The 72,089-nt window shown below is 44.7% G+C and overlaps 1 protein-coding gene across 1 annotated transcript; it reads left to right on the top strand.

The window, feature by feature from the left end:
* Nucleotides 1–16,523: 16,523 nt before the first annotated feature.
* LOC126252720 (facilitated trehalose transporter Tret1-like) lies at nt 16,524–45,801 on the top strand. Its single transcript, XM_049953623.1, has 5 exons — nt 16,524–16,838; nt 29,721–29,938; nt 33,750–33,816; nt 38,666–38,974; nt 45,673–45,801. Exons 1-5 carry the CDS (start codon nt 16,524–16,526, stop codon nt 45,799–45,801), a joined length of 1,038 nt encoding a protein of 345 aa, XP_049809580.1.
* Nucleotides 45,802–72,089: the final 26,288 nt, after the last annotated feature.

The following is a 72,089-nucleotide window of genomic DNA, read 5'->3' as shown; positions in this document are numbered from 1 at the left end:
ATGCTTTCTACAACCATACTGATTCGTGAACATAAGATTCTCAGACTGAAGAAAACTTGTTATATTCGAACTGATAATATGTTCAAGGATCCTGCAGCAGACAGAAGTTACGGATATTGGTCTGTAGTTTTGCGGGTCCGTCCTTTAACCCTCCTTATATACTGGAGTGTCCTACGCCTTTTTCCAGTCGCTGTGAACTCCGTGATGGGCGAGAGATTCACGATAAGTGTACGCTAGGTAAGGGCCCAATGCCTAGAGCACTCTTTGTAAAATCTAACTTGGATTCCATCCGGACCTGATGATTTATTTGCTTTCAAATCTTTCAGTTGTTTCTCTACACAAGGAATGCGTCTTACTATATCGTCCATACGGAAGTCTGTCCAACGGTAAAATGGCGGTATGTTTGTAAGATTCTCCTGTGTAGCCATCTTTTGAACGTGAAATTCAAAACTTCAGCTTTCGTTTCAACTGGTATTTGGTGGTCACGGATTAGTCGTTCATGCGAGGGCTGTTGTTTGAAATGAACTTAATCAGGCTCCTCTCGTGGTATTTCCCCGTAGAACACTTGTCTCACGTTTTGTAAAGATGTCCCTCTCGCTGCAGTGAATACACTTGGTCGTGGTCTCGGTTGGAAGTGGCGCTGTGACAGTGACAATGGAAGCAAAGCCCTTAAGTACTTTTCACTAAATAGGACGCAGTCATTATTCCAAGGATGCCTTTTATTAAGTGCTACGATTCTTAACAGAGTATGTTCATAATTACTCAGAACAATGGCCCACTAAGAGGAACATTTATAATGGTTCCCCCCGCACAAGAGAACTTCTAGCTCAAGCGTTTCAGCCAATCACGGGAAAGAAAATTTTATGCTACTATATATGGTGGAGCTTTGCTTACCCATTAGCAAGCGAGGATACTGTTACCCGATGGGTGACACCATGACACATCAGAAAACTGCCCTGCTGGGAAAACCACATTGTCCTTCTGCCCAGACAGTAGGTTTTGTGACTAATTGCACTATATTATGAATGTTGTTGTCTTCAGTCCTGAGACTGGTTTGATGCAGCTCTCCATGCTACTCTATCCTGTGCAAGCTTCTTCATCTCCCAGTGCCTTCTGCAACCTACATCCTTCTGAATCTGCTTAGTGTATTCATCTCTTGGTCTCCCTCTACGATTTTTACTCTCCACGCTGCCCACCAATGCTAAATTTGTGATCCCTTGATGCCTCAAAACATGTCCTACCAACCGATCCCTTTTTCTAGTCAATTTGTGCCACAAACTTCTCTTCTCCCCAATATTATTCAATACTTCCTCATTAGTTATGTGATCTACCTATCTAATCTTCAGCATTCTTCTGTAGCACCACATTTCGAAAGCTTCTATTCTCTTCTTGTCCAAACTAGTTATCGTCCATGTTTCACTTCCATACATGGCTACACTCCATACAAATACTTTCAGAAACGACTTCCTGACAGTTAAATCTATACTCGATGTTAACAAATTTCTCTTCTTCAGAAACGCTTTCCTCCCCATTGCCAGTCTACATTTTATATCCTCTCTACTTCGACCATCATCAGTTATTTTACTCCCTAAATAGCAAAACTCCTTTACTACTTTAAGTGTCTCATTTCCTAATCTAATTTCCTCAGCATCACCCGATTTAATTTGACTACATTCCATTATCCTCGTTTTGCTTTTGTTGATGTTCATCTTATATCCTCCTTTCAAGACACTGTCCATTCCGTTCAACTGCTCTTCCAAATCCTTTGCTGTCTCTGACAGAATTACAATGTCATCGGCGAACCTCGAAGTTTTTATTTCTTCTCCATGGATTTTAATACCTATTCCGAATTTTTCTTTTGTTTGCTTTACTGCTTGCTCAATATACAGATTGAATAACATCGGGGAGAGGCTACAACCCTGTCTCACTCCTTTCCCAACCACTGCTTCCATTTCATGCCCCTCGACTCTTACAACTGCCATCTGCTTTCTGTACAAATTGTAAATAGCCTTTCGCTCCCTGTATTTTACCCCTGCCGCCTTCAGAATTTGAAAGAGAGTATTCCAGTTAACATTGTCAAAAGCTTTCTCTAAGTCTACAAGTGCTAGAAACGTAGGTTTGCCTTTTCTTAATCTTTCTTCTAAGATAAATCGTAAGGTTAGTATTGCCTCACGTGTTCCAACCTTTCTACGGAATCCAAACTGATCTTCCCCGAGGTCCGCTTCTACCAGTTTTTCCATTCGTCTGTAAAGAATTCGCGTTAGTATTTTGCAGATGTGACTTATTAAACTGATAGTTTGGTAATTTTCACATCTGTCAACACCTGCTTTCTTTGGGATTGGAATTATTATATTCTTCTTGAAGTCCGAGGATATTTCGCCTGTGTCATACATCTTGCTCACCAGATGGTAGAGTTTTGTCATGACTGGCTCTCCCAAGGCCATTAGTAGTTCTAATGGAATGTTGTCTACTCCCGGGGCCTTGTTTCGACTGAGGTCTTTCAGTGCTATGTCAAACTCTTCACGCAGTATCTTATCTCCCATTTCATCTTCATCTACATCCTCTTCCATTTCCATAATAATGTCCTCAAGTACTTCGCCCTTGTATAAACCCTCTATATACTCCTTCCACCTTTCTGCCTTCCCTTCGTTGCTTAGAACTGGGTTGCCATCTGAGCTCTTGATATTCATACAAGTGGTTCTCCTATCTCCAAAGGTCTCTTTAATTTTCCTGTAGGCAGTATCTATCTTACCCCTAGTGAGACAAGCCTCTACATCCTTACATTTGTCCTCTAGCCATCCCTGCTTAGCCATTTTGCACTTCCTGTCGATTTCATTTTTGAGACGTTTGTATTCCTTTTTGCCTGCTTCATTTACTGCATTTTTATATTTTCTCCTTTCATCAATTAAATTCAATATTTCTTCTGTTACCCAAGGATTTCTATTAGCCCTCGTCTTTTTACCTACTTGATCGTCTGCTGCCTTCACTACTTCATCCCTCAGAGCTACCCATTCTTCTTCTACTGTATTTCTTTCCCCCATTCCTGTCAATTGTTCCCTTATGCTCTCCCTGAAACTCTGTACAACCTCTGGTTCTTTCAGTTTATCCAGGTCCCATATTCTTAAAATCCCACCTTTTTGCAGTTTCTTCAGTTTCAATCTGCAGATCATAACCAATAGATTGTGGTCAGAATCCGCATCTGCCCCTGGAAATGTCTTACAATTTAAAACCTGGTTCCTAAATCTCTGTCTTACCATTATATAATCTATCTGATACCTTTTAGTATCTCCAGGATTCTTCCAGGTATACAACCTTCTTTTATGATTCTTGGACCAAGTGTTAGCTATGATTAGGTTATGCTCTGTGCAAAATTCTACAAGGCGGCTTCCTCTTTCATTTCTTCCCCCCCAATCCATATTCACCTATTATGTTTCCTTCTCTCCCTTTTCCTACTGACGAATTCCAGTCACCCATGACTATTAAATTTTCGTCTCCCTTCACTACCTGAATAATTTCTTTTATCTCGTCATACATTTCATCAATTTCTTCATCATCTGCAGAGCTAGTTGGCATATAAACTTGTACTACTGTAGTAGGCATGGGCTTTGTGTCTATCTTGGCCACAATAATGCGTTCACTATGCTGTTTGTAGTAGCTAACCCGCACTCCTATTTTTTTTATTCATTATTAAACCTACTCCTGCATTACCCCTATTTGATTTTGTATTTATAAACCTGTAATCACCTGACCAAAAGTCTTGTTCCTCCTGCCACCGAACTTCACTAATTCCCACTATATCTAACTTTAACCTATCCATTTCCCTTTTTAAATTTTCTAACCTACCTGCCCGATTAAGGGATCTGACATTCCACGCTCCGATCCGTAGAACGCCAGTTTTCTTTCTCCTGATAACGACGTCCTCTTGAGTAGTCCCCGCCCGGAGATCCGAATGGGGGACTATTTTACCTCCGGAATATTTTACCCAAGAAGACGCCATCATCATTTAATCATACAGTAAAGCTGCCATGTCCTCGGGAAAAATTACGGCTGTAGTTTCCCCTTGCTTTCAGCCGTTCGCAGTACCAGCACAGCAAGGCCGTTTTGGTTAATGTTACAAGGCCAGATCAGTCAATCATCCAGACTGTTGCCCCTGCAACTACTGAAAAGGCTGCTGCCCCTCTTCAGGAACCACATGTTTGTCTGGCCTCTCAACAGATACCCCTCCGTTGTGGTTGCACCTACGGTACGAATATTCGATAGTAATTTTAATATAAGTGTTATAGACGCTACGAGCAGCCAGTAACCCGTGTGCTGTTTCTAGGCTGGTAAGTTCTATAGCCTATCCCGCCACTTGAAACAAATCTCAGCTACTCTCATGGTTATTTAACATCACTTATTCTCTCTGTGGGGTTTTCCCCAGGGTGCATTCGAAATTCGAACTTTTTTGTTTCCTACGTAACCGTAATAGCTATTTGGTCTACTGCCATATTACAGTTCCGCTACAACATGCTAGAGGCTGGACCAAGCGAACTTATCTGTCTCTTTAATACTATTTCAATTCAGATATTTCTTCATGTGTAACAATGCTATTCACACTATAATCCGGTACAGTGGATTAGTCGCTCCCATAACGGAAAAGCTGGCGCAAATTTCATTTGTGCTGGAGTATACATCAAATTACATTAAATCCTCCTTTCTGATTCTTTTCTGTAGTCATCATAACAGTACTGGTATATTCTTATGGCAATTTCGACAGGAACATCTGCAGTACCACAAGAAATCCGACGCTGCCACGGTCATGGTGACAGAATTTCTCTGATGCTAAGAAATTGCTTGAGAGTAGGGAATGAAGCAAAAGGCGACAAACAATCGTAGGTGTTACGCCTCAAGCAATTTTTGATTTTACAGGAGAGTAAAATATGTGGACATTTGAAGAGATTACTTTTATTTAGGTTATTGTTTTGTTTTGAATTTACAATGAAATCATTTTTCCTAATGCTTAGTCTTTCATTCCATTCAGTTCCATTCCAAGACACAGATGCAGATGGTGCAAAACATGTTTTGAGCAGTTTGTATACAGACTTTGTCTTTCAGTTTGAGGCACATAAACTTCAAAAAAGCCTCAACATGTCACTATTTCTACACCGTATCTTCCAAACTCCACAGGAATCTGTGCGTCAACCAGTTTTCGGACAATGGTTAAAGCTTACTGTTTATCGTTACCACTGTCTCAAAAGCATCACTGCGAGCGAAAGCATTTAACTTCTGGGAAAGTATACAGTGAAGCGTTGATCTTTTCAGAGCACTCCTCGCAGAAATATGTATTCAAATCCCAATCGGCCACATGCCTAACTGCAAATGGTCAACACAGCGAGCAATTTAATAATCGATTACTGAACTAAAGTCGATCGTGACACCTAACAACAAATTCCTCGATCTTAAGCAAAACTTATAAAAAGTGAATTCCATTTCTCTATATACATAGACGTATTTATGACACCATAACAATATTGCTGATCCTTTTTCAATCCATAGATGCTTCTGAAGTTGTATTTTATGATTTGTGTAAGTAATCCATGTTTAGAATGTTGAAACCACTTTAATACATAATCCAGTATTTCGCGACCATGAATCGAGGATCTACAGGCTGTGAAGAACTGTTTACAACGTATTACAGTGACGCTGGGAAACTGCCTCAAATAGGACTACAAAAGCGACCTAAAGTTACAGCACATGTGCGCCATGAGAGATTTTAGATAAAGTCGTTCCTGAATATTAGAAACCTCTTGTTCTTGCACTTCAAAATGTAAGAGTATCGTTTGCGTAAACTGTACCTCAAAATTTTTGAATTTTAACATAAAATTAACAATTAAATCGTTTTCCTTGTTTAGCCTTCTTACTGTGAATCTATTGTGCTTCTGAGGGTTATTGGAATTAGTGTGTGCATAGCGTTTACAAAAGTCTTTTCCTTTCATTACCATCACTGCAAAGTTTAATAATTTTAACGAAATTGCTGACTAAAAGGACCGACTGTATGAACATCACTGATTGGAGATCAAATTTGACATTAGATAAGAAACTGAACTATGTTCAGGACTCAACTATATTGTATAACGCTAACCTTGGATCCACCGAAGCAGGTTCAGATTTGATCTTAGGTAGCAAATAACAAGATTAGAAAGACGGCTAAAATTGGCTGTCGACACGAATATTTAGTTTCGACCTCAGATATTTATCGTGCGTCGCAATACGCAGTAATAATTATCGAAGGTGTCTTGCCATAATGGGAGCAACTAAACAGAAAATGGAACGATCGTCAAATTTCTCTCAATAAGAGAAAGATTTGCTGCTGGAAATTGTGTTAGGCCAGCATAAACATATAGCTGAATCCAAAAAACTGATTAAGTTACAGTAGCCAACAAAATAAAGGCATGGAGAGAAGTTGCTGTTGACTTTAAATCTCTCGTAAGGCCGATGCCTCACGGACAGCTCTGCAAGCTGTTGCTACGTCTGATTTAAGGAGATCACCAATCACTATTTGAGAGGTTCTAGTGGCGTAAAATCTTAAGGTTAACAGCAACATGCACATGTCAGTGGTTAGTTTCTTTTCGTTGGTTTCATCAGGTAATCTCTAGGCCTTAGTTCCAACTGCTCTGCAGTACTTTTCTCCAAACGAAACCTCAGTTTAAATAAATTGTTATGTAGTTCCAAGAGTGGGTTCGGACTTTCACAGAATGTACGGGGAACTCGTTAGGTCCAGTCATCGACATCCTCAGTGGGTATATCTGAATGCTCAGATACTTGTAAGCGACAGGAAACAACGTAATTCAGGTCGCGTAGCATTATTGCACACAGAATTTTGTCCATTTTTACCATAACGCTCAGAAAACGGAGAGTGTGGTATGGTTTCAATGTTATGGAATGGTGTGCTAATGTTGTTATCATTATCTTTACGACCAGTAACGTAGAGAAATTAACAACAAATGGGAAAAAAATCAAGAATTGACGTGGTTTCGCACATGTGGCCTTCTGCACGAAAGTCCACAACGCAACCTCTGAGCAACAGAAATGAATGAAAGTGTCTTTGTTTAAGGATGAGTTCTGTTGTGAATTGGCAGGAGCCAATTCACGGGGTTTGGAGGAAGCCGAAAGGCACGCGTTTAAGCTCACGCAGGCTGGCGTGAGGTCTGGAAAATGACAAGGAAATTAGAACTTAGAAAAACGGACGCAGATGGTGAAATACTTAACTTTAATCCATCATTGGTGAACATCGGTCTGACTGTACATGCATCCCAAGATAAATAACAAATGATAATGGCGCCTTGCTAGGTCGTAGCAAATGACGTAGCTGAAGGCTATGCTAACTATCGTCTCGGCAAATGAGAGCGTAATTTGTCACTGAACCATTGCTAGCAAAGTCGGCTGTACAACTGGGACGAGTGCTAAGAAGTCTCTCTAGACCTGCCGTGTGGCGGCGCTCTGTGTACAATCACTGATAGTGGCGACACGCGGGTCCGACGTATACTAACGGACCGCGACCGATTTAAAGGCTACCACCTAGCAAGTGTGGTGTCTGGCGGTGACACCACAAGTGCGGTAGTTAAAAGTTTCATTCGAATTGCGTAGTTTCTGTTACTTGAGGAGAAAGAGAACAAATACAGGGTGTTTCAGAAGTGATGGTCAATATTCGGAGATATGGCAGGAATGACCATTTGAAACAAAAGTCAAGTAAGCATGGGACCTAAAACACATACGTTAAGAGCTATTAGCAATTCTTGATTTTTGATACTGTGAAGCAATTCTCTTCTACTGCAAGCTCTTTGCTTTCCATACTTTGAGAAATGGTAGTATGGACCAAAACAAGAAAAAAATGTCCAGTAAACATGTGCTCTATAATGCACACGTTAACAACTATGAGCACTTTTTCATCTTTGCTACTTTGAAACATAACTCTTCTAATGAACAAATGCTCATAACTTTTAAAGTATGCATTTTAGAGCACTTGTTTATCGGACATTTTTTTCTTGTTTTGGTCCATACTACCATTTCCCAAAGTATGGAAAGCAAAGAGTTTTTCAGTAGAAGAGATTTGTTTCACAGTATCAAAGATCAAGAATTACTCATAGATCTTAAGGTATGTATTTTAGACCCCATGTCTGCTTGACTTTTTTGTTTCAAACAGCCATTCCTGTCATATTCCTGAATATTGACTATCTTTTCTGAAACATCCTGGCTAAGTGATGTTGAATCGTTATTGGCTGCTGTCAAAATTCCAATGCTTAACTGTTCACTGCAAATATTTCGAAATCTCCTTTCTTACCCTGCTACTATCTATAAAATGCCATTCATATAATCACATAAATTACCAGTCCTCTCCCAAGAGCTTTTATGAGACTAATAATTAAGTACACATGGAACCATCCGACCACCGTGTCATCCTCAGCTAAGAATGCAGATTGGAGGGGCGTGTGGTCAGCACACTTCTCTCACAGTTGTTATGACGGTTTTCTTTGACCGGAGCCGCTACTATCCGGTCGAGCAGCTCCTCAGTTGGCATCACGAGGCTGAGTGCACCCCGAAAAATGGCAACAGCGTGTGGCGGCTCGGATGGTCACCCATCCCAGTGTCGGTCACGCCCAACAGCGCTTAACTTCGGTGATCTGACGGGAACTATTGTAGCCACTGCGGCAATGCCGTTGCCATTACGTGCACCCGATAGCTGCTAACTACCTTAACCTAACCTTCCGGATTGAAAAAAAAAAAAAAGTATTTTGAGCATCAGCAGAGTGGTAATAGCGTAGTCACATATTTACTTGTCTTTTTTTGTGTTAATAACAACTTTTTTTATTATTCCCGTTGGTATCAGTTAAAAACAAAAGCGATGAATGGTAATGCCAGTAGACTATAAACTGACGATTAGAGCTGAACCTGACTTTGAACTGCGAATTCTCGTCGGTCAAATATGATCCTACTCCACGGCGATATGATCTAGCATTAACGTTTATGTAATGCAGATTTCCAGGCTAAGCTTGATGTAAGGTCATTTTCTGTCTTAACCTAAGGTTAAATGCTTTATACAACCGGCTCTAAGCTGGCGGTGAAAAACAGGGGAAGGACATTGAAAATCTCACAAGGCACGCATACGTTGTAACTTAGGTGGCTTTTGTAGGCCACATTCGGGTTATTTCCTGGATTGATAGGCCACAAGGATGCCATATCAAATTGTTTGCCTGCCCCTACATCCTTTTGGTAGATGGTGAGAAGTCATCATTTACACCCTGTATAGTAACCAGTTCATCGGCTAATTCAAAAGTTATAAGACATCTGAACACAGGATGCTGCATAATATTCAGATTCAATTACTTGATAAATATTAAGTTATACACGTAAAACTGCGTTTCAGACGCATCAGCTGGGTTAATATTACTGAAAAACAAGCCAGAATATGAAATCCTTTATAATTTCTGAAATATGACACGCTGGAAAAATCTAAGAACAGTTGTGGAATCAGCAGAGGAATTCCTTCGAGATGAGTCATATCTACTGGTAAACCTTCCGGGATGTAAGGTCGTGGTCCATGAAACTCTTCAGCTCCTTCATACTATGAGTCATGTTATAAAAAAATATCTTGCCCGTCGTAAGTTTCGTAAAGGTTCACATATTTTATTTTTTGTAGATTGAAAGTGGAAGGGGAGAAGAAAAGGAAAACGGAAGGAACTGATGATATCATCTGCATCGCGACTTTTTGCGGAATCAGTGGTGACGAGTTAAAATGTGTGCTCGACCAGGATGCGAATCAGGGATATCCTGCTTACGAGGGAACCTCCCCATCGCACCCCCCTCAGATTAAGTTATAAGTTGGCACAGTGGATAGGCCTTGTAAAACTGAACACAGATCAATCGAGAAAACAGGAAGAAGTTGTGTGGAACTACGAGAAAATAAGCAAAATATACAAACTGAGTAGTCCATGGGTAACATAGGCAACATTAAGAGTGATCTGAGCACAGGAGGGCCGTGGTCCCGTGGTTAGCGTGAGCAGCTGCTGAGCGAAAAGTCCTTGGTTCAAGCCTTCTCTCGAGCGAAAAGTTTAATTACTATTTTTGCAAAGTTATGATCTGTCCATTCGTTCATTGACGTCTCTGTTCACTGTAATAAGTTTAGTGTCTGTGTTTTGCGACCGCACCGCAAAACCGTGCGATTAGTAGACGAAAGGACGTGCCTCTCCCATGGGAACCTAAAACATTTGATCGGAAGGTCATAGGTCAACCGATTCCTCCACAGGAAAACACGTCTGATATATTCTATACGACACTGGTGACGGCATGAGCGTCACATGGCAGGAATGTGTTGTCGACCCACCTAACTTGCACACTTGGCGAATGGTTAAAAAGATTCTTCTGCCTTGCCCGATTTAGGTTTTCTTGTGGATGTGATAATCACTTCCAAAAAAGTGATGAAAATATAAGAGTGTGTCACATAAACTGCAAGAAATGAATGCAACAGTTTCACAGTCGCACAGTTTTCTCTGTGCTCTGTCAAAACATATGTTTTTAACGTTTTCAAATTATTCCGTGTGTAGCATATGTCCAAGCAAATCTGAACATGTCCTGGAATTTTGGAGAGCGATGTTGATTATGTGTGAGTGCCTCAACTTTGATAATTGTCTGAAAATAAAAAATTAAAATTTTCACTAGACAGAAGACTTGAACCAAGGACCTCTCGTTCCTCAGCTACTCACGCTAACCACGGGACCACGGCGCTACTGAGCTTACAAACTCCTTGATGTTGCCTATGTTGCCCATGGACTACTCAGTTTCTATATTTTGCTTATTTTTTTCATAGTTCCACACAACTTCTTCCTGTTTTCTCGATTGATCTGTGTTCAGTTTGTCAAGGCCTATCCACTGTGCCAACTTATAACTAAATCTGAGGGAGGTGCGATGGGGAGGTTCCCTTGTTAGTATGCTATCTTGATACGTTCATCGGCCAACTCACACTCACACTCCCATCTAGCGCCACCTATCCGCAATCCGCAATACCCCTCCTTGTCCTCCACGCTCGCTAATTTTAGATTCCTGCTGGAGGTCGAACGTAAATGTGAATCCACACTGCAGGTTGTGGATTCATTGTTCATCAAGGTGAATCAATTATATGAATGCGTGGTGTCTGTTCTTCCAGCAGGAATCTAAAATTAGAGAGCACAAGCTGAATTTAGATTTAACACTGTGTCTACCCGGATAGTACAGTGGTTAACGCACCCACCTAGTAAGATGATTATGCCAGGTTCAAGTCCCAGTGTAGTACACATTCACACATCACTGCTGATTCGACAAAAATTCCCAATGCAGCTGATACCATTAGTTCCTTCATCTTCGTTCCTTTCGCCCCTCTCCACCTTCAGTTTCTATAAAATGTATCACGGCTGTGGATTCTGTGTGGTGTCTTTGCTGAGATGGCACATAGGTTTGTGAACATAATTGTGGATTCATACATGGTTGCTACCACATTAATATAAATTCAGACAAATTTATTTTGTAACTGAAATGCTCATTTAAATTAATACTAATATAAATGAAAAACGTTCTAGCGTTCAGGCAGCTTAATTCTTTTATCAAACAGATTCTTATGGTTAATTTTGTGACATCACATTTCTTGATATATATTTTAAATACAACAGGCATCACTAGAGAGTGAGCTAATGTTGTGGAAGATGACACAGACTTGCAAGTTCTGTGAATGTCAAGCAAATGTTGGGTCCCATGAATGATGTCAAGCATGAGCATCTTCTGTGAGATTTTTACAAAATAAATCTGAGCTATGAAACCATGTTTTCATCTATCCATATTTACATCACACACATCTATATCTACATCTACATCCATACTCCGCAAGCCACCTGACGGTGTGTGGCGGAGGGTACTTTGAGTAACTCTATCTGTTCTCCCTTCTATTCCAGTCTCATATTGTTTGTGGAAAGAAAGATTGGCAGTCTGCCTCTGTGTGGGCTCAAATCTCTCTGATTTTATCCTCACGGTCTCTTCACGAGATATACGTAGGAGGGAGCAATATACTACTTGACTCCTTGGTGAAGGTAGCTTCTCCAAACTTCAACAAAAGCCCGTACCGAGCTACTGAGCGTCTCTCTTGCAGAGTCTTCCACTGGAGTTTATCTATCATCTCCGTAACGCTTTCGCGATTACTAAATGATCCTGTTACGAAGCGCGCTGCTCTCCGTTGGATCTCCTCTATCTCTTCTATCAACCCTATCTGGTACGGATCCCGCACCGCTGAGCAGTATTCAAGCAGTGGGCGAACAAGTGTACTGTAACCCACTTGCTTTGTTTTCGGATTGCATTTCCTTAGGATTCTTCCAATGAATCTCAGTCTGGCATCTCCTTTAGCGACGATTAATTTTATAAGGTCATTCCATTTTAAATCACTCCTAATGCTTACTCCCAGGTAATTTATGGAATTAACTGCCTCCAGTTGCTAACCTGCTATATTGTAGCTAAATAATAAAGGATCTTTCTTTCCATGCATTCGCAGCACATTACACTTGTCTACATTGAGATTCAATTGCCATTCCCTGCACCATGTGTCAATTCGATGCAGATCCTCCTGCATTTCAGTACAATTTTCCATTGTTACAACCTCTCGATATACTACAGCATCATCCGCAAAAAGCCTTAGTGAACTTCCGATGTTATCCACAAGGTCATTTATATATATTGTTAATAGCAACGGCCGGCTGTTGTGGCGAGCGGTTCTAGGCGCTTCAGTCCGGAACCGCGCTGCTGCTACGGTCGCAGGTTCGAATCCTGCCTCGGGCATGGGTGTGTGTGATGTCCTTAGGTTAGTTAGGTTTAAGTAGTTCTAAGTCTAGGGGACTGATGACCTCGGATGTTAAGTCCCACAGTGCTCAGAACCATTTGAACCATTTAATAGCAACCGTCCTACGACATTCCGCTGCTGCACACCTGAAATCAGTCTTACTTCGGAAGACTTCTCTCCATTGAGAATGACATGATGCCTTCTGTTATCTAGGAACTCTTCATTCCAATCACACTATTGGTCTGATAGTCCATATGCTCTTACTTTGTTCATGAAACGAATGTAGGGAACTGTATCAAACGCCTTGCGGAAGTCAAGGAACACGGCATCTACCTGGGAACACGTGTCTATGGCCCTCTGAGTCTCCTGGACGAGTAGCGCGAGCTGGGTTTCACACGATCGTCTTTTTCGAAACACATGCTCATTCCTACAGAGTAGGTTTCTAGTCTCGTTATACTCGAACATAATACGTGTTGCAAAATTGTACAACTGATCGACGTTAGAGATATAGGTCTATAGTTCTGCACATGTGTTCGACGTCTCTTCTTGAAAACGGGGATGACCTGTGCCCTTTTCCAATCTTTTGGAACGCTACGCTCTTCTAGGGACCTACGGTACATACAGTTACAAAACCTCCCAGTGCAGATGTGCTTCAGGACCAGGGACCTACACTACCGACTAGCACCATTTCACTGCCATGAGTCAAATCCACAGTGGACATCACGTGACTACCTACATCGTCTAAATCACCTACAGTGCTCCAAGGCGACCAGCGCGTTCTTTTAGACAGATGATAGATATTTCGTCCAGTGACCCTATATTCGCTGTATTGCATCCGTTCTGTCAAACTGTCCATCGTTTGTCATCATAAGCTATACCAATTCCCTGATCTTTGACCCCAGTCCACGTGTGGTCCAAGGCTTTGTCCTCTCTCCTCTCCTGTGTAACCTGCACACCACCACGTACTTAAACAGCCTCCTCCTGGTCAGTGCATATAGCACGCCGTTAACATCACTCTCTCGCAACTGAAACCCAAACCTGTTGTTAGCCTTCCGATTCAACCACAGGCTCATAAGGCCTAATCCTTCCAAAACCAAGGCGACATTTACAGAGCGAACCACCCACTGCTTCCGTCCCTATGACTCCTGCCTAACCATTTAAGGATAAGGGGTCCAAAGCTTATAGGTGGAAGATGTGCAGGCACTGTCTTCAAGTGGGGCCCATCATCATCATCATCGTGCGACTGTGGTGTGGAACACCAGACAGTCGTTCATGTTGTATCAACATGTCCTACACGTGCCTACAAGGGTTCTTTCGAAAATTCCCTGACAGTAACGAGTGATGTGATAACATACACAGAAGACCTTGATATTCATATGTAGCTGTAGTCATTTGTGTTATATTATGCCGGAGGGCTGTGCTTAAATATTGACATGCAGTAGTTTTGTAATCTTTGTATATGTACCGCCATCATCATCATCATCATCATCAGCCAATTCAATCATTAAATGATGTGGCCTCTTCGAGTCGTGGATTCAGGTAGGCTTTCAGCAGTCTTCTCCAAGTGGGACGGTCTTGGGCAGTTCTCTGCCAGGTGTTACCAGCGATCTTCTTGATGTCTTTGTCCCATCTGTCTGGTGGTCTTCCTCTAGGCCTCCGGTGCTCCCTCGGACTCCACTCCAGTACTAGCTTCGTCCATCTGTTGTCTTTTCTTCTGGCGACGTGGCCAGCCCACTGCCATTTCAAGGAACCTACTGTCTCTAAGATGTCATTAACCTTCGTCACAGACCGGATGTCATCTGCCCTTTTCCTGTCCTTTCTTGTATAGCCCAGCATTGATCTCTCCATGGCTCTCTGTGAAGTCCTAAGTTTTCCTTTTGTAAATGAGTTCAGTGTCCATGTCTCGCAGCCATACGTCATCACAGGAAGAATGCATTGATCAAATACTGCTTTCTTCAAATTTACTGGCATTTTTGATCTGAACGCTTTTGAATTCTTCCCAAATGCTTGCCAGCCAAGCTTGATGCGTCGATAGATTTCTGGCCTTATGTCTCCCTTCATACACTCCTGGAAATTGAAATAAGAACACCGTGAATTCATTGTCCCAGGAAGGGGAAACTTTATTGACACATTCCTGGGGTCAGATACATCACATGATCACACTGACAGAACCACAGGCACATAGACACAGGCAACAGAGCATGCACAATGTCGGCACTAGTACAGTGTATATCCACCTTTCGCAGCAATGCAGGCTGCTATTCTCCCATGGAGACGATCGTAGAGATGCTGGATGTAGTCCTGTGGAACGGCTTGCCATGCCATTTCCACCTGGCGCCTCAGTTGGACCAGCGTTCGTGCTGGACGTGCAGACCGCGTGAGACGACGCTTCATCCAGTCCCAAACATGCTCAATGGGGGACAGATCCGGAGATCTTGCTGGCCAGGGTAGTTGACTTACACCTTCTAGAGCACGTTGGGTGGCACGGGATACATGCGGACGTGCATTGTCCTGTTGGAACAGCAAGTTCCCTTGCCGGTCTAGGAATGGTAGAACGATGGGTTCGATGACGGTTTGGATGTACCGTGCACTATTCAGTGTCCCCTCGACGATCACCAGTGGTGTACGGCCAGTGTAGGAGATCGCTCCCCACACCATGATGCCGGGTGTTGGCCCTGTGTGCCTCGGTCGTATGCAGTCCTGATTGTGGCGCTCACCTGCACGGCGCCAAACACGCATACGACCATCATTGGCACCAAGGCAGAAGCGACTCTCATCGCTGAAGACGACACGTCTCCATTCGTCCCTCCATTCACGCCTGTCGCGACACCACTGGAGGCGGGCTGCACGATGTTGGGGCGTGAGCGGAAGACGGCGTAACGGTGTGCGGGACCGTAGCCCAGCTTCATGGAGACGGTTGCGAATGGTCCTCGCCGATACCCCAGGAGCAACAGCGTCCCTAATTTGCTGGGAAGTGGCGGTGCGGTCCCCTACGGCACTGCGTAGGATCCTACGGTCTTGGCGTGCATCCGTGCGTCGCTGCGGTCCGGTCCCAGGTCGACGGGCACGTGCACCTTCCGCCGACCACTGGCGACAACATCGATGTACTGTGGAGACCTCACGCCCCACGTGTTGAGCAATTCGGCGGTACGTCCACCCGGCCTCCCGCATGCCCACTATACGCCCTCGCTCAAAGTCCGTCAACTGCACATACGGTTCACGTCCACGCTGTCGCGGCATGCTACCAGTGTTAAAGACTGCGATGGAGCTCCGTATGCCACGGCAAACTGGCTGACACTGACGGCGGCGGTGCACAAATGCTGTGCAGCTAGCGCCATTCGACGGCCAACACCGCGGTTCCTGGTGTGTCCGCTGTGCCGTGCGTGTGATCATTGCTTGTACAGCCCTCTCGCAGTGTCCGGAGCAAGTATGGTGGGTCTGACACACCGGTGTCAATGTGTTCTTTTTCCCATTTCCAGGAGTGTATTTATAATCTGGCCAAGGTAGACATATTCGAGTTATGTTGTGTGACATTAATGTACCGCCATATCATTAATAAATACCTGCCTTATTGAGCGAGGTGTTAGACTATTCTTTTTATCAACCCCAAGTGTAGAATTCGAATTGCCTTGCCTCGCCATGAGTGTCGACCGTGGTGCCTCTTCTGGCAGTGAGCCTGGGGATCATATCGATGGGTGTGGTGCTGGCGTGGTCGTCGCCGGCGGTGCCCAAACTCCCCCACCTGACGGCCGCCGAGGCGTCGTGGGTGGGGTCTCTGCCGTCGCTGGCGGCGGCGCTGGGTCCCTGGCTGGGCGGATGGGCGGCGGACCGCATTGGGCGGCGCACCACGGCGCTCCTGGGGGCGCTGCCAATCGCCGCCAGCTGGGTCGCGCTCATGTTCGTCGAGCACGCGCCCACCTGGCTCTGCATCGTGCGCTTCGTCTCGGGGCTCGGCATCGGCCTCATCATGCCTGCGCTCGGCATGTACGGCGCCGAGATCTTCCAGGTATGAGTGGCTACTCCGTTTGGGAGAGTCTATGAAATCATCTTGGTAATAAACAGGAAACTGTAGCGTCGCGGAATAGTAATGAGTTGGAAACGTGGAATATTGTCAAAGTTTCGTTGCCTATGCCGAGAGCCAGAGGCAGCAGGTTAGCCAAGAGGTAAGAGGATTGCGCATGTATTGGAATGTGTTCTCACGCAGGGGCAGTGACTTGGTTACACACAACAGGCGAGAGCGAACTTCTTAGCACGCTGGTTTGTGTTAGACGGAGACTTTCGTAGAGTGTAAGACAGAGGTGTAGCGTCAGCTGTACTGCATTTCACAACTTCGTATAAGTCTGCCGTAACAACACGTAACTCTGTCGCAAGAACACCTAAGGGGCGAGTACGACAGGTAAGTCAGCTGTATAAGTGGAACGAATGCGTTCATTACAAACGAGCATGACGTCAGGACGTCCTTTAAATACACCAGCGTTGATAGCAACAAGACACTCGCAGTTAGACTTGCAGTTAGATGTGTACTGGGTCTCTGCGTAGCGCTCAGCTCGGTGATCGACACGTTAATCTTTATCAAGGAGATGTTGCAGTAAGGGCGGCCCATCCAACAGTAGACGTGAGGGGACAGTAGCAGCTCTGGTCCTCTCTGCTGCCGCTGTCGATCATCAACCCAGGATTAGCAGACATCGCGGCAGACTCGCTCGCCGCCAATGCTGACCACACCAGTGAGCCGTCGTCGATCTCGTGCGGGGCCTAGGCCCTGTGCGTCAGCCATCACAACCGGGTGAGCCGACGACGCTGGGGGACTGCAGGCCGTTCCGCCCGTCAACCGCGGACGAGCCGCCAGGAGGAGCAGGGAAGAAGACAAGGTGGGATAGAGTACACTCCGCACTACGAGAACGCTTCTCGTGCCGACAGCGCCGGGATTCCAACCCGGAACCTCCTACGTGCATCGGCCAGCCGGGCGCCACTAGCCACGCGCGTCCGAAGTACGAAGTAAGGACATTCCTCCGCTACGTCACAACACGCGGCGCTGCGCTAGCAAGTCTGGTGCGGCCCGGAGCTGGTGTCATCGCTACGAGTCAGCGAGGACTTGGGGAAGGTCGTTGATATCACCAAGCTCAGCCAACCTGTGCTACGCGGGCCACATTGTACTCGGCAGGAATAAAGGTGTCATGAATTAATAATGTTTCTTTGGCGTTTCTGACGCGTGCGTCCACAGTCATTTCCTAGCATCCTGTCAAATGGAGAGGTCACCGCTCGGCCTCCAGTCCACCTTAGGCGACCGGGACCACTGGGGCGCCTACAAACCAAGGATATCTTAGACGACGACCAGTTTGGCTTTTGGAAGGATAAATGCATCAGAGACAGTTTTGACTTTGAATTTGATAATGGAAAGAGAAATCAGGAGCAGTGCACTTTGAAACGCATTTGAAAACGTAAAATGTACATATTTGAGTGGTGTCTGTTCTATTGGACATGTTCGACAGAACGGAGACCACTCAAATATGTACATTTCTGTAAGAGCACGACGGCTCCTTGATGTTTGTTTTGTGCCGATTTTCGGCACGATTGTGTTTCGGCCGCGGGTGTTAAGGTCGATATTGGCCTCGCCAGAGATACTGGGGTGCCGAGCTGGCGGCGAGTGGTCCTCTGGCGACGAAGGGTGGAGGATTGGAGAGTACCGAGCGAGAAGGACAGAACGGCAGAGTGTTGGGGTCCAGATGGTCCCAATTGTGCATTTAATAATTTCGGCACTCTGTGGTTGTGGACTGATGGTGAAACCGAAACGCTTGGGAATTCAACGCTGCGGTGGAACGATAAGCCATGGGCTCTGCAATTGTATGGACGCAATTACGGCGAGCTGTGGCCGATGTCGTTTGTGGGTGTTTATCCACGGCAGGTAAACATGACTGCGTGGGCCCAACCTGAACACGCTGTGCTGTAGCATGTTCGCCCACAATAAGGATGTCATGATACTGGAGAATACAGTAGTGGAATACGGTACATGTATTAGCCTTCAGTGACTTCTGCGGTGTTACTTTGCTTAACTGTGTGGAGACTGAGCAGTAACTGTCACTTTTCAAAGGAACTGACGAGTGTGAAAAAGTGTGGCCAATGCCAGATGGGTGTTGTTATAAAGTTATTATATTTCTTATTTGTGAATATAATTTTGTTATCAGTATTACTCATTGGATACATTTGAAATTCAGCCCTGCGCTGTAGTTCAGAGGGCTATAAATACTGGAATTTACCGTTTCTACTAACTGTGAGTTTTGTATATGTTTTGAGTCTGTAAGTTTTTATTTGGAGGTGATGTTGTTTGCTACTGTTATTGGTTGAGAATTTATTACCCAAGGGAACAATTACTTAATCAGTCTTTTATGAAGTGTTTTAAGACTTGTTGTTTTTGGTGAACTATTAGTAATAAATTACGTAAATTAGTAATGTTGTGTAAGCAGTTATTGAAAGCACCCATGTCCATTAGCCAATCAATCATGGCCAGTTGGGAATGGGCATAGATGTAACATTAGGGAACTAGAGGCTATTTGCTAAGTTGTGGCAACGCTAATCCTGTTGTTTGTTGTTATTATGGAAGTGTCTAGTCGCCCCTAAATTAAATAATAATTCTGCACAGTTTCAGTGCAAATGCAGTAATATCGATTATGCTTATCCATTACGGATATTTTAGAACCGTGACTGTATATTAATGTAAATAAATTATACACAACAGCAACCAGTCACTTTTTTCATTAATAATGCTTTATTACATTAACCGGTTTTCGAACCCTTTCAGGTTCATCTTCAGATGATTTCGGGAGAATCCGGGAAGCTACATCATTATTGGTAGTAGCATAATGCTGGGTGCTGGTTCTATGGCAGAAAGATGGGTCACACTTTAATGTATCGCCATGACTATAGATTATCTGTCGATATGGGTGTGAATTTAGTTTTTACTTACTGCGACAGTATAGGCGGCTTTTTTCGTATCTGTCTGCATCCATTTTGAAGGCCAGAACACTTTCACACAAACTATATTAGTTCACACTTTAACAGTGACACTTCACCAGCATCCAGCATGCGCTTTACAACTGTTGCTTATAACAAAGATCTTGATAGAGAGATATGGCATGAGCCTACTTTGTACAGAGATGAAATTTGTTGTTCTTTACATGTGTTAAAGTCGATATAAGGGCGAGTTTTTTCATCAGAATGGTGATAACATGAGAGCACTAGAGAAACTAATAATAAATTACTACAAGAATAAATTTCGGTGATCTGTTATGTTATTTCTATTTGTATGTTACAGGCAGGTTTTTTTTATTATATATATATATTAAACATGAACAAAATTCTTTAGCTGTTGACTAATTTTATTCTAATATTTTATTCTAATATTAGAATATTAGAATAAAATTAGTCAACAGCTAAAGAATTTTGTTCATGTTTAATATATATATATATAATAATAAAGAAACCTGCCTGTAACATAAAATAGAAATAACATAACAGATCACCGAAATTTATTCTTGTAGTAATTTATTATTAGTTTCTCTAGTGCTCTCATGTTATCACCATTCTGATGAAAAAACTCGCCCTTATATCGACTTTAACACATGTAAAGAACAACAAATTTCATCTCTGTACAAAGTAGGCTCATGCCATATCTCTCTGTCAAGATCTTTGTTATAAGCAACAGTTGTAAAGCGCATGCTGGATGCTGGTGAAGTGTCACTGTTAAAGTGTGAACTAATATAGTTTGTGTGAAAGTGTTCTGGCCTTCAAAATGGATGCAGACAGATACGAAAAAAGCCGCCTATACTGTCGCAGTAAGTAAAAACTAAATTCACACCCATATCGACAGATAATCTATAGTCATGGCGATACATTAAAGTGTGACCCATCTTTCTGCCATAGAACCAGCACCCAGCATTATGCTACTACCAATAATGATGTAGCTTCCCGGATTCTCCCGAAATCATCTGAAGATGAACCTGAAAGGGTTCGAAAACCGGTTAATGTAATAAAGCATTATTAATGAAAAAAGTGACTGGTTGCTGTTGTGTATAATTTATTTACATTGCAGTAATATCGTCCGAATTCCTTCGGGAATCATTAAATTGCATGTAAGAGGTCAATGGATGAGGGACGTTGCATTGCAGCATGCTATTAATTGGAAATATGAGTCGCTCAGGGACCATGTCTGGATGGCCATGGTGGTTGAGGGAAGTGCTCGTGAAAAACCGTTAATCCGGTTTCGAGTCCTAGTGCGACATAGATTTTCAGTTTTCGCCATTGCTTTACCCCAACGCCCTGTGCAACTAGAAGTCACGAATTCCCAAACATTCCTCCCTCTCCCCCCCCCCCCTCCCACTTTTCTCTGTTTCGTATGTAAAATGTTCCAAGATGTTAGAAAGTTTCAGACAGATAGCTGTATACCATAGGAATAAACAGATAATATTCAATATCCACAAAAAGCAAGAAGGAACAATAATGTAATACTGCTTGGGATGTGGATACCATTAATGCCACCATGCTCATCACAGGATAATGGTGTCTCCAGGACAGTGGGTTGCATATTATCAGTTCCATGGTGGTAGTGGAATCAGAAGAGCTCAATTAGCAAAAAAGACTTTATTCGGTAATACATTCATGTGGAGGTTGATGGTAGCAACTCAGTGGTGTGTGTAGATACCCAGATACCGGCTGCTAGCCCAGCATAGCACATAACAGCTTGTTTGGCCATGGCAGCACAAGGATGCCAGGCAAGCATAGGTCCCATTATAGATGCCCTGTGGCTAGCCAAAGTCACACTAGAAGTAGAGCCTTAGGAGGCACCAGCTTGTGTCCCAAGAATCATCAGCTCTAGCAGCAAGCTGCAGACCAGCAGGTATTGGATGACGTGTCTAGATGTAGGTGATGTTCATTGGCCGACATGGGGCTGATGCCTGACGTGGCCTTGGTGTCTTGCCTTGATGTCTTGTTGCCCGCAGTAGTTGAACACAAGGTACTCGTTGGGTCTGGGCATTGACTGTGTACACTACATCTGCCCAACTTTGTTGTGATAGAGCCCCACCAGGGTCATATAAATGACCAAGGCAGTGTTGGGCCCGAGTGTGAGAATATTCAGCTTGCCACTGTGCCAGACTGACCTCTTGCACCATGCTCTTTCAGCAGTATTGTGGCCCTAGCAGCAGAACCTCATAAGCAGCTCGCTTCTCCATCTCACCACTAGTTTTGAAGTCTTGGTGGAGGGGTAGATTCACTCCGTAAATTAAAGGCTGCTGCTAAACCCATGAATTACTTACGATGATATGGTACTACTTACATTCTCGTAGATGCTTATTTACTGTTTCCACACTTGACATCTTTCCTTCTTTGCCCACTCTGTCACATGGTGTACAGAGGCTGGAACACTCATAACTACATAAGTCTTATGGGTGACCTATTCAATCAGTATTTAATATAACTGAAGTTCAGGAGGGCACATGGCACTCTGCTGTTAAAAAGATAAGAATACTCTTTGCAAGAGAGGGGCAGGTTTAACGTGGTACCTGAAGACTGGATTCCTGTTACCATCATCCTGTGCTGAAACCTGCCACAATATTGCAGAATATGTTGGAACCTCTGTTCCACGCTAACGCTCCACAACAGTGTGGCTATCATTTCTTGAGAGAACTGAATATTCTGGGAATCAGGGTTCATGCAGGTAGTCAGTTCCTGGCTAGCAGTATATGTAGAGGATTATTCTGCAACTGCAGTATGTATATGTTAATCCCTGTTATTGTTGCTCGAAGCCGAAAAATTGGACCCAGTATGTCACACTTGTAACATTCGGTAGTAGCCCACTCCCCCATTGTCTCCTATTCCCTTTTAATGTCCCTGCCTGCAGCAAGAGGTGACAACTACAACTGGGTCATATATTAAGTCTGCCCAGTGAGATCATGTCTTCTGGAACTGCAGTTGGGGTGCAAGGACGTCACGTCGGCATCCTTCCATCTCAATCCCCGTAGAAACTTTCTCGCATGTCTCCGCGAGTGTTTGGACCATCAGGAAGAGCATGCCAGAAGCTGTTCTCTTTGGCATTGCCGCAATCTGCTGACATGGTTTACTGCCTGATGTAACTAGTAACATATCCTTCGTTCTAGTATGTACAAATTTCCCTGAAGTTCACCATTTTACAGGATACAAGCACACAGAGGTAGGCATGTTCGGCACTGGATCCACTGACTCAAGCTAATGGTATAGAGGCAAGATTTCTTTCCTCTGTGGGTACAGTAAATTACAGGGCAGCTAGCAGCTTATCTTGTGCCTGGTGTAGTCTGGCCAGAAACTCATTCGACGACTTCAGGACAGGAATTAGCAATCCATACACTGCATAGTATAGGACTTCCTCTGATACACTGCATAGTATAGGACTTGCTCTGACTCAACTAGTTCTACAAGTGCATCCTCCACACTTTCGGCCAGAGCACATAGGAGCCTTACCATGGTAAGAAGGCATTCAACAGATCCAGCTGGGCCTGTAATATGCTCAAATCTCGATTGACGGAAGTGATAGTCGCCTATATGTAGCTTTTCAGCTCTGCCATTGGCCCCGAAACAGTCTGGTATTACATGACACCAGTTTTTTCAGCAGTTTTTTCAACTGGGTGGTATGCCATTCCTCTTGGATTTTGGTGCCTTTTGCTTCCCTTTCTAACCCTTATATCGTTGCCATCAGTGATCCAAACACAGTTTCTGAAAGCCGCATCCTGCATCTATCCACCCTTGCTTCTGTTTTTTCAGTGTTAGAAACCAAAGCCTCGGTCTGCTGTAACGTTCCTCAAACGTCCTGCAACACCTGGTACTTTTTGTTGTGTTGGCAGAAGAGCCAACACCGTGTTACTAGAGGAGGCCGAAATGCACGCGTTTAGCTCACGCAGGCTAGCGTGGGGAGGGAAGAACTATACTGACGTGAGGTCTGGAACATGACAAGGAATTAGAATTCAGAAAGCGGACGTAATTAGTTAGATACTTAAATTTAATCCATTAATGATGAACGTCGCTCTTGATGGTACATGAGTCACAATATTATCTGTTCAGAAGACATAGTAACTGAATATGGCGCCTCGCTAGGTCGTAGCAAATGACGTAGCTGAAGGCTATGCTAAACTGTCGTCTCTGCAAATGAGAGCGTATTTAGGCAGTGAACCATCGCTAGCAAAGTCGGCTGTACAACTGGGGCGAGTGCTAGGGAGTCTCGCTTGACTAGACCTGCCGTGTGGCGGCGCTCGGTCTGCAATCACTGACAGTGGCGACACGCGGGTGCGACGTATACTAATGGACCGCGGCCGATTTAAAGGCTACCACCTAGCAAGTGTGGTGTCTGGCGGTGACACCACACTTTTCTCACACTGTGCTTGGTAATCCCTTCTCTTCATCTTCTTGATAAAGCCCATGAAATCTTCGCCCAGCCTCTGCACTTCATTCCTGACCGTCCATGCATTGCATGTCAGCTTCAGCCCATCCTCTAGTGGTCATATCTGCAAGACGTCTACACCAACAAGGCTGTAGAAGTGCAGTGCTTTCAATGCCCGTCTCCTTTTCTCGTGTTATTTGAAGCAGGGAAGCCTCATTCTCCTTTTGTAGGCCTTACGGCGCATGAAGAAAAGTGCACGTAGATTGCACAGACATGGTCTGATCAGCTGTCTTCACCTTCCTACCCCCTGTCCCTTTTTTGTGCTGGTAATTGTGGTAAAAGTCGAGAGCACACTGAAAAGGGCAGATACACCCACCATATGTGTAGTATGCAAAGGAAGTTATAGCTTCATGTTCATCCGTGGCGTTATTTAAATCACTTGGTAAATAGACCTTCCGTAACGAGTGGAGAACCTCATTGTGTTTCGCTTCAGGATGAACAGACTCGTTAACACTACTATACAATGTACAAGTAAATTTGCATTCTGTGGTTGCTTTCGTTCCATGACTTCCTGTACTTGTTTACATACCACTTGCAAAATTCTTACTAAACTCCCTATTTTAGGGTTCACTATCTCTAATGATGAAGGCCTTTTTCTAGTTATATGCTGCCTTGTGTAAAGACAGACCCATACTTTCATAGAGCTTAGATTTATATGATGTGACAATATACGGTAGCACAGTACTTCAGTCATTGCAAAGCCTATTTACATAGTGACTTAACATCTCCCCTGTTGTGTGATGAACTCACTCTGTTATCCCATTGATCAGTGAATCTAATGGACCAAGCTGGTGAACCAAGATTACGCCTCTGTACGTGGTATTTACCTTAGCTGCGATGAGTTGTCGTATGCCTAGCTGCTCTCGCCCTCTGGAATTCCTATAAAACTAATTAAACCTTTGCTGAATTTTCCAGCAGAAACTCGCTCTATGTTTCTCGATATGCGAGAAAACATGAACTCATCCCTAGTCTCAGACTATGACAACACTTGAATTAGCTACAGCAAGCAAGTATTCCGCAATGTTATGAGATGAATGATGACTTAATTGTAGCTGTGAGGAAGGTTGTTGCCGGAAAAAGATCCATCAGTTATATCTTAAGTGAAATTCCCTCACGAAAAAGGTCATTTACAAAAGCTCTTTTGAACCAATTCTTAAATACTGGTTCAAATGGTTCAAATGACTCTGAGCACTATGCGACTTAACATCTGAGGTCATCAGTCGCCTAGCACTTAGAACTAATTAAACCTAACTAAGGTGAGGACATCACACACATGCATGCGCGAGGCAGGATTCGAACCTGCGACCGTAGCGGTCGCTCGGCTCCAGTCTGTAGCGCCTAGAACAGCGCGGCCACTCCGGCCGGCTCTTAAATACTGCACATCCCAATATGATCATTAGTGAATCATACTCATGGAACTGAATGAGAGCGTACGAAGAAGAACTGCACACAATTAACAGAAAAGGTCAAGAAATTTCGGTGGGGAACGCCATAAGAAAACCGTTAAGTGGTGCGGAGAGCTTCATTCACGATAAGTTGTAAGCATGAGCAAAGAAATTTTTTATTTCCTCGAAAATGTACGGACGTGCACAGATACGAACTGACAACTTTTCTTGGCTTGAATGGAACGAGGATGGTTGGAGGAGGATAACGGGTTTTGAGACACTATTCACTGTCCGCCATACAGTGTACTGTAAATTGTGAATTGCAGATGATAATGTGGCTACAACAATTCAAAGAATTTCTTCTTGGAAATCATTGATATACCCGTAGAATAAAACCATCTATGAAGCTTCTTACTGGATAGAAGTAATTTACTTGCCTCACTGAAATAACGGCGTCCGTATCAGTATTAGACTTCTTATTTGTTTTGGAACTGCCTCGCAGATTACAACTGCGTGCCGCACTGGGACTCGAATCTCGGACCTTGCTTCTCTGGAGCAGTGCTCTTACTAACTGAGCTATCCAGGCATGATTCATGACTCACCCTAACAGCTTCGCTTTCACCAGTACCTCATTCCCACATTCCAAATAGCCGGCCGCTGTGGCAGAGCGGTTCTAGGCGCTTCAGTGCGGAACGCGCGACTGCTACGGTCGCAGGTTCGAATCCTGCCTCGGGCATGGATATGTGTGATGTCCTTAGGTTAGTTAGGTTTAAGAAGTTCTAAGTTCTAGGGGACTGATGCCCCCCGATGTTAAGTCCCATAGTGCTCAGAGCCATTTGAACCATTCCAAATATCACAGAAGCGCTCCTGCGTTCCTTGAAGCTCAGAAGTGTAATAGAGGTACTGGCGGAAGTTAAGTTGGTAGGATTGCTCAAGAGCACTTCCCACGAAAGACGAGGTTCCACGTCTAATCTACAGTGTGTAGCAGACTGCGCCTCTGCTACCACAGTGATTTTCATCCTTTTATGTTCTGTTTGTCAATATAAAGTCGGAGGAACGACTCTCTTTAAACTTCTGTTTGAGTTACAATTACTCTGATTTTCTCGTCCGTCGAGGTTATTTAGCGAGTCGTAAGTGGGAGGAAGTATTACGTTGTCCGACTCTTCTACGAACTTACACTCTCGGTGGGAGGAAGCATTATGTTGCCCGACTCTTCTTCGAACGTACACTCTCGAAATTTAAACAATAACTCCCTACTTGATACGCAACGCCTCTCTTGTAGCGTTTGCCACTGGAGTTTGTTGAGCATCTCGCGCCGACTTAATGATTCCGTGGCGAAAAACGCCGCTCTCCGTTTCATCTTCTGTTAACACTTGATCCTATATGATAATCGTCCTATACTGATAAACAAGACTCGATAATCGGTCGAACAAGTTCAAATAACTTACGGGTTTGCTGCGGGGTGACGTCGTCGACCACCGCCGATATTTCGACAGGAGCACACCCTGCCATTCTCAAGGCACAAATGCAAGGAGGAAGCAATGTGGAAGGGAATTTAATACCTCGGTTCACAGAGGAGAAACAAGGAAGATATCACACATAGAACAAGTAACCGCAGAGTCAACACACAACCATAGAAAACGAACATCAGAAACATCGATAGTGACTATTAATCGACAAGTGAGGTAGCACTGATTCTGTCCCTCTGTTTTTTGATGAGAGACAGAGCCGGATTCCAAGCAGCATTTAAACAAAATCCACCATCTCTGTTTATAAGGTTGCTTGATAGTTTGATTTCAACAGCTTCCTTAACAACACATCCCAATAGCTGGACGTGCAAGCTAGAATCTCCGTGCTGTTGTATTCCATAGGATGACCGGTGTCAAGGTAATGTTCTGCAATAGCGGATTTGCTCGGGTGTTGTAAGCGTGTTTGACGCTTATGTTCAATAGACAGGTCTTCCACAGTCCTGACTGTCTGACCAATATATGACATGCCACAACTGCAAGGAATACGATTGATACCAGCCTTACGCAAACCAAGATCATGTTTTACGGACGCCAACAGGGCCTTAATCTTAGAAGGTGGTGGAAGAACAAATTTGTTTCGACATGTGCTGTCTTCCACTTACTTTTTATTCAATGGTCAGTACTACGGACAGACTGATGGAGCTGCAATGGGAAGCCCGTTGTCACCTATTGTGGCCAGTTTGTTTATGGAGGACTTTGAGGAACGTGCCTTTTTTTCAGATATGTAGACGATATGTTGTTTGGCCTCATGGAAGGGAGAACTTTAACCGGTTTTTGGAACACCTGAATTCAATCTACCCGAATAATCAGTTCACTATGGAGATGGAAAAGAATGGATGCCTTCTCTTCCTTGATGTGTTGGTCAGAAGGAAGACTGTTAGTACGTTCGGACATTCTGTTTATAGGAAGCCTAGTCACACTGACTTGTATCTGCGAGCTGATAGCTGTCACCATCCAGCTCAGCGTGAAGGAGTACTTCGTACCTTGGTTCACAGGGCCTGAAATTTTGGCAGCTGAGCTATCACATCTCGGTCACCTTTCGTCAGAATGGTTATAGTGAGAGGCAGATCACACGTGCGTTGCGCTATCAGCCTTCTGTGCAACGGGTGAGTGACGATAGCAACGAAGTGGAACCTAAGTCTACGGCCTTTCTGCCTTACGCAGGAAGCATTTCAAACAGGATTGGCCGTATTTTCCGCAAATATGATGTGAAATGTGTTTCTCGAGCACCTTCTAATAGGTCATATTAAGGCCCTATTGGCGTCCGTAAAAGATGATCTTGGTTTGCGTAAGGCTGGTGTCTATCGTATTCCTTGCAGTTGTGGCATGTCATATATTGGTCAGACAGTCAGGACTGTGGAAGACCTGTCTATTGAACATAAGCGTCAAACACGCTTACAACACCCGAGCAAATCCGCTATTGCAGAACATTACCTTGACACCGGTCATCCTATGGAATACAACAGCACGGAGATTCTAGCTTGCACGTCCAGCTATTGGGATAGTGTTATTAAGGGAGCTGTTGAAATCAAACTATCAAGCAACCTTATAAACAGAGATGGTGGATTTTGTTTAAATGCTGCTTGGAATCCGGCTCTGTCTCTCATCAAAAAACAGAGGGACAGAATTAGTGCTAACTCACCTGTTGATTAATAGTAACCATCGATATTTCTGACGTTGGTTATCTGTGTTTGTGTTGACACTTTTTCTGTGTGTGGCATCTTCCTTGTTTCTCCTCTGTGAACCGAGGTATTAAATTCCCTTACACATTGCTTCCTCCTTGCATTTGTGCCCTGAGAATGGCAGGGTGTGCTCCTGTCGAAATATTGGCGGTGTCGACGACGTCACCCGGCAGCAAACCCGTAAGTTATTTGAACATTCAATTCGCCGGGAAAAGTTAAGGTCTCAGACGGTCGAACAAGTGTTTCGCAAGCTGCTGCTTTCGTGGATGAATTACTTTTCCTTAATATTCTTCCAGTTAATCTCAGCCTGGCATCTGCTTTTCCTGCAATTAACTTTATGTGACCGTAACTTTCTTAATGGTTACCGTAGAATCTTTGTTGGAGCTGCACTGATCTCGGATCATCACGACGACTTTTATTGCGTATTTTATTCTATTGTGTCATATTTCTACGCCCTGTAATGTAGTTTCCCTGAAAATGCAGTATCTCTCTTATGTTTCCACTAAATCATTTACGTACATTGTGAACGGTAAATCGCCCTTTACCACTCCTTTGAGGTATTCCAAAAATAAACTTTACCTCTGTAGACTTCTTTCTGTTCTGTACCGAGTTCGAGTAGCGGTCCAGCAAGCAGTTATAATTTGCCCGGGTGTTTTAAAATACCACACATTCTGCTACAAAGTAAAATATACACTCTCCCTTTTCTGTTATTTGTATTTAGGTTACCGACTCGAGTTTTAGCCCTGACGTCACTTGCGCTAAATAAGCGCGATGCATACACAACTATACAAGCGTAGTTTTCGCTACAAACGCGGTACTTTCTGCCTACAGGCCAACATCAGGGGCGCTCTGTCGATGGTACAGCAGCCGTCGATAACGACGGGCTTCATGCTCGACTACTGCATCGGCCCTTTCGTGTCGTACACTGCGCTAGCGGCCATAGGGCTGGCCGTGCCTCTCCTGTTTCTGGTGACCTTCTTCTGGGTGCCAGAATCACCGTACTACCTGCTGGCCAAGGGCAGGGATGAAGACGCCGCGGAATCTCTCCGGTGACTGCGAGATGACAACAGCGACATCTCTTCTGAACTTCAGAGGATGAAGGTAAACGATCTGTATTCAGCGCAATTCCAACCTAATCATTTCTCCTCCACTGCAAGATACTGTGGTTACAAGTGTCGTCTGAAACTAGCATACATTTTCTTAATAGTTTTCAATTTAGCTTTCCCGCACCCCCCCCCCCCTCCTCGCCCCCCCCCCCCCGTCCTTTCAGATCCCACAGTCATCTTCACTGTATGCCTTGTTTTTTACTGATCAAGCACTGAAAGCTAAATCTAAGACATAAGAAGTAAAATTGTACAAGAGAAAAAGACTTTTAACAAGGTACTAAATTAACTGATCTGAGACAGTCCCGACTTTAAATTATAAGAAACCACCATCCTACAAACGCTACTACTGTGTCCACAGTACTGGGCTCATCTGCACTGAAACTGCAGCCCATGTGGGCGTCGCAATTGGATCTTTATGCACGTAGAGATGGCTGTGCTCTGTAAGTTGTACCGACTTCAAGCAGTTTGCCGCAGCACTTGACAGGCGAGGCGTCGGTTCTTGATCAATTACTGTTGGCTGATATGGATTGCTGCTGTATGTGACTCGGATATTCAGGTATAGGCACACTATTAATTAACACACCTGACACCATCTCAACGTTAATTAATGAGAGGACACACTCAATAGACCTTAACAAAAGCACTGAGTGACAACGTGAACATCGTTTGTTTCTTTAAAATAATATCTTCACAAATTTGTTACTACAATACAGCAAACCAATATATTACAAATTTACATAAGTTCATTTCTTTAGGCAATTAAAATTTGCTAGCTGCAAGAATTTTTCTTTTTTTATTAAAACAGTGCAACATCAGAAAAGATTAACCACATTGAGAATCGATTTTTTGCATTATGTTTCAAAAGTATTACAAGAAGCAGTGTACTAATATCAGGCATTAAATCTTTTCTTACTAAAAGAGTGTAAGAAAATATTTAATGCCTGACATTAGTACACTGCCTCTTGTAATACTGTTGAAACATAATGCATGACTTACCAAACGGGAAAGCGCTGGTAGATAGGCACAATAAAAAAGCACACACACAAAATTTCGAGCTTTCGCAACCCCCGGTTACTTCGTCAGGAAAGAGGGAAGGAGAGGGAAAGATGAAAGGATGTGGGTTTTAAGGGAGAGGGTAAGGAGTCATTCTAATCCCGGGAGCACACTCGCACACACACACATATCCATCCACACATATCAGATATGTGTGCGTGTGCGAGTGTATACCTGTCCTTTTTTCCCCCTAAGGTAAGTCTTTCCGCTCCCGGGATTGGAATGACTCCTTACCCTCTCCCTTAAAACCCACATCCTTTCATCTTTCCCTCTCCTTCCCTCTTTCCTGACGAAGCAACCGGGGGTTGCGAAAGCTCGAAATTTTGTGTGTGTGCTTTTTTATTGTGCCTATCTACCAGCGCTTTTCCCGTTTGGTAAGTCATGGAAACTTTGTTTTTAATATATTTTTCCCATGTGGAATGTTTCTTTCTTTCAAGCAAACCAATTTGCTGAAAGAGATTCTGTCGACCACTGCAAATTATGAGGGACCGGCTTGGTGTGAGATCAGGGTGCAAGCCCATGCACGGCACATTACACTTTGAGGTGGACCTCGGGCACCCAATCTACGGTGGCAAGACGTGAAGTTAACACTGGCTCAACTAAAACACACATAAAACCTTTCTTAAATAAATCGGCGATAAAACAATCGTTCATTGTCCCACGTGATAAAACTCGAGGCTAGAGCAGAAATTGGCGCGAGAAACTTTAAAGCATCAAAACGCATACATTAACCTCCAAAATATTTCATACGCACCTACTAGCAGTGAACAAATGCTGCATTAAAGAATTTGAGTTAAGGGCACCATAAGTCCCAAGTGCTTCAGTACAGCTGAAGGACTGCTCAGGCAACTATTAAATAAAATTTGACAAGAATTTCAAATCACTAATGCTTCCTTTACAACTTGTTACTACTACCAGGGTGAGATCCCTTCTTGATAAACAAAAGCTGAAGACTTGCAATAAAACAAAGAAGAGTTCAAGACGAATAACACTAAAAGACTTAACCTAAGTTGATCTCCATGCGGTTTTTGTCTTTTTAGTTTAACGGGAATTAGCCATAATAGATCCAGTAGTCCACCTACGAGGAAGAGGACTGAGCACACACGACGAAAGTTCAGAAACATTATCAACACAGGGCTGCGAAACGGATGGCTGAGAGTTGAACAAGGAGGCAATAAGCACTAAAGCAGAGCACCACATGCAAGAACCACTAGCCAGAACGAATGTCACAGAAATGCCACAGAATGCTCACTATTAAAACAAGTAGTGGCAGATCCCAAACTACACTCCTGGAAATTGAAATAAGAACACCGTGAATTCATTGTCCCAGGAAGGGGAAACTTTATTGACACATTCCTGTGGTCAGATACATCACATGATCACACTGACAGAACCACAGGCACATAGACACAGGCAACACAGCATGCACAATGTCGGCACTGGTTCAGTGTATATCCACCTTTCGCAGCAATGCAGGCTGCTATTCTCCCATGGAGACGATCGTAGAGATGCTGGATGTAGTCCTGTGGAACGGCTTGCCATGCCATTTCCACCTGGCGCCTCAGTTGGACCAGCGTTCGTGCTGGACGTGCAGACCGCGTGAGACGACGCTTCATCCAGTCCCAAACATGCTCAATGGGGGACAGATCCGGAGATCTTGCTGGCCAGGGTAGTTGACTTACACCTTCTAGAGCACGTTGGGTGGCACGGGATACATGCGGACGTGCATTGTCCTGTTGGAACAGCAAGTTCCCTTGCCGGTCTAGGAATGGTAGAACGATGGGTTCGATGACGGTTTGGATGTACCGTGCACTATTCAGTGTCCCCTCGACGATCACCAGTGGTGTACGGCCAGTGTAGGAGATCGCTCCCCACACCATGATGCCGGGTGTTGGCCCTGTGTGCCTCGGTCGTATGCAGTCCTGATTGTGGCGCTCACCTGCACGGCGCCAAACACGCATACGACCATCATTGGCACCAAGGCAGAAGCGACTCTCATCGCTGAAGACGACACGTCTCCATTCGTCCCTCCATTCACGCCTGTCGCGACACCACTGGAGGCGGGCTGCACGATGTTGGGGCGTGAGCGGAAGACGGCCTAACGGTGTGCGGGACCGTAGCCCAGCTTCATGGAGACGGTTGCGAATGGTCCTCGCCGATACCCCAGGAGCAACAGTGTCCCTAATTTGCTGGGAAGTGGCGGTGCGGTCCCCTACGGCACTGCGTAGGATCCTACGGTCTTGGCGTGCATCCGTACGTCGCTGCGGTCCGGTCCCAGGTCGACGGGCACGTGCACCTTCCGCCGACCACTGGCGACAACATCGATGTACTGTGGAGACCTCATGCCCCACGTGTTGAGCAATTCGGCGGTACGTCTACCCGGCCTCCCGCATGCCCACTATACGCCCTCGCTCAAAGTCCGTCAACTGCACATACGGTTCACGTCCACGCTGTCGCGGCATGCTACCAGTGTTAAAGACTGCGATGGAGCTCCGTATGCCACGGCAAACTGGCTGACACTGACGGCGGCGGTGCACAAATGCTGCGCAGCTAGCGCCATTCGACGGCCAACACCGCGGTTCCTGGTGTGTCCGCTGTGCCGTGCGTGTGATCATTGTTTGTACAGCCCTCTCGCAGTGTCCGGAGCAGGTATGGTGGGTCTGACACACCGGTGTCAATGTGTTCTTTTTTCCATTTCCAGGAGTGTATATCACGACCAAGCATGGCAAGCAAGCCAGGAAAATATCCGCTCAAACTGCTCATCAAATGTCTGGCACGCCGCTGTCACTGTCGCAGATTTCTATACGAGAGAAGGCCAAGATTTTGGCTTGTGTTGCCACTACCAGACCAGAGTGCCAGAGCGCTCAGCCTCGCTTCTCCTTTGCCCCACCGCCGCCCCGCTCTGAGCGTGAGGAGGGGGAAGAGAGGAAAACAGCGAATGCGCCGCATTTGAATGGCACTTCAGTCGTACCGTATATGACTTGGTTGTATATGTCACATTTCTCAACAACATAGATCACTAATGAAATAAGATTTTAGTATTAATTAATTATTTTTGGCGCGCTGAAGTCATAATACTGTATAATTTGTATATTGTACAGTGTGTCGGCTTATGGACAGACAGAGACAATTTCACAGAGTTTTGCACTCAAGTTGTCACATAATCATGAATTATGTAGTTTTATAATCCAAAAATGGTCTTTCACATATATACATTGAATTAGTGTAACCACATTATCATCTGCAGTCCACAATTTACATTACACTGTATGGCGGACAGTAAATAGTGTCCCAAAATCACTTACCCTCCTCCAACTATTCTAGTTCAATTCAGGCCAAGAAAAATTGTCAGTTCGTATCTGCGCACATCTGTACACTTCCGAGGAAATAAAACATTTCTATACTCATCCTTAAAACTTTTCCACAATGAAGCTCTCCGCAACACTCTAAGCTTTTCTTATGGCGTTTCCCACGGAAATTCTTGAGGTTTTCTGTGAAGTAGTGTGCAGTTCTTCATAAGCTCTCATTCAATTCTGTGAGTGTGATTCACTAATGATCATAGAGGGATGTGCAGTATTTAAGAATTTGTTGAAAAGAGCATTTGTAAGTGACCTTTGCCGTGGGGGAATTTCACTTACTATATAACTGATGGATCTTTTCCTGGCAACTACCTTCCTCATAGCTACAATTAAGTCATCATTCACCTCATAAGCCGGCCGAAGTGGCCGTGCGGTTAAAGGCGCTGCAGTCTGGAACCGCAAGACCGCTACGGTCGCAGGTTCGAATCCTGCTTCGGGCATGGACGTTTGTGATGTCCTTAGGTTGGTTAGGTTTAACTAGTTCTAAGTTCTAGGGGACTAATGACCTCAGCAGTTGAGTCCCATAGTGCTCAGAGCCATTTGAACCATTCACCTCATAACATTGCAGAATACTTGCCATCTGTTGATCGTTGTAATTTTTTGCTCCTTATTGTCATCTAAAAGTTTAAATTCTTTCTGCATGGTATTGTAATGTCGTTTCGTAGCAAATATGCAGCAACGGTCGCCTTTGCAAATTGAGAATTTTCATTCGACTCTTCTATCATTCCTATTCATTTTAAATTATTGTAACGATAGATCACTAGACTGCATCATCTCTCAGTGGAATAGTTTTCGAAAAAGATATTTAGTATTTCTGCCTTTTTTCCGTTATCTTGCGTTTCAATGCCATAGGGTCACAGATGGTCTGGACAGACGGCTTTAATCCGTTTACTGATTTAACTTAAGGCCAAACTTCTTATGATTTTCTGTCAAGCCGTTAGATAGCGATACTGATAGGCTACTTCCAAGTACATGAGTATATCACCCTTACGCCAGAGGCAGGAAACCACAAACAATTTCTTCGTCCTCCGACGAATGTCTTGCCACGTTGCTCCTTCTTTTCCCACGTAAACAGCTTCTCCCTTTGCCGATGACACAATTGTTATTGTGAAAGATGTTGAATGTATTGTAACTGACGCAGCTGATAGGGTAAGTCAGGATGTGGTTCTCAGAGAAAAGATTACGACTTATGTGCAACAACACGTAATGCGTACTCACGGAACTCCTGTAAGAGCGAAGTTGTACTGTCAGAAGGTGGTCAAACAGGCAATGAAGTCAATCGTATTGAATTCTTAGAACTGAGGGTAGATAGAAAGCGTACTTGCAAATACCACGTTCAAGAGCATCTGCAGAAACTGAATGCTTCTGTCTGTTCTATAAGAATAATCTCTACTTTGACTGATGCTTAAGTGCAAAGGCTTGTTTACTTTTATTACTTTAACTTCATGGTTTCTTGTGGAACCATATTTTGGCTGTACTCTCACCAACAATATTCTCAGCCAAAGAAAGAGGTATCAGGTAGATCTGAGGTGTCATTTCGCGAACTTCATGAGGGCCAAGACCGTTGTTCAGGTGCCACGGGATTCCATACACACACTCACACACATCATCGTCATCATCACCATCATGGGATTTGTACCTGACAATATTGCCTCACCCAGAAGAAACTGCAACGTTCGTTCAGTGACCTCTAGATGTAAAAACGATTTTCACGTGGGTAAGACTTGCTTTATTGGTTCAAATGGTTCTGAGCACTATGGGACTTAACATCTGAGGTCATCAGTCCTCTAGAACTTAGAACTACTTAAACCTAACCTAAGGACATCACACACATCCATGCTCGAGGCAGGATTCGAACCTGCGACCGTAGCGGCCGCGCGGTTCCAGACTGAAGCGCCTAGAACCGCTCTGCCACAGCGGCCGGCAGACTTGCTTTATTATTGTACAGAATAGCGTGCACGATTCAATAGTTTCCTTTTATAGCAAGTTTTCCGCAGAACTAAATAAAAATTAAGTGATAATCCACAAGTCTTAAAATATAACCAATTTGAAAGGTTCTCTTGTGGGCCCACCTTAAATACTGTACAGGAGTTTCTCCCATTAGCAGAGGACTTTTCTGTGTAATGCATTATTCATATTTATACACTCCCAATATTTTGTACTGTTTTCTCAATTCTTTAATTCTTTTTCTCCATAAATTTTCTAATAATGAGTCTGTTGTGGTAGATTCTTTTATGTGTTTGTCTAATTTTTGTTTGTCTGTTGTCGATGTATTATGCTCGCAGTAAAAGGTCGGAACAACGTTATAAAATTGTCTCTGATAGTGCTGTTAAAAGAATTACTGTTTGTTGTGCGTATGAAGAGTCTTGGGAGAGACGGCTGGATATTTTTAGGAACTATTCATACATGAGATTGCAGGTTCGAGTGCCGTTGTCCACGTCTATTCCCGTACATGTCTCATTCAATCTGAAACAATTCTGCTATTTCAATACTTCCAAAAATACTAATAAAGGTCGTGACGCTCACCTTTGTTCTCATGAAATAATAATGGTTTATTGTGTCTCTTGTACAATTCTCCACATAACATCAAAAGAAGCGAACAGAAAACCTTAGTTACGAGTAAACCACAGAGAGAGTAATATTCCGAGTCAACGATATAATTATCATAGTGTCTCAGATAACGTCTTTGGCACTTAGCTTTCTCACAGTCGATTCAGTACATAACATGTTTATTACACTACACTGTCCGCAACTCGTGGTCTTGCGGAAGCGTTCTCGCCTCCCGCGCACGGGGTCCTGGGTCTGATTTTTGGTGGGGCCAGGGGCTTTCTCTGCCTCGTGATGTCTGAGTGTTGTGTGTGTTTTTATCATCATTTCATTCCCATCGACACGTAAGTCGGCGAAGCGGCGTCAACTCGAAAGACTTGCACCAGGCGAACGGTCTACCCGACGGGCGGCACTAGCCACACGGCATTTCAATTTCCATTACACTACACTGCAACCAATCTACTGACTCATTCCATGATCAAAAGTCTTTGAGTCATCTGGTCCCAAGGAACGTGACAAGTAAAAATGAAGAAAAGAAAATCACCGTCCAGATAGGTCTTGAAGGCCCAATGCCAGCAACTGGCCGCCATGTCATCCTCAGCCTTGAGATGTCACCGGATGCAGATACGGATGGGCATGTGGTCAGCACGCCACATTCCTGGCCATTGTCAGCCTTCGTGTGTGCCACCGACCGGCCGCCATGTCATCCTCAGCCCTGAGGTGTCACCGGATGCAGATACGGATGGCCATGTGGTCAGCACGCCACATTCCTGCCCATTGTCAGTTTTCGTATCTGGTGCCATTACTTTTCAATCAGGTAGCTCCTCAGTTTGCCTCACAAGGGCTGTGAGTGCCCCACTTGCCAAAAGCACTCAGCAGACCCGGACGGTGACGCATCCAAGTGCTAGCCGAGCCCGCCAGCGCTTAACTTCGGTGATCTGACGGGGACCAGCATTATCACTGCAGCAAGGCCGTTGCCTGTGATGGGTAAACAAATACATGAGGAGATCGATTGTTTTGCTATAGATGGCGACGCTACGCTCTTAAACAAATCTTGTAGGTATCAGGAATGGGGTCAGTAGTATCTCTGTCCTGCATGTGTGTTTCAAAATTGCACTATTGCATTCTTTTTAATAGTAAGATGTAGATTAGCCCGCCGGGTTGGCCGTGCGGTCTAACGCACGGCTTTCCGGGCGGGAAGGAGCGCCTGGTCCCCGGCACGAATCCGCCCGGCGGATTTGTGTCGAGGTCCGGTGAGCCAGCCAGTCTGTGGATGGTTTTTAGGCGGTTTTCCATCTGCCTCGGCGAATGCGGGCTGGTTCCCCTTATTCCGTCTCAGCTACACTATGTCGGCGATTGCTGCGCAGACAAGTTCTCCACGTAAGCGTACACCACCATTACTCTACCACGCAAACATAGGGGTTACACTCGTCTGCTGTGAGACGTTCCCTGGGGGGTCCACTGGGGGCCGAACCGCACAATAGCCCTAGGTTCGGTGTGGGGCGGCGGTAGTCGTAGTGGGATTGTGGACCACTGCGGCTGCGGCGGGGCCGGAGCCTCTCCGTCGTTCCTAGGTCCCCGGTTAACATACAATACAAGATATAGATTAGTTTTTGATGCGGCCTTGTACACCAGGAAGCTCCACACTTGAAGCACGCCATTTGGTCTCGAGGCCTGCTGACTTGGACGGTGTGGTGGTTTCTGCTCACAGAAAGCTGTGGAGGACTCCAAGGTGAACGAGGCGTCGGTGTTGGACCTGTTCCGGTCCCGCAGGTGTCGCCGCGCGCTGGCCAGCTCTCTGGGGGTGCTGTGCGCCGAGCAGCTGGCCGGCATCAACGCGGTGCTCTTCTACACGCAGAGCATCTTCGACGCCGCGGGCGGCGACGTGGACAGCCGGGTGGCGCCCATCATCGTCAACGGCGCCATGCTGCTCGAGTCGTGCGTCACGCCCTTCCTGGTGGACCGCCTGGGCCGCAGGCCGCTGCTCATCTTCTCCTCCACCGGCATGTCCGTCGCCCTGGTGAGGACTCTTCTCTCAGAAATATCTCATTACTATGACCGTACATCCGATTCTTATGATACGTCCTACAGAAGTATGAAGTGGTGCACCGACTTTATATCCTAAAGAACACTCATACTCTATACAGCATGATAAAAGGAGTCAATATTTTGAGAGAAGGTTAAACAAAAGGTTTCGAACGCTTGGCATATTTTTTTTGATTTAACTGAGGCATTTGAGTGTGTTTATCACAAAATATTACTCCAGAAGTTGAACCATTACGGAATACGGGCAGTAGCTCAGAATTGGTTCACCTCTTACTTTAGCAACAGGCAGCAATAGGTCATTATTCACAATGTTGATAACGGCTGTGATGTGGGGTCTGAGTTGGGTACTGTCAAGTGTGGGGGGGGGGGGGGGAGGGGGAGTGCCGCAGGGATCAGTGTTGGGGCCACTCCTATTCCTTATTTATACAGGGTGTTACAAAAGGTACGGCCAAACTTTCAGGAAACATTCCTCACACACAAATAAAGAAAAGATGTTACGTGGACATGTGTCCGGAAACGCTTAATTTCCATGTTAAAGCTCATTTTAGTTTCGTCAGTATGTACTGTACTTCCTCAATTCACCGCCAGTTGGCCCAATTGAAGGAAGGTAATGTTGACTTCGGTGCTTGTGTTGACATGCGACTCATTGCTCTACAGTACTACCATCAAGCACGTGAGTACGTAGCATCAACAGGTTAGTGTTCATCACGAACGTGGTTTTGCAGTCAGTGCAATGTTTACAAATGAGGAGTTGGCAGATGACCATTTGATGTATGGATTAGCACGGGGCAAAAGCCGTGGCGCGGTACGTTTGTATCGAGACAGATTTCCAGAACGAAGGTGTCCCGACAGGAAGACGTTCGAAGCAATTGATCGGCATCTTAGGGAGCACGGAACATTCCAGCCTATGACTCGACTGGGGAAGACCTAGAACGACGAGGACACCTGCAATAGACGAGGCAATTCTTCGTGCAGTTGACGATAACCCTAATGTCAGCGTCAGAGAAGTTGCTGCTGTACAAGGTAACGTTGACCACGTCACTGTATGGAGAGTGCTACGGGAGAACCAGTTGTTTCCGTACCATGTACAGCGTCTGCAGGCACTATCAGCAGCTGATTGGCCTCCACGGGTACACTGCTGCGTGCGAATGGTTCATCCAACAATGTGTCAATCCTCATTTCAGAGCAAATGTTCTCTTTACGGATGAGGCTTCATTCCAACGCGATCAAATTGTAAATTTTCACAATCAACATCTGTGGGCTGACGAGAAGCCGCACGCAATTGTGCAATCACGTCATCAACACAGATTTCGGCAGGCATTGTTGGTGATGTCTTGATTGGGCCCCATGTTCTTCCACATACGCTCAATGGAGCACGTTATCATGATTTCATACGAGATACTCTACCTGTGCTGCTAGAACATGTGCCTTTACAAGTACGACACAACATGTGGTTCATGCACGATGGAGCTCCTGCGCTTTTCAGTCGAAGTGTTCGTACGCTTCTCAACAACAGATTCGGTGACCGATGGATTGGTAGAGGCGGACCAATTCCATGGCCTCCACGCTCTCTTGACCTCAACCCTCTTGATTTTCATTTATGGGGGCATTTGAAAGCCCCGGTACCAAATGTAGAGACTCTTCGTGCTCGTATTGTGGACGGCTGTGATACAATACGCCATTCTCCGGGGCTGCATCGGCGCATCAGGGCTTCCATGCGACAGAGGGTGGATGCATGTATCCTCGCTAACGGAGGACATTTTGAACATTTCTTATAACAAAGTGAAGTCACGCTGGTACGTTCTGTTGCTGTGTGTTTCCATTCCATGATTAATGTGATTTGAAGAGAAGTAATAAAATGAGCTCTAATATGGAAAGTAAGCGTTTCCGGACACATGTCCACATAACATATTTTCTTCCTTTGTCTGTGAGAAATGTTTCCTGAAAGTTTGGCCGTACCTTTTTGTAACACCCTGTATAAATGACATGCCCTCTAGTATTACGGGTAACTTTAAAATATTTCTGTTTGCTGATGACACTAGCTTGGTAGTAAAGGATGTCGTGTGTAACATTGGCTCGGTTCCAAATAGTACAGTACATGACCTCAGTTCGTGGCTTGTAGAAAATAAACTAACGCTAAATCACAGTAAAACTCAGTTTTTACAGTTTCTAACACACAATTCAACAAAACCTGACGTTTTAATTTCACAGAATGGGCATATGATTAGTGAAACTGAACAGTTCAAATTTCTAGGTGTTCAGATGGATAGTAAGCTGTCGTGGAAAGCCCACGTTCAGGATCTACCGCCATTTTTAGTATTCGAACGCCATCAGAAGTGAGTGATCGTTCGACACGAAAATTAGTCTACTTTGTTTATTTTCATGCGCTATTGTCATATGGTATTATACTTTGGGGTTACTCTTCTCATTCTAAAAGGATATTTTTGGCTCAGAAACGGGCGGTTCGCGCAATAAGTGGTGTTAGTTCACGAACCTCTTTTCGACCTCTGTTGACGAGTCTGGGTATTTTGACATTGGCCTCTCAATACTTATATTCCTTATTGTCGTTTCTTGTTAATAATATTAGTTTATTCACAAGAATAAGCAGCTTTCACTCGGTTAACACTCGGCAGAAATCAAACCTGCATTTGGATCGGACTTCCTTAACTCTTGTGCAAAAAGGTGTGCAGTATACTGCTGCATCCATGTTCAATAAGCTGCCACTCGAATTCAAAAATCTTAGCAGTAATCCAAGCGCTTTCAGATCGAAACTGAAGAGTTTTCTCGTGGGTCATTCCTTCTATTCTGTCGAGGAGTTCCTTGAAAAATTAAGCTGATTTTTATTGTATTGCTGATAGCGTTTACTTAAACTTAAGGACTGACATTTTTTAAAGTTCATGAACAATTATTTATATCTGTTATTACGTTTATGTTGTAATATCATGTTCTGACACGTTCCATGACCTTGGAGATTTGCTCCTCAACTTGGTCCTACGGAACTTGACGAGTAAATAAATAAATAAATAAATAAATAAAACCATCAAAACAACTTACGAGGGCTGGTGATCAAGTTTTACTTACCGCTTGAAAAAAGGAAAAAAAATCGAGCTGTGTCCATGAAACCCGGCGATATTGCTGATCACCCTCTAGGTAGTCAACCTTCAATACGACACATTTTTCCAAACGATTCGTGACTTAGTGGGGACACTGGCTGTAGATGCTAGCATTCTGTTGAGGAAACGTTTCATCTGCGAAATCCCGTCATCGTCAACAAGAATGCTACGCAATGAATGCCTGCTACGCAATTGTTTCTTCATCTGATAAAAAAAGTCAGTGGGTACCACGTCAGGAGCATAGGCGGGATGAGATAAAATTTGACATACTATGCAAGTGGCATGTGTGACAGTATGCATGGAGGATGAGCCACACTGTGTAGCAACCCTATCATCATTTTTTTCTGTTCTCAAGTAGAGTGTCCTCTACATTTCTGTATTCATGGGAGTCTAGTCCCGTCTGTGAACTAGTGTGATCTTGCTTCGACTTTGTCTATCTTGCGTAGCTTCAAATTTCGGACACGCGAACCGAACCAACAATATTGACACTTTGAACACTATGTTATTGTTTCCTGTATTCCTTGAGTAACATTTCATCAGGTGTTTATCTGACTGAATTTTAATTCAGCTACCGAACTTCTTCTGATGCATTTAGCGGACCTATTACTGAGCGTTCTGTATACACTCGTGTTCAGAAAAAATAGAACACCTTGAACTACTACATACGGGACATTCTTATTCACAGGATATATACATTAGTATGTTCTTCAGAAATAATTAGCTTTCGAACCATGTTGGTCTGCAGGTTCGAGGTCAATATCGATATCGCGGTCCTACACCACCTACCGGTAAAATGTGCCTGCGGCTCTCGTTGTGGCTAGAAACCGAATCTAATGGATCAGTGTGAGTTGAGCATACGTGCAGGATGCCCCACAGACGTATGCGTGCGCCGCACCATCAAATTAGTGAGTTTGAAAGAGGGCGCTTTACTCGCATGAGAGAATGTGATACATCCATTCGGGAAAATGCTACTCATGTGGGACGAAGTGTTTCGGCAGGGTAACGGGTGTGTGCAGAATGGTTCATGGAAGGCCGCAGAACACGACGGGGTGTGTCAGCTCGCGCCACCCGGACCCCTCCCCACTCCAAATGGTGAAACGTGTGAATTCTTAAGGGACCAAACTGCTGAGGTCATCGGTATGTAGACTTACACACTACTTATACTAACTGAGAACAACACACACACCCGTGCCGGAGGGAGAACTCGAACCTCCTGCGGCCGGGGCCGCGCAATCAGTGGCTGACGCTCAAACCGCGCGGCTTTGTCATTAGTTACTTCTAACAAGGGAACCTCCCCATCGCACCCCCCTCAGATTTAGTTACAAGTTGGCACAGTGGATAGCCCTTGAAAAACTGAACACAGATCAATCGAGAAAACAGGAAGAAGTTGTGTGGAAGTATGAAAAAAATAAGCAAAATATACAAACTGAGTAGTCTATGTCCAACATCTGCAACATCAAGGAGAGTGACAAATTAGGGGCGCCGTGGTCCCGTGGTCAGCGTGAGCAGCAGTGGAACGCGAGATCCTTGGTTCAAATCCTACCTCGAGTGAAAATTTTTATTTCTTTATTTTCGCAGTAATGATCTGTCCGTTCCTTCATTGACGTCTCTGTTCACTGTAATAAGTTTGGTGTCTGTGTTTTGCGACCGCACCGCAAAACCGTGCGATTAGTAGACGAAAGGACGTGCCTCTCCAAAGGGAACCGAAAACATTTGTTCGCAAGGTCATAGGTCAACCGATTCCTCCACAGGAAAACACGTCTGATATATTCTATACGACACTGGTGACGGCATGTGCGTCACTTGACAGGAATATGTTGTCGACCCACCTAACTTGTACACTTGGCGAATGGGTAAAAGGATTCTTCTACCTTGCCCGATTTAGGTTTTCTTGTGGATGTGATAATCACTCCCAAAAAGGTGATGAAAACATAAGAGTTTGTCACATAAACTGCAACAAATGAATGCAACAGTCGCACAGTTTTCCCTGTGCTCTGTCAAAACATATGTTTTTAACGTTTTCAAATTTTTCCGTGTGTAGACCGTCAAATCCTGCATATGTCCAAGCAAATCTGAACATGTCCTGGAATTTTGGAGAGCGAAGTTGATTGTGTGTGTGTGTGTGTGCCTGAACTTTGATAATTGTCGGAAAATAAAAAATTAAAATTTTCACTCGGGGGAAGATTCGAACCAAGGACCTCTAGTTCCACAGCTGCTCACGCTAACCACAGGACCACAGCACTACTACTATAGTACTATCCTTAATATTATATATGTTGAGCATGGACTACTCAGTTTGTATATTTAGCTTATTTTTTTCGTAGTTCCACACAACTTCTTCCTGTTTTCTCGATTGATCTGTGTTCAGTTTTTCAAGGCCTATCCACTGTGCCAACTTGTAACTAAGTCTTAGGGGGGTGCGATGGGGAGGTTCCCTTGTAAGCAGTCACTCATCCAAAGTAATTTCGCCCTTTTTTAGATGTGTCTGTTCTGGTAGTTCTTCCTTTGTTTTATTTTGTTATTCTTATGTACTCCATCTGAATTTTACGGATTGTCTTGTATGGTACTCCTGATGTCAGTGTCTGCTTCCTTGTTGATGCAGAAGTGGTTTTATAATGTATTATTATTTTTAAAGATTTTCATCAGTCTCTTCTCTATGTACGAGGGACGCTGCGAAAGTATGTTTCGTCATTGTTGTTTTTCACACTGAAACATCATTGCCAAAAGCAAATTTCCACGTGCCCATTCACGCCGGATAACAGCGCGCACTTCCATTGGCGACCACATTGTCAGCACATGTCTGTCTGCCATCGTGAGGTGTACTCGAAAGACTTCGGCCACGCCGATCTGTTGTTTCCTCTTCTTCGGCGCTCTGCGCATGCGTCACTCCTCTTCTGCTGACGCCTCTTCCGTCACTAAACTATCGACGAGTGTGGATTGATGGGGTGTTTGTGTCACCTAGTGTACCATCTTCTCTTTCAAATACAATGACGAAACTTTCTTTCGGAACGACCCTCGTGTTTCATGTAAGAGCGTTGATGATCTAGCCGTTTCGCACCCTAGAACACCAATCACATGACATCACTCTAAAAGTCACTAATCACGTCTCGCATTCGGGAGGACGACGGTTCAATCCCGTCTCCGGCCATCCTGATTTAGGTTTTCCGTGATTTCCCTAAATCGTTTCAGGCAAATGCCGGGATGGTTTCTGTGAAAGGGCACGGCCGATTTCCTTCCCAATCCTTCCCTAACCCGAGCTTGCGCTCCGTCTCTAATGACCTCGTTGTCGACGAGACGTTAAACACTAACCACCACCACCACCACCACTAATCACGTTCACTTATTCCGTTGGAATACTCCAATTTTCTTCTTCTGTGATTCTGTGTTAATATAGTCAACTTATGCATGTCTTTTTGAATCATTTCTTGCAGAATTCACATCTCGTTACGGCGATTAGCGAATTTTATAGAGTGTTAAAAGAGCATTCAGTGTTGTGTTACAGTCCTATCAGAAATCTTTGATGTTTTACTAACCCTTTTACCGTGCATTTACTTTTCAGACTGTTCTGGCTGTGTATTTCTACCTGAGTGACACAGGCAAAAGCGTCAAGAACATCGGCTGGCTCCCACTCACTGCCCTCGTCTTCTACATCGTCACCTACACCGCAGGTTTGTTCTTCTACCTCTGATCACTACACACGCTCATTGTTAGAGTCCAGAAAAAGCCTACACATCTTTTGTACGTAGACAAGGTGTATCAACTGAAACAGCTGAAACAGCAGTTTCAGTAGACAACGTTCAACGAATGAGAATTGAAACTCTTATTTAATTTAGGATGTTTCAGAAAGCAAGTTTTGCATGTTAGTAAATTAAGCTAACCCTACGGGACTATTAATTAGTTAAATACCTGTTTTCGGCTTCGTTCTTTAGCGCAGTGCATCTGTCTGACTACTGCCTCACGGTATCTATTCATCAAAACTCAAATAAACAGACATTGTGTTAGACTAATAAAGCTCCAGCAGTTAGTCTCCTGTGTAGAATACAGATTACGGTGATACGCGGCCACTGCAACACTTCCCTGTGTACACCAAAATGTTCCCAAGCTTGTATTTTTATCAGGATAGCGATACGAAAAAAAATTTCGTTATGAACAAACGCTACGTCATTACTTCTGTGCAGTTTATTAACGTGTCTGAAATGTTATTTTCCAGGAAATACACACGAAAGCCGACAGTTTTTTCTGACTTAAATACGAAAGGACCATTCAGCCTATAATAGCAGTTACACTACTGGCCATTAAAATTGCTACACCAAGAAGAAATGCAGATGATAAACCGGTATTCATTGGACAAATATCTTAGAAATGACATGTGATTACATTTGCACGCAATTTGGGTGCATAGATCCTGAGAAATCAGTACCCAGAACAACCACCTCTGGGCGTAATAACGGCCTTGATAGGCCTGGGCATTGAGTCAAACAGAACTTGGATGGCGTGTACAGGTACAGCTGCCCATGCAGCTTCAACACGATTCCACAGTTCATCAAGAGTAGTGACTGGCGTATTGTGACGAGCCAGTTGCTCGGTCACCATTCACCAGACGTTTTCAATTGGTGAGAGATCTGGAGAATGTGCTGGCCAGGCAGCAGTCGAACATTTCCTGTATCCAAAAAGGCCTGTACAGGACCTGCAACATGCAGTCGAGCATTATCCTGCTGAAATGTAAGGTTTCGCAGGGATCGAATGAAGGGTAGAGCCACGGGCCGCAACACATCTGAAATGTAACGTCCACTGTTCAAAGTGCCGTCAATGCGAACAAGAGGTGACAGAGACGTGTAACCAATGGCACCCCAAACCATCACGCCGGGTGATACGCCAGTATGGCGATGATGAATAGACGCTTCCAATGTGCGTTCACCGCGATGTCGCCGAACACGGTTGCAACCATCATGATGCTGTAAACAGAACGTGGATTCATCTGAACGTCGATTGCCATTCGTGCACCCAGGTTCGTCGTTGAGTACACCATCGCAGGCGCTCCTGTCTGTGATGCAGCGTCAAGGGTAAACGCAGTCATGGTCTCCGAGCTGATAGTGCATGCTGCTGCAAACGTCTTCGAACTGTTCGTGCAAGTGGTTCTTGCCCTGCAAACGTCCCCATTTGTCGACTCAGGCATCGAGACGTGGCTACCATGCGGATAAGATGCCTCTCATCTCTGCTAGTGATACGAGGCCTTTGGAATCCAGCACGGCGTTCCGTATTACCCTCCTGAACCCACCGATTCCATATTATGCTAACAGTCATTGGATCTCGACCAACGCGAGCAGCAGTGTCGCAATGCGATAAACCGCAATTGCGGTAGGCTACAATCCGACCTTTATCAAAGTCGGAAACGTGATGGCACGCATTTCTCCTTCTTACACGAGGCATCACAACAACGTTTCACCAGGCAACGCCGGTCAACTGCTGTTCGTGTGCGAAAAATCGGTTGGAAACTTTCCTCATGTCAGCACGTTGTAGGTGTCGCCACCGGAGCCAACCTTGTGTGAATGCTCTGAAAAGCCAATCATTTGCATATCACAGCATCTTTTTCCTGTCGGTTAAATTTCGCGTCAGTAGCACGTCATCTTCGTGGTGTAGCAATTTTAATGGCCAGTAGTGTACTTCAAGACACTCAGTCATACAAATATTTGATTTTAAAATAGGTTATTATGTGAATCACGTAGTTTAGTTGCAACTAGCTGTGATAAACTTCTCAAAACGAACAAGTTTCCATCATTGGCAGTTTCTCATTTCCATTCTATTTTTATTTTGGTAGTACGGCGTTACTGCTGTATAGCCATTGTCAAGTGCAATCGTTAACCCATTAACTGTACATGTTTTGTACACATTAAAAACCGCGGAAATAAAGTAATCAAAATTCTACCATAATTTTAACTGATACCACAAATAACTGGAATGTTCAATTCGATTCACGGGACGTGTATAGGAGTAATAGAAATTTTGTTATCCGCTGCTTGCAGTACAGTTCGTCTGGAATAGCTCCTGTCTTTCCCGCTGTCACCCGGAAGAAGGTCGGCTCATTCTTTATGGTTATATCTGCCTTTCCACATAACCGGCAGCTTTCGTCAGAATCGCTGATCAACTCAACAAAGCTGCAAATGTTACTTGTGCTCAAAAAGTTTCCTGCTTCAGGAATATCCATCCTGTCAAGGAATCTTTGGTTCAGCTGATACTTCGTCAACTGAAGGTGGACAAAGTACTATAAGCGCGATGAAAGTTACGTAGGAGTAATGTTTATTGCCGTACATACAGACAACACAGCTAATTTTGAAGTATCTTTACTTATCTTTTGTTTTCTGTATTGATCGATTAGTTGGGTTTTATCTGTATCGCCCCCTCTTATCAGAGACCATAAAATATTTTCGATAGGCAAAACATTGGAGAAACAAGAATCAGTTTGCCTGTGTTCTGCCTGTGAAACTGCATATATGTAACACAGAAATATATGTGTGCAATGTGCAATATTTTATACAAGTATTCGATATGTACTGTGTGATCAAAACTCCGTAAAAAAAAGAACTATTGTTCAGAATGGCGTCAAATTTTAATGGAAATTTATTGAAGAAGGGAGAAACCGTATAGATATAAAAACGAAACAAAAAATATCTACATCTACATCTACATCGATACTCCGCAAGCCACCTGACGGTGTGTGGCGGAGGGTACCCTGAGTACCTCTATCGGTTCTCCCTTCTATTCCAGTCTCGTAGTATTTTGGGAAAGAAGGATTGTCGGTATGCTTCTGTGTGGGCTCTAATCTCTCTGATTTTATCCTCATGGTCTCTTCGCGAGATATACGTAGGAGAGAGCAATATATTGCTTGACTCTTCGGTGAAGGTATGTTCTCGAAACTTTAACAAAAGCCCGTACCGAGCTACTGAGCGCCTCTCCTGCAGAGTCTTCCACTGGAGTTTATCTATCATCTCCGTAACGCTTTCGCGATTACTAAATGATCCTGTAACGAAGCGCGCTGCTCTCCGTTGGATCTTCTCTACCTCTTCTATCAACCCTATCTGGTAAGGATCCCACACTGCTGAGCAGTATTCAAGCAGTGGGCGAACAAGCGTACTGTAACCTACCTCCTTTGTTTTCGGATTGCATTTCCTTAGGATTCTTCCAATGAATCTCAGTCTGGCATCTGCTTTACCGACGATCAACTTTATGTGATCATTCCATTTTAAATCACTCCTAATGCGTACTCCCAGATAATTTATGGAATTAACTGCTTCCAGTTTCTGACCTGCTATTTTGTCGCTAAATGATAAGGGATCTATCTTTCTATGTATTCGCAGCACATTACACTTGTCTACATTGAGATTAAATTGCCATTCCGTGCACCATGCGTCAATTCGCTGCAGATCCTCCTGCATTCCAGTACAATTTTCCATTGTTACAATCTATCGATACACCACAGCATCATCTGGAAAAAGCCTCAGTGAACTTCCGATGTTAAATAACAAAAGTTTTCCCACTAGGTGGCTCCGTAAGCGTCGTAACGTAAGTGGGTTCGCCCACAAATGACAGATGAATCCCAAATCGACTGCTGTGTCGTGAGTTGCACATTAAACCATCCGCGCTGTGCAGTGTGCACAGCAGCACAAGTTGGGCATTCAACAGTTGTGGCTCTTCGAGTTAGGTAAGGGCGTCCACCACGGCTGGGTCTTATCACGTGGATCGAAAAAATCGGTCTGTAATAGTCCTGAGGTCAAAAACCAAATAAAAACCAACAATGAAATCGTGGTTTAAATGTCCTCAGGCTGGCCCAGTGTGCTATCCACCTTCTAGGCGCTACAGTCTGGAACCGCGCTGCTGCTGCTGTCGCAGGTTCGAATCCTGCCTCGGGCATGTATGTGTGTGATGTCCTTTGGTTAGTTAGGTTTAAGTAGTTCTAACTTCTAGGGGACTGATGACCTCAGATGTTAAGTCCGACAGTGCTTAGAGCCATCGAGAAACAGCGTCTTCCACAACAAATAGGAATATCTCGAGGGTCACGTTCAGAATGCGCAGCTCAATGTGAGCATTCAATTCAGCCACGTATGTAATGAGAACACTGAACACAGCATCTTTCAGACAACCCCACAGAAGTCACTGGATTAACCTCAGATGACCAGAACTGCCAAGCTGTAGGGAAATGATGGCTGACAATTCTACCATTTCCAAAATGCCTCTACAGCAGCTGTTTCACTGGCTGTGCGGAGAAACACCGTCTATGTAAATAAAAATGTAAATGTTCGTTTGTTGAAAATCGTTATCTCCGAAAGTCTTTGACCGTTTGCTTTGGAATTCTGACACAACATTGAATTCTAATACGGGCCTATTTTAGGTACCTAATCTGCGATCAGGAGCATCCAAATATTCTATAATTTTCAATGCGTTAGGGTCCCCAGCTGCGATCAATTTTTTGAATGATTTCTTGAAGCCTTCAGCTGCCATTTTCTTTATTTCCTGTACGATTGTACAATTTCGGCCTTAGGCCATTTTCAAGTGCAGACTTGTACGTTCGTTTATTCGAAATTTCAAATCTACGAAAGTTCTTTATGGTTCGCTGTGAAATTCTGACACAACGTTGCATTCGAATACTCAAGTGTTTTCATGTACCTACTGAGTGTATGTAATAAAAGGGGAAACGTTATAAAAATGTAAATCTTGCTTTGTTCAAAATCGTTAATCTCCGAAAGTTCTAGACAAATATCATTGAAAGTTTTGGCACAAGGTAGAATTCTAATATGGGCGTGTTTTTGTGTATCTAATTCTTAAAATAATGGGGAAAAATTGTTACCAAAAATCTCAAAATGTACCTTTCCAAGTTAATTTAAATTTTTAAACGTTAGGTGTAATAAAATATTGCACAGACATCGACAACATACTTTTTAATATAAAAATATGTATGTATAAAATATACAATAGTGATACGTTAACAGCAAACAGGCAAGTTGTATTTATGATTTATTTGTGTATGATTATAATACTACTATAGAATCTGAATTTTCAGTAACAATGAACAAGGCTGAATGTGAAAGAGAAGGGGAAGAGGAGATGGACAGAGGAGTGGGAGGAAACGGATATAGAAAACGGGAAGTAGGAGATGAACAGAGAGAGAGAGATAGAGAGAGAGAGGGAGCAGGAGGAAGTGAAGAGAGGAGGGGAGGAGAAGATGGCCTGAGAGAGGGGAAGAGAGAGGTGGCAGGAGGAGATGGAGAGGGGAGAGGAAAATATGGACAGAGATTGGGTGGTGGGGGGGGGGGAGGTCATGGACAGTGAGAGGGGGAAGGAGGAAGCGATGGACAAAGAAAAGTGGAATGGGAGATGGAGAGAATAGAGGGAAGAGAAGAAGGTTAGGACGTATATACAAATCTCATACATATTAGAAAAGTGTGTTTTATCTTTTCTTTCCTTTCCATGTAAGCGGTCTGAGCGAGAGCAAAGCGTGGCCAGACACAGCTAGTCTTGCGTAAAATTGATCATACTGACAAATACACGTTGTTCAAGGGTTGGAATGATGCTGGTGTGCAGAAGACTCTCACAGCGGTTACCAGTGACGGTACAGGCATCAGGACCTGCAAGATCATGTTCTAGAAAAATATGGCCATGCCATAAACGATGTCGTGAACACACACCACACATTTATCTTGGCAGAATGAAGCGGTACCGGTTAATGGCCGACCGTTGTGGCCGAGCGGTTCTAGGCGCTTCAGTCTGGAACCGTGCGACCGCTACGGTCGCAGGTTCGAATCCTGCCTCGGGCATGGATGTGTGTGATGTCCTTAGGTTAGTTAGGTTTAAGTAGTTCTAAGTTCTAGGGGACTGATGACCTCAGATGTTAATTCCCATAGTGCTCAGAGCCATTCGAACCATTTTTGAACTGGTTCATAAGTGAGAGGATTTTCCGTTGCCCATATTCTGCAATTCTGTATACTGAGACCACCTCCGAGATGAAAATTGTGTTCGTCTGTCCACAGAATGTTCCGTGACCATTCATTGTCCAATTTCACGCGAGCAAGAAAACTGGCAGATCAGCATGAAGCAACTCTTGAACATAGGTAATTTTGTATGGATAGCAATGCAGGATGTTCCGTAAAATTTTATACACTGTCGTCACAGGCATACCAAATTTCGGACAATTCCCAGTGCACTGCATGTTTGCACACCACCGCTCGGCCTCTCCTGTAATGCTGAGGCCGCATCTTCTGCTGACATTGAATCAATTGCCACACTGCACTCCAAAATAAATTGTCTTTTCGAATTTCGTAACTATTTGCGGCGGACCCTCGGCAGACATCCATACGCTTCAGTGTGTGGAAGTTCTGCAGAACTACTGGAGCTCCGTCACCGTTCTCGTGAAAGCGATTTAGCAGCAGCGCACGATCCTGCATTGATACAGACATGCCGAGCAAACTGAGGAACAGACGCGTACCCCGCGTCTACTACGACGGTTGGAACTTAAATAGTGGCAACTATTTATTCACAACCGATACAAAAGAGTTACATGTTTTCACCTGTTACTGTCCTTCACAGTAGTCACCAGCGTGGTGTAGAACCCGTTGCCAGCGATGTGGAAGGCGTAGTATACCGTTACCAGAGCGAATGGAGTGGTCTTCTGCCTGTCGAATCTCTGGAACGGTTCTGAAGTGAATGCCACGAAGCCAAAACTGAAACGCCAATCCAACGAATGGCGTCATTATGGGTCGCCGCGAAAGTAGAAAGTGCGTCAGAATCCAGTATGGTGAAAGTTATGGTGATTCTCGTGTACGACTGTCATGGAGTTATCCTAAAGCATTACGTTCCTCCACGGCAGACCGTCAATGCAGAGTACTGATGTTCGTTTTTGGAGCATTTCTTGTCTCCTCAATTCTATTCAGTACTTCCTTATTAGCTACATGATTGACACACGGTAATCTTCAAAATTCTTCAGTAACCCCACATTTCGGAAGTTTCTATCGCATTTTTGTCTAAACTGTTTATCTTTTTTTGCTGTTTATCGTTTCACTTCCGTACACGGCCGCACTCCGGACAAATACCTTCAGAAAAGGCTTTTGAACACTTAAATCTATACTCGTATTAACAAATTTCTGTTCTTCAGAAATGTTTTTCTTCCCATTGCCAGTCCGCATTTTATATCCTCTCTACTGTGACCATCATCAGTTATTTTACTGCCCAAATAGCAGAACTCATCTATTACTTTAAGTGTCTCGTTTCCTAATCTGATTCCTTCAGCATCGCCTGATTTACTTCGACTATATTCCATTATCCTTTTTCTTTTGTTGACGTTCATCTTATATGACACTGTCCATTCCGTTCAGCTGCTCTTCCAAGTCCTTTGGAGTCTCTGACAGAATCACAATGCCATCGTCAAACCCTGAACTTTAATACCTGCTGCAAATTTTTCCTTGGTTTCCCTTAATGATTGTTCAGTGTACGCATTGGATAACATCGTGGAGGCTACAACCCTGTCTCACTCCCTGCCCAATCACTGCTTCCCTTTCTGTCCCTCTTAAATCTACCATCTGGTTTCTATGTAAGTTGTAAATAACCTTTCGCTCCCTGTATTTTACTCCTGCTCCCTTCAAAATTTCCAAGAGTGTATTCCAATAAACATTGTCGAAAACTATCTCTAAGTCCGCAACAGCTAGAAACGTACGATTGTCTTCCTTGACCTATCTTCTAAGACAGGTCGAAGGGTCAGTATTACCTCGCGTGTTCCTAAATTTCTCCGTAATTGAAACTGATCTTCCCTGAGGTCAGTTTCTACCAGTTTTTCTATCCTTATACCTGTCAGCAACGACTTTCTTTGGAACTGGAATTAATATAGTCTTCTTGAAGACTGAGGGTATTTCGCCTGTCTCATAATTCCTGCACCCCAGATGGAATAGTTTTATCATGGCTGGGTCCCCTAAGCTATCAGCAGTTTTGACGGTGTATCGCCTACTCCCGGGGGTTTGTTTCGACTTTGATCTCTCAGAGCTCTGTCAAATTCTTCTCGCAATATCGTATCTCCCATCTCATTCTCATCTCCGTCCATTTTCCTTTCTACAGTATTACTTTCAAGTTCATCTCCCTTGTAAAGACCCTCTACACACTCCTTCCACCTTTCACCTTTTCTTTCTTTGCCTAGGACTGGTTTTCCATCTGAGTTCTTCGTATTCATACAGCTACTTCCTATTTCCCCAAATGGCTCTTTAAGTTTTCTGTAGGCGGTGTCCATCTTTCCCCTACTGAAATATGCTTCTAAATCCTTATACTGTCCTCCAGCCATTCCTGATTTGACATTTTGCAATTGCTCTTAATATCGTTTTTTAAACGTTTTTATTCGATTTTGCCTTCTTCATTTACCGCATTTTTAAATTTTCTCCTTTCATCTGTTAAATTCAATATCTCTTGTGTTATCCAAGGGTTTCTTCTGGGCCTTGTCTTTTTACCTGGTTGATCACCTGCTGTGTTCACTGTTTATCTCTTAAATCTACCCATTCATCTTCTGCTGTATTCCTTTTCCCTGTTCTAGTCAACAGTTGCCTAATGCTCCGTCTGAAACTCTCACCAACCTCTGGTTCTTTTAGTTCATCCAACGCCCATCTCCTTAATTTCCTATCTTTTTGTAATTTCTTTAGTTTTAATCCGAAGTTCATAACCAATAAATACTAGTCAGAATCTACATCTGCCCCCTGAAATGTTTAATAATTTAAAATCTGTTCCTAAATCCCTGTCTAACCATTATATAACCAGTCTGAAACCTTCCGGTTTCTCCAGGTCTCTTCCAAGTACACCAACCTCCTATGACTCTTAAATCCTGTCTTAGCAATGGTTAATTATGCTCTGTGCAAAATTCTGCCAGGTGGGTACCTCTTTCATTTCTTCTTCTCCCCCCCCCCCCCCCCGGTACATATTCATCTGCCGTTTTCCTTCTCTTCCTTTTCCTGCTATCGAGTTCTATTACCCCCCCCCCCCCCCCCGATTAAATTTTCGTCTCATTTTACTATCTGAATAACTTCTTTTATCTCATCATACATTTCTTCAATCCTTCCATCATCTGCAGAGCTAGTTGCCATGTAAACTTAGCGCGGATCCACCCGTCGGAGGTTCGAGTCCTTCCTCGGGCATGAATGTGTGTTTTGTCCTTCGCATAAGTTAAAGCTAGATTAAGTAGTGTGTAAGCCTAGGGACCGATGACCTCAGCAGTTTGGTCCCATAGGAACTTAACACAAATTTCGGGTGTAAACTTGTACTACTGTGGTAGGCGTGGGCTTTGTGTCTATCTTGACTACGATAATGCGTTCACTACGCTGTTCGTAGTAGCTTACCCTCATTTCTATTTACTTAGTCATCATTCAACCCATTCCTGCAGTACCCGTGTTTGACTTTGTGTTTATAATCCTGTATTCACCTGACCAGAAGTCCTGTTCCTCCTGCCATCGCACTTCACTAATTCCCACTATATCTAACTTCAACCTATCCATTTCCCTTTTTAGATTTTCTACCCTACCTGCCCGATTGAGGAATCTAAGATTCCACACTACGATCCGTAGAATGCTACTTTTGTTTCTCCTGATAACGACGTGCTCCTGTGTAGTCCTCACCCGTAAGTCCGAATGGGGGACTATTTTACCTCCGGAACATTTTACCCAAGACGACCCCATCATCATTTAACCATACAGTAGAGCTCCATGTCCTCGGGAAAAGTTACAGTTGTAGTTTCTCCTTGCTTTCAGCCGTTCACGGTACTAGCCCAAAGCTGTTTTGGTTGTTGTTAAAAGGCCATAACAGTCAATCATCCAGACTGTTGCCCCTGAGACTACTGAAAAAGCTTCTGCCCCTCTTCAGAAACCACACGTTTGTCTGGCCTCTCAACAGTTACCCCTGTGTTGTGGTTGCACCTACGGTACGGCTGTCTGTATCGCTGAGGGACGAAAGCTACCTCACCGACCGAAAGGTCCATCGTTCATAATGAGTGAACACCGGTATGGCTATTAAATATTTGTACATGCACCTCACGGTGTGCAGCAAGATGTCTTTTAACTGATTTTCCTTCTATAACTATCATTTGATTTTAGTAGCTCATGTTAATTCAGTAAACATCAGATTTGTCTGTTACTCAGTATTCTAACATGGCTCTTGATTACCAATAATTCGAGCACTACTGTATACACATGGTATCTCGCATTACGGTTCTAGATATCGAAATGAGGATTTCAGCAAATGACTTTACGTTAAAGTCATCATTTGTGTGGCCAAAGTGTCCGTTGTTGCTTTATAATTCTTAAGGGTATTTTTGTTCTGTCTTTGCAACTACAAAAACGCGTGATTTTTTTTTCATCAGATGCGTTTCGTTTTATTGAGGTGCAGCGTCATCAGTGGTATGTAATTAAGTTATTTACATTTTGATTTGCTATTAGATCGAAAAACAGTTCGTTAAGAATAAATTGATTTGTACTTACGGTGATTTTCGGTTGATTTCTCGCTTACACCGGGAAATTCCGTCTGCTGGCACATACAAAAAGCATTAACACAAAATAAACAGTTGTTCAATAAATATTGAAAACCAGACTCTATATAGAATTATTGATGAAATTTCATGAAAAAGAAAACAGCCTTTTCCATCCTTCACCGCCTCCCACTCTCCCACAACCATCCTCCCTCCATTCACAGTTTCTCATCAAGATTTTCCCCTCCCCTACCCTCCAAAAAAATCCCTCCATCGCTATTCCTTCTCTGCTCTTACACAGTACATAAATACACACAAACATAATTAAACAGAATTACACACAGACAATAATCTGATTAAAAAAAATGTTGCAGGTCAAAGGGAAAGTAGTGGAAAGGTATGTTGGCAACACTACAAAACACATAAAAAGTGCGTAGTGAAAAACATAAGAAATGCATAGTGCTGCAGAGCATCTAAAAATTAGACCAAAATTATCAGTGTCTAACACAGAAAAACAACGATGTGCTAGCAGACGCCATTTCCCTGTGTAAGCGAGAAATCAACCAAAAATCACCGTAAGTACAAATCGATTTATTCTTAACGAACAGTTTTCGATCTAAAAGCAAATCAAAATGTAAATAACTTAATTATAGACCACTGTTAATGCTTTACCTCAATAAATCAAAACGCGTCTGGTGAAAGGAACCACGCATTTTTGTAGTTGCAATGACAGAACAAAATTACCCTAAAAATTTACGTAAATGGGTTCGTTATTTTCTTTCACGTTTCATTGTCTTAACTTTTGCAGAAATCGAATATGGTTTTTTTTCTTTCTTTTAATGGGTCGATAATGTTGACGCTGGACCATTTTTGCAAAAGTATACGAGAAATGTGCTCAAATTGAAAAGCAAGGCTGCCGAATTTAGCAATCGCGATATAAGCATCACCAGGTGGCACTCTCATTCCAGTTCCGTCGTTTTGTGGAGCAAGAAGATAAGCCTAAGCTGCTTGGATAAAACGTGTTTGCTCTTGGCTTTACTTTGCCTTGTAGTAACAGGATCAGCCACGATTTTTGTAAATGGAACTGAATGTGAGTTTGAAGAGCATTACAAGGGGTTTAGGAAAGCTATTTCAAAAGTTTGTATGTTCTCATGTTTTAGTGCGCAGCTTTTGTGGAAACAAGTAAATAGTCGTAAAGTTTGACACACCGATGGAGAATGGCAGGAATGCCGCACATGGTGGTGTTTAGGACACAATAGCCTGTTCCCGCCGCTCCTCCTTTCAATTTTAGCACATTTGCCAGATAGTGTTGCGAAAAGTTCCAACACCATCTTTCTTCTTCTTAAAGTACCGTACTTACTCCCTTCAGAGGTTGGCTATCATTATCGCTAATCTTGTCTTTGACTTTGTGGACACAAACAGTTGTAGGGAAGTACATTAGATTCTGTAGTCATGATGTTCGTCTTCTTCCTACTGGTCTTTTGGCTACAACCTCCTCTTCCATCATCAGTCTTGTAATATCGTTATCTTTCACTTCCCTTGATATAGCCAGTTTTCTGATTTAGATTTTGCTCCCCAATACCTTATCCTAATCGATTCGCCTTAGAACGTCTTCGTCGGTAATTCTTTGTATCCAAGGTATGTCTCCGTGGTTGGGGCAGCCAGTCGTCAAACGCTAAATGCCCAGACTACTTGGTAGTATGGACAGCTGTAACAAGTACAGTCAACAACCTGTGTACCACAGAGATCCATATCAATTTCAACATCGTACAGATTTCATACCTAACACATCGTCATCTGATAGAGACGCAAACGGTATACAAGGATATTCGGAAAGTAAGATCTGATCGGGTGCAACATGGAGGCCACACTGGAAATCCGATGAAAATTTTCACGGATGTGTTGGGCAGCGTCTCTAGTATGCCCGTCCATCATAGCATTGTAACTGTAAACGAGATAGCCGGCCGGGGTGGCCGAGCGGTTGTAGGCGCTACAGTCTGGAACCGCGCGACCGCTACGGTCGCAGGTTCGAATCCTGCCTCGGGCATGGATGTGTGTGATGTCCTTAGGTTAGTTAGGTTTAAGTAGTTCTAAGTTCTAGCGGACTGATGACCTCAGATGTTAAGTCCCATAGGGCTCAGCGCCATTTGAACCAATTTTGTAAACGAGATAAATTCACTTGGTGTGTTATTTGAAACGATGAAACGTACTTTAACTATTCGTAAAATATGGCTTAAGAGATAGTAAAGTTAGCAGATATACGTTTTACTGAACTACGATTGTACACTCCTGGAAATTGAAATAAGAACACCGTGAATTCATTGTCCCAGGAAGGGGAAACTTTATTGACACATTCCTGTGGTCAGATACATCACATGATCACACTGACAGAACCACAGGCACATAGACACAGGCAACAGAGCATGCACAATGTCGGCACTAGTACAGTGTATATCCACCTTTCGCAGCAATGCAGGCTGCTATTCTCCCATGGAGACGATCGTAGAGATGCTGGATGTAGTCCTGTGGAACGGCTTGCCATACCATTTCCACCTGGCGCCTCAGTTGGACCAGCGTTCGTGCTGGACGTGCAGACCGCGTGAGACGACGCTTCATCCAGTCCCAAACATGCTCAATGGGGGACAGATCCGGAGATCTTGCTGGCCAGGGTAGTTGACTTACACCTTCTAGAGCACGTTGGGTGGCACGGGATACATGCGGACGTGCATTGTCCTGTTGGAACAGCAATTTCCCTTGCCGGTCTAGGAATGGTAGAACGATGGGTTCGATGACGGTTTGGATGTACCGTGCACTATTCAGTGTCCCCTCGACGATCACCAGTGGTGTACGGCCAGTGTAGGAGATCGCTCCCCACACCATGATGCCGGGTGTTGGCCCTGTGTGCCTCGGTCGTATGCAGTCCTGATTGTGGCGCTCACCTGCATGGCGCCAAACACGCATACGACCATCATTGGCACCAAGGCAGAAGCGACTCTCATCGCTGAAGACGACACGTCTCCATTCGTCCCTCCATTCACGCCTGTCGCGACACCACTGGAGGCGGGCTGCACGATGTTGGGGCGTGAGCGGAAGACGGCCTAACGATGTGCGGGACCGTAGACCAGCTTCATGGAGACGGTTGCGAATGGTCCTCGCCGATACCCCAGGAGCAACAGTGTCCCTAATCAGTCCGGTTTTTTTCTAGCCGCACCTCGTAATTTGCTGGACCATACGCAACATACGAGCATCCAGCACTGCCCAAGCAGCATGCACACGAGCTACACTGAAGCGCCAAAGAAACTGGTATAGACATGCGTATTCAAAAACGTAGATATGTAAACAGGCACCATACACAGTGGTCGACAACGCCTGTGTAAGAAAAGTGTCTGGCTTAGTTCTTAGATCGACTACTGCTGCTACACAGGCAGGTTATCACGATCTAAGTGAGTTTGAAAAAATGGTTCAAATGGCTCCGAGCACTATGGGACTCAACTGCTGAGGTCATTAGTCCCCTAGAACTTAGAACTAGTTAAACCTAACTAACCTAAGGACATCACAAACATCCATGCCCGAGGCAGGATTCGAACCTCCGACCGTAGCGGTCTTGCGGTTCCAGACTGCAGCGCCTTTAACCGCACGGTCACTTCGGCCGGCTAAGTGAGTTTGAACATGGTGTTCTAGTGAGCGCACGTGCACCTCTTAGGTAGCGATGAAGTTGGGATTTTCCCGTACGGCCATTCCACTAGTGTACCCTGAATATTAGGAATCCGGTAAAACATCAAATCTCCGATGTCGCTGCGGATGGAAAAAGATACTGCAACAAAGGGACCAACGACGACTGAAGGGAATCGTTCAACATGTCAAGAGTGCAAACCTTCCGCAGATTGCTGCAGTTTTCAGTACTGAGCCATCAACAAATGTCAGTGGGCGAACCATTCAACGGCCGGCCGGAGTGGCCGAGCGGTTCTAGGCGCTACAGTCCGGAATCGCGTGACCGCTACAGTCGCAGGTTCGAATCCTGCCTCGGGCTTGGACGTGTGTGATGTCCTTAGGTTAGTTAGGTTTAAGTAGTTCTAAGTTCTAGGGGACTGATGACCACAGCAGTTAAGTCCCATAGTGCTCAGAGCCATTTGAACCATTTTTTTTTTTTGAACCATTCAAGGAAACATCACCGACGTGGGCTTTCGGAGCCGAAAGCCTACTCGTGTACCCTTGATGACTGCATGACACAAAGCTTTACGCCTCGCCTGGGCCAAACAACACTGACATTGGACTGTTGATGACTGGAAACATGACGAGTCTCGCTCCAAATAGTATCGAGCGGATGCACTTGTAGGGGTATGGAGACAACCTCACTAATCCATGGACCCTGCATGTCAACAGGGAACTGACCAAGCTGGTGGAGGCTCTGTAACGGTGTGGGGCGTGTGCAGTTGCAGTGATATTGGACCCCTGATACGTCTAGATACGACTCTGACAGGTGACACGTACGTAAGCATCCTGTCTGATCACCTGCATCCATCCATGTTCATTGTGCATTCCGACGGACTTCGACTATTTCAGCAGGACAATGCGACACCCCACAAGTCCAGAGTTGCTAGTGGCCACAGGAACACTATTCTGAGTTAAACAGTTCCTCTGGCCACCAAAATCCCCAGACGTGATTGTTATTCAGCGTATCTGGGATGTCTTGCAACGTGCTGCTCAGACATCTCCACTCCCTCACCCTCTTACGGATTTATGTACAGACCTGCAGGATTCATGGTATCGATTCCCTCCAGCTCTACTCCAGACATCATTCGAGTCCATGCCACGTCGTGTTGCGGCACTTCTGCGTGCTCGCGGGGGCCCTACACGATATTAGGCAGGTGTACCAGTTTCTTTGGCTCTTCAGTGTATTAGATCGTGTATATCCATGGGTGTAACACTATAAACTTGTTCCTTTAAGTGTCTTCGCAAATCAAAATGTAGTGCCTTAAGGTCTGGGAAACCTGGAAGCCAGAACATTGGACCTTCACGGTCAGTCCATTTCCCTGAAAATACTTCGTTTAAATAGTTAAGCTCGATCGTTCCGGTGTGGCGGTACTCCATCATGCTGAAACGATACCTTTCACCGAGCACCAAGTGGAACGTTTGCGTCAAGTAAAGTATTGCAAAGTACCGTAAGATACAGGGGCGCATTCAACTTGTACGGAAATAGTTAAGGGCCCATTAGAACTCTTCCCACGACTCCAGCCCACAGGTTTATGCCGAAGTATGCCTGGAACCAATGTTCGCGGGTGACATGTGCGTTGTGTTCTGACCAATAATGTCTGTTGTGGAGGTGGAAAATACTTTCAAGAGTGAACCTAGATTCGTCAGTCTACATCACGGTATTTATAAAATGTTCATGTTCTTCCACTTGGTGTAAACACCATTCACAAAATTGTACTCGTTGAGCACGATCTTCTGGCGATAGTGTTGAGTTAACATGTAATGATATGGATGCAGTTCTTCATCGTGCAACACTTCAACAATCAGTCTTTGAGGAGTTATCTGGAATTGCGTTGTAATACCACAACTAATTTTCCAGGTTATTAGCGACTATTTACACGTATTCCTGTCAAGAAGTAAATTGTACTTGTGTGCTTCGTTGCGTAAATTAGTGTTTACTAACTTACTCTAAGTTTCTTGCGTAAATACAAGTGTGTTATCTTTGTATGAGCCGACTTTTTAGTGTAGTATGAACTGTAGGCCGCATAGCAAAAGAACTTTGCTTGCATCCACCGACTTCTTGAGACAGTGTTACCGAAACATAACTTGGGATATACACAAAAACCATTTTAAGATGAGTAGGGACTGCACCTCTTGTTTTGCGTACGGATCGAGGGTGAATTGGTCACTGTCCACTAACAACTGGAATCTGGTTGGCCACAGCCTTCACGGTGCTGTTGTGGGTTCTGGTGGCTTTGGGACACATGAGGCGAATTCTTCGGCACTTCTGGAGTCCTGATGCCTCAGCGCCTCCCGATCCACACGTTCCGGCTGGGTGGCACTTACCTGAGAGAGACTGGCGGAGTCGGAAATCTCTGTGTGGAAGATGAAAGGCGAAAGTGGGTACGAGATGCACGGCTGTCCCTTTATGGCCCAAAAACAGATTTGAGGTGTTGTCCATAGCTGCATGTGCATCTGTGGCTAATCTTCCTGAGAGGACAGGGTAGAGGGTGAGATTGCTTGCCATTGGGATCTCCAAAGTTAGTCAGGCTATTGAGCCCCTCGGGGAAATGCTGGGACGGTCAGGACAAAAGGCCAGTGTTTGGTTGCTGGTTGCTGGGATGCCTCGTGTGAGATGTGGAAGCAGCAGTTAATCATAGCGGGTACACATAGCTGCAAATCGTGGCTCATGGTGGCACGAATGACGCCTGCCGCCTGGATTCAGAGGCCATCTTCAGTTCCTACACGCAACTGGCTGATTTGATGAAGACAGCAAGCCTCCCTCTCGATATGGGAGTAGAGCTGTCGTTTTGTAGCATTGTTTCCAGAACTGATAGCGGTGATCTAGTTTAAAATCAAGTGAAATGCTTAAACTAGAGGCTCAGACGATTCTGTGACGATCTTGGACTCAGGAGCGTCTATGAATAGGTTCCGGAACTAGTCTCGCTCATAAACGGTAAAAATTTCCACACGGTACTAGGGACAGAAAGATGGCTGAAATCAGATGTTACCAGCAGGGTGTTTGTACAATAAAAAGTAAGACAGGATCAAGTGAGATTAATAGAGATTCTGAATTCAATAATTTGTGTGAACATAGGTGTTAATATGGATTAAAGATGATCATCGTGTGCTTTTTTAATTCCCCTACCTCAGAAGCAGTAGTTGCGAAACATTTGAGGAGAAACTGGATAATATTTGGAAAAGAAAATACACTCCTGGAAATGGAAAAAAGAACACATTGACACCGGTGTGTCAGACCCACCATACTTGCTCCGGACACTGCGAGAGGGCTGTACAAGCAATGATCACACGCACGGCACAGCGGACACACCAGGAACCGCGGTGTTGGCCGTCGAATGGCGCTAGCTGCGCAGCATTTGTGCACCGCCGCCGTCAGTGTCACCCAGTTTGCCGTGGCATACGGAGCTCCATCGCAGTCTTTAACACTGGTAGCATGCCGCGACAGCGTGGACGTGAACCGTATGTGCAGTTGACGGACTTTGAGCGAGGGCGTATAGTGGGCATGCGGGAGGCCGGGTGGACGTACCGCCGAATTGCTCAACACGTGGGGCGTGAGGTCTCCACAGTACATCGATGTTGTCGCCAGTGGTCGGCGGAAGGTGCACGTGCCCGTCGACCTGGGACCGGACCGCAGCGACGCACGGATGCACGCCAAGACCGTAGGATCCTACGCAGTGCCGTAGGGGACCGCACCGCCACTTCCCAGCAAATTAGGGACACTGTTGCTCCTGGGGTATCGGCGAGGACCATTCGCAACCGTCTCCATGAAGCTGGGCTACGGTCCCGCACACCGTTAGGCCGTCTTCCGCTCACGCCCCAACATCGTGCAGCCCGCCTCCAGTGGTGTCGCGACAGGCGTGAATGGAGGGACGAATGGAGACGTGTCGTCTTCAGCGATGAGAGTCGCTTCTGTCTCGGTGCCAATGATGGTCGTATGCGTGTTTGGCGCCGTGCAGGTGAGCGCCACAATCAGGACTTCATACGACCGAGGCACACAGGGCCAACACCCGGCATCATGGTGTGGGAAGCGATCTCCTACACTGCCCGTACACCACTGGTGATCGTCGAGGGGACACTGAATAGTGCACGGTACATCCAAACCGTCATCGAACCCATCGTTCTACCATTCCTAGACCGGCAAGGGATCTTGCTGTTCCAACAGGACAATGCACGTCCGCATGTATCCCGTGCCACCCAACGTGCTCTAGAAGGTGTAAATCAACTACCCTGGCCAGCAAGATCTCCGGATCTGTCCCCCATTGAGCATGTTGGGGACTGGATGAAGCGTCGTCTCACGCGGTCTGCACGTCCAGCACGAGCGCTGGTCCAACTGAGGCGGCAGGTGGAAATGGCATGGCAAGCCGTTCCACAGGACTACATCCAGCATCTCTACGATCGTCTCCATGGGAGAATAGCAGCCTGCATTGCTGCGAAAGGTGGATATACACTGTACTAGTGCCGACATTGTGCATGCTCTGTTGCCTGTGTCTATGTGCCTGTGGTTCTGTCAGTGTGATCATGTGATGTATCTGACCCCAGGAATGTGTCAATAAAGTTTCCCCTTCCTGGGACAATGAATTCACGGTGTTCTTATTTCAATTTCCAGGAGTGTAGGTACAACGATACGTTCGAAGTGCCTTATCCGAAAATTACCTTGAGCAAAGAACCACAGAACGTACTTGTGAAACTAACTTCTTAGACCTGCTGGTGTCATACGGATCCGAACTTTTCGACTCATTTAGCGTAGAGAAGAAAAGCAGCGATCGTAAGACCCTTAAGGCATCAGTGAATACGGATGTAAATATGAATACAAAGAAAGATAGGGAGATCATTCTGTTTAGCAAGAAAGACTAGAAACAGATTTCAGTTAGCTGAAAAGGTCAACATTAAAATTTCATCTCTACCACTGACAATGTTGAGCATCAACGGACAAAATTCAAGAGCATTGTACAATACGCTTTAGACTGATGTGTGCAGAGCAAAAGTTATGAGAGATGGGAAAGACTCACCGTGTTTCGACTAGCGTGGTACACAGCTGGTATGGAATTGACTGCAAATTTAAATATAGCCAAAGCCTCGCAGAAAAAAAAAAAAAAAACAAAATTTAAACGAAACCAAAATTACTGTAAGGATGGCTATGCGTGAAGCATTTAACAAATTCGAAGGCAAAATTCTATCTACCGAATTGACTGAAAATCTCAAGAAGTTTTCGTTTTATTTTAAATCACTGAACGGATCTAAGCCATCCATCCACACATTGTGTGACCATAATGGTTTTCAAACAAGGGATGACACAGCCCGCATCTCGTGGTCGTGCGGTAACGTTCTCGCTTCCCACGCCCGGGTTCCCGGGTTCGATTCCCGGCGGGGTCAGGGATTTTCTCTGCCTCGTGATGGCTGGGTGTTGTGTGCTGTCCTTAGGTTAGTTAGGCTTAAGTAGTTTTAGGTTCTAGGGGACTTATGACCACAGCAGTTGAGTCCCATAGTGCTCAGAGCCATTTGAACCATTTGATGACACAGGAAAGGCCGAAATACTAAACGTCTTTTTCCAAAATTGTATCACAAAAAAGATCGAAGTGTAGTCCCTCCTTCAAATCATCGTATGAACGACAAAATGACAAATATCGAAATAACTGACCAAGGGATAGGAAAGAAACTGAAACCGCTTACTGGATCTGATGGAATGTAAATTCGATTCTACACAGAGCACGCGAACGAACTTTCTCATCTTCTAGCAACAGTGTTCTGTAGGTCTCTGGAGGAGCGAAGCATTCCTAATGATTGGAAAAAAAAAACACAGGTCATTCACGTTTTCTAAAATGGTCGTAAAACAGACGCACAAAACTACAGGCCTATCTCAAACGTGGTGTGTCGTAGAATTTTGGAACATGTTTTCTGCACGCGTATTACATTTCTGAAGACGGGGAATCTCCTCTGTAGGAATCAACATGGGATCCGAAAACAACGATCGTGTGCAACCAGCTCGGTCTCTCCGTTCGTGAGACACAGAAAGCCGTAGATACTGGCGCCCACGCAGATGCCGTTCTCCCTGTCGTCCGCAAGGCTTCCGATATACTTCCGCTCTGCATCCCTAATGAACAAAATACGAGCGTATCGACTGTAACACAAACTGTGTTACTGAGTGAACAGTTTCTATCAAACACAACACGTCATTGACAACGGAGAGATGTCTTCAGACATACAAGTAGCTTTGGCCGTGCGCCGAGGGAGTGTTACAGTACCATTACTTTTCACAATATACAGGGTGGTCCATTGATCGTGACCGGGCGAAGTATCTCACGAAATAAGCGTCAAACGAAAAAACTACAAAGAACTAAACTTGTCTAGCTTGAAGGGGGAAACCAGATGGCGCTATGGTTGACCCGCTAGATGGTGCTGCCATAGTTCAAACGGATATCAAATGCGTTTTTTAAAATAGGAACCCCCATTTTTATTACATATTCGTGTAATACGAAAATAAATATGAATGTTTTAGTTGAACTACTTTTTTCGCTTTGTGATAAATGACGCTGTAATAGTCACAAAAATGTGGCTCACAATTTTAGACGAACAGTTGGTAACAGGTAGGTTTTTTAAATTAAAATACAGAACCTATGATCGTTTGATCATTTTATTTCGGTTGTTCCAATGGGATACATGTACCTTTGTGAACTTATCATTTCTGAGAACGCATGCTGTTACAGCGTGATTACCTGCAAATACCACATTAATGCAATAAATGCTCAAAATGATGTCCGTCAGCCTCAATGCATTTGGCAATACGTGTAACGACATTCCCCTGAACAGCGAATAGTTCGCCTTGCGTTATGTTCGCACATGCATTGACAATGCGCTGACGCATGTTGTCAGGCGTTGTCGGTGGATCACGATAGCAAATATCCTTCAACTTTCCCCACAGAAAGAAATCCAGGGACGTCAGATCCGGTGAACATGCGGGCCATGGTATGATGCTTCGACGACCAATCCACCTGTCATGAAATATGCTATTCAATACCGCTTCAACTGCACGCGAGCTATGTACCGGACATCCATCATGTTGAAAGTACATCGCCATTCTGTCATGCAATAAAACATCTTGTAGTAACATCGGTAGAACATTACGTAGGAAATCAGCATACATTGCACCATTTAGATTGCCATCGATAAAATGGGGGCCAATTATCCTTCCTCCCATGCCACACCATACATTAACCCGCCAAGGTCGCTGATGTTCCACTTGTCGCAGCCATCGTGGATTTTCTGTTGCGCAATAGTTCATATTATGCCGGTTTACGTTTGTCGAAAATTGGCACAGGTGATAAAACATGGGTTCATCACTTCGAACAGGAAACAAAACGACAATCCATGGTGTGGCGCCGGGCCACAAAAATGGAAGCGAGCTACTCCTTCTTCACGACAACGCAAGGCCTCACACAAGTCTGCGCACCATTTAGGAGCTCACAAAACTTCATTGGACTGCTCTTCCTCACGCACCCTACAGCCCGGAACTCGTACCTTCCGACTCCCATCTGTTTGGCCAAATGAAGCATGCACTCCACGGAAGCAGTACGTGGGTGTTGGGGATGTTATTGATGCAGCAAGGCCAGTTTTTTTTCTGGAAGTAGGTTGGTTTTATTCAGGATTCCAATACATCACATTATCCCCCACTCTTTTGGCTACAAATCCTAATTTTCAAGATTATGTCCGTTCAATGCGACGGCTTTACGTCACTTTACTGGGAAGGCTTATATGCTCGCATGGTAGCATTCTACCGGTCGGCCATGGATTGTCGTTTTGTTTCCTGTTCGAAGTGATGAACCCATGTTTTATCACCCGTGCCAATTTTCGACAAAAAATTGTTACGATAAGCCTCGTAACGTACAAGCAATTCTTCGTTGCTCTTTATGATTTCTGTTAGGCGGCGATGAAACCAGTGGGCACACACCTTTGAATACCCCAACTGGTAGACGAGAGCGTCAGCACTGCCGACAGAGACGTCCAGTTGTGCAGCGAAGTGTTAGATTGGCATCCGTCGATTATCTCGAATGAGAGTGTCCACACGTTCGAACATTGCAGGAATCACAGGTGTGTGCGGCCAGCTGGCGTGACACGTTTGCGCGACCTTGTTGCGATGACGACAAACGCGTCGCCCAGCGACTCGTCGTGCCAGGTCTCCAGAGACATTCTGCATGCGCTTATGAGTATCTGTGATGAGTTGGTTTTCTGCCAAAATAAACAATGCCTGCTCCCTATCTCGAACGCAACTCCGTTGTAGGCGCCATTTTGAAGGCTACGTATAACATCACCGACTGGAATTTCAAGGAACTGTAGGGGCTGAAGCTGGAATATTCCAGATCCGCAAAAAAAGTTTTGCACTTGTTACTGAACGCCACTCGTACATAAACTCGGAAATTCCGTGAGACTTTTCGCGGTTGATGCTGCTGTATACAGACAAGTCGTAATGCTAGAAAATTGTGGCGTAATGCAGGAAGAGCCTTTAGTGTATGATTACGCGATTGCAGAACAATCACTGAAAGCAGTTACTTCCAAGTAGTATCTAGGAGTATATGTACGGAGGGATTTAAAGTGGAACGGCCACAAAGAAACTAATCGCCAGTAAGGCAGATGCCAGACTCAAATTCGTTTGAAGAATTCTCAATAAATGCAGTCCATCGACAAAGGAGGTATCTTATAAAAAAACTCATTTGTGCAATGCTTGGATATTGCTCGCCAGTCAGGGATCTGTACCAGATAGGTTTGATAGAGGAAACAGAATATTGAAAGAAGAGCAGAACGTTCCGTTACAGATTCATTCAGTAAGTGAAAAATCGTCACAGCGATGTTCAGTCAGCTCCCAAGGCAGACGCTACCCGACAGGCGTTCTGGATCACGGTACAGTTTGTTGTTGAAATTCAGGTAGCATACGATCATGGAAGAGTTAGCATATTGCGTCGTCCTACGTACACCTTCAATGAAGTTTATGAAGATAAGATTAGAGATATTAGAGCCCACACGGAGGCTTACCATCAACCGTTCCACGCACGGACCATTCCCGACTTGAACTGGAAACTGGGGAACTGACGGTCCACAGCGCACCGTGTGGTGGCTTACAGAGTATGTAAGTGTACATGTAGGTCGATGTTGTTAATTTAGAAATTTTATACCTTCACTTTCTAGTCACCCTGTGATCATAGGTTGATGTGGGCTGGCCCTGACGACGGGTCAAAGTACAAGTAAAGATCACGTTGCTCTCTCTTTCAACGAGCTGAAATACGAGCAAAATGTTTTTCTCTTTTAAGATATGTACGAGGGTCATTTCAAAAGAAATGTACAACATATTTTCAAAAATCCAACTTTTGTTAAACATCTTTCTTATTCACTGCCGTCATAGACGCATTTTTCCTGCTTGTATTCAAATTTAATTCAACCTTTTCCCGCAAGTCACGCTCTCACAGCACTCCGTCAAGGTGGCTGCTGCCCTGATGTTGTCTGGAGCAATGTGTTGGTATAGTCTTTCTTGAAGTATCTGCGCTAGCAGAATAGAAATGCGGAAAAACAAGTCCGAAAACAGTTGATTGGACTCACCAAAACGAAACAATAATACAGTATCCAAAAGAACAACTGACTTGATCCCAACTGCGGATCGCACAAATACAAAATAACGAACAATAAAAAAGACCCGACTCTTCTCGAGGAGCGAGCACAAACAGTTCTACAACGTCAAGAGGTTCGTCGAGTATACCAAGAGGTCGACCAGCTTGAGGACACGTCTGGCCGTGGCTGCCGGGGCGGCAGCTCTGTATCATTCAGAGCGGTGCGTCAAACTGCCTTTTGCCGGTGTTTTTCCTTTATTGTTATTTTCACACCTGATACAGGTAGGCCGGCAGCGCCATACTACGCCTCTCTTCGGCCACAGATATGACAAGTGATACATAAGGAGACATCAAAAAACAGACATGGTAGATAAACAAAAGTAGACATACAAAATTAAAACACACGGAGCCGTTCACGGGCGCAGTGTCCAAAATAAAAAGCGTTCAGAAACGTGGACACGCACAGAGATGACAGAAATGACACACACGAACGATGGAGCACAAACGATGAAACACTGTAACGCGAACACGAGGGCACACACAAACACTAGGCGATGATCTCCGGTGCGCGAATGTTCACTGTACGTGTAGGAGTCCGGGGACCTACCAAAGGGGAAAAGGTGGGGAAGGAGGGGGAGGGGAGGGTGGAGACGCCAGTGGGAGAGGAGATGGGACGGGGAGGAAATAAGGTAGGGGTGTTGATAGGGGAAACCCACGGGAGAGGAGGGAGGGAGGAAAGGAGGAGGGAGAGAAAGGAGAGAGGGTGCCCTTTCGAAAGGACACAGGGGGAGGATCAAAATTGCTAGGAGGGGTAGATGGAGGGAATGAGGGCATCATCAGGGAGGGGGAGTTGGCGGAAGCCACCTTGGGCGAGGGAATGGAGAGTGGAGAGATGGAGAGCAGATGGGACATGGGCATACAGGCACAGCAGCAGACGGGGGTGGGAGAGGATGGGAGAGACAAGTGGGTGAGGGGGATCAAGTTTGTGGGAGCTGAAGAGGATCTGTATCTATTGATTGGCGACTCCATAGTGTCCTGTGCACTACGACCAGATAATGGGTATACTTGAAAGGAGAGACAGCATTGGCCGTATATTTTTGTTTATTATCGCAAAATCGATTTTCGGTCACTTAGCGACCATCTTCAGTGCTGTAATATATAACTTCAATTAGTAAGCACTGGTGTCAATAAGCTTACGGCGATCACATAGACTCATGAGTCTATACGACCAATGCTGTCTCTCCTTTCAAGGATCTGTATCTGTTCGAGGAAAAGGAGGTGGTGCGGGAACGGAATGAGGCCATACAGGATCCGCATGGGGGAGGGGAGGCGGATACGAAAGGCGAGGTGGAGCACATGACGTTCTAGGATTTGAAGGGATCTGTAAAAGGTAGGAGGGGCGGAGATCCAGGCGTGGTGGGCGTAGCAGAGGATAGGGCGGATGAGGGATTTATAGGTGTGGAGGATGGTGGAGGGGACCAGACCCCCATGTGCGGCCAGAAAGTAGCTTGAGGAGACGGAGTCGGGAGCGTGCCTTGGCTTGGATTGTCCAGAGATGGGGGGTCCAGGAGAGGCGATGGTCAAAATAGAAGTCGAGGAGACGGAAGGAAGGGGTGGTTTTGCCTACAATGATCGCCTGGGTCTTGGAAGGATTCACCTTGTGCAACCACTGGTTACACAAAGTGGTGAACTGGTCAACATGGGATTGGAGAAGGTGTTGGGAGTGTTGCAGGGTGGGGGCGAGGGCAAGTAAGGTGGTGTCATCGGCGTACTGGGGAAGGTGGACAGGGGGTGAAGGCGGCGGCATGTCTGCCGTATACATAAGGTACAGAAGAGGGGTGAGGACGGATCCTTGGGGCACACCAGTGGAGGGGTAGAAGGTGTAGGAATCCGTGTTATGGATGGTGACATAGGAAGGACATTGGGAAAGAAAAGACTCGATCAGACAGACGTAGTTGATAGGAAGGGCGAAGGTTTGGAGCATGAAGAGGAGACCGGAATGCCATACATGGTCATAAGCACGTTCAAGGTTGAGGGAGAGGAAGATGGCAGAGCGACGGGAGTTGAGCTGTTTGGAGAGGAGATGAGTGAGGTGAAGGAGAAGGTCATTGGCAGAGAAGGATGGTTGAAAGCTACACTGGGTAGTGGGAAGGAGGCAGTGCTGGCGGAGATTCTGGTGAATGCGTTGGG

This window comes from Schistocerca nitens, chromosome 4, assembly GCF_023898315.1.
Source record: "Schistocerca nitens isolate TAMUIC-IGC-003100 chromosome 4, iqSchNite1.1, whole genome shotgun sequence".
Lineage (NCBI taxonomy): Eukaryota > Metazoa > Arthropoda > Insecta > Orthoptera > Acrididae > Schistocerca > Schistocerca nitens.
The sequence above is the reverse complement of the archived record's forward strand: the minus strand, read 5'-3'. Positions and strand labels throughout refer to the sequence as shown.

Excerpts from the sequence above, each read along its gene's own strand:
- LOC126252720 (XM_049953623.1), top strand. The coding sequence starts at position 16,524 with ATGGGTGTGGTGCTGGCGTGGTCGTCGCCGGCGGTGCCCAAACTCCCC. Across the intron at positions 16,839-29,720 it reads ACGGCGCCGAGATCTTCCAG|GCCAACATCAGGGGCGCTCT; the intron begins GTATGAGTGGCT and ends TTCTGCCTACAG. Across the intron at positions 29,939-33,749 it reads GACGCCGCGGAATCTCTCCG|GAGTGTATATCACGACCAAG; the intron begins GTGACTGCGAGA and ends TTCCATTTCCAG.